Here is a 72089-nt window from a genome sequence, read left to right on the forward strand (position 1 = left end):
AAAATTAGTTTAGAAAAAGGAAGTGGAGGGAGTGGGTAATGGGAAACTAGACAATTACACCCAAATAACCATTGTGTTCAAGCCGCTAAAATAGCCAAGACAAATCTAAAAATTACTTTTAAAGTGTGAAGGAACTCAAAAGATAACGAGGAACCACAAACTATGTCTGCGATCTTGGCAGACACGGGAAACTAGAAAGATGAGATCATCTTTTAAGACCACTTTATATACACTATCATGTGTAAAATAGTTACTGAAAGTAGAAAAAAGAAATGAGAATCTAAAAATTAACACAGGCTGAGAAAGTAAAATCTGCCCCGCCATGTTGCCATCAGGTGGACATAGCCGCAGATAAAGACAGCTGCAAAGTTTGTAGGAGACAGTGTTTCTCCAAGGACTTGCTGCCCTTGTAAAATGTCACAATGACTCCTTTCTTTAAGTGATTCCTGCTTTCTTATCTGTGAACAGTATTTTTTCCTCTGAAATCTTTTGTTACTTGAAATTATATCAATAAGAATGAAACATCTCACTTTTGCCCAAAGGATCTGAGCCACTTTGATAAAGAGAAGGAACCTCAAGCTTCAGTCTATTTGCAGAGTTTCAGGTAATTGGTTGCTAGACACAGCATTCCATATCTATCTTAACTTTTAGTTTCTAAGGAAACAGGACCCTGAATCTACTTTTCAGTCCAGACTTATTTTGCTGTGAGCCTGTCCAAGCACTGCTTTTTTTAAGTTTCAACTAAACTCCACCTTTCCCCCAAATTCTGTAACTTTGTCATTTCCGTTGTTTGGTGAGATGTTTACGGTTCTTCTGTCATTTCCCTGGTGGTGTGGTGGTGGTTTAGTTGCTAAGTGGAGTCTGACCCTTGCAAGCCCCTGGACTACAGCCCGTCAGACTTCTCTGTCCACGGGATTGTCCAGGCAAGAATACTGGAGTGGGTCGCTGTTTCCTTCTCCAGGGGATCTTTCTGATCAAGGAACTGAACCCAGGTCTCCTGCATTGCAGGAGGATTCTTTGCTGACTGAGCCAGCAGGGAAGCTGTATTGATCTGACTTTATAGAGCTGTGGGGTTTTTCTGCTGGTTGTCTTACACTGATGGGTTAGTAGAGGAAGGAGTCATTTTTCCACTTCTAACAGTGACTAGAAGCCCTTACAGCTTTGATGTTGGTTTCTGTAGCATCAGTGGGGTTAACTCCAGAGCTTCAGATTAGAAGCGGTGGGTGAGTTTCAACAGCAGTGGCAAGAGCAGTGGCAATCACATGAGTTAGTGGGCTCTGAGCTGGGACACGAAGCAGCTTCCTGGTCTCTGGGTGATTTACTCTTTTCCTTTTGTTCCTCTAATTTTTCTAACATTTTACAATGATTTCTCTCTTCTGCTTTTTTCATCCTTTTGTCTATTTTTAATCTGGATGGATTCTTTTAACCTAATTTTCAGTTTAGTAATTCTTCAGCTTGTCTAATGTAGGATTAAAGCCAACTATTGAATGACTGTTTTTGTTACTGCTTTAATTTTCACTTCTAAAATTTCTAGTTTTTTTTTTTTTTCCAAATCTGTTGTTAATTTTTTAGTTTCCATTTTCTGAATTTTTGGCCTTATCTGTATTTTTAATTTGTATGCTCTTAATAACATGCACTCTCTCTCTATGTATATATGTCTCTGTGTGTGTATGCATATATTTGATAGAATTACTAAGAGAAATAAATAAATCTGCTGTCATAATGGAAAATGACAAAATCTTTCAGTAATTGATAGAAGAAACAGACAAAACTTAAAAATAATATAGATGTGAATAGCACAGCTTACAAAACTATTTAATTCCCATATACAGAACACTGTACCCAACTGAAAAATGTTTATTATCTTTTAATCACATGGAGAATAGTTACAGAAATTGACTACAGACGTACAGATCTATACATTCATTAGGGAAGATATGTATCAAAGATGTCAGTTCTTCCAAATGGATTTATAGATTCAATGCAATCCCATTGAGAATACCAGCAAAGTATTTTCCAGAACCCAACAAGCTTATTTTAAAATTTGTAGTAAAACTAAAAGAATAAGAAGAGACATTCTTTAAAAAAAACTTGACCTACACATTGTTAAAATTTATAAATTTATAGTAATTAAGACTAGTCTAGTATTGGCAAAGGGGACTTCCTAGGTGGCCCAGCAGTAAAGAATTCACGAAAGAGATAGGGGTTTGATCCCTATAGTAGGGATCCCCTGTAGTAGGAAAGATCCCCTGTAGTAGGAAATGGCAACCTGCCCCAGTTCACTTGCCTGGAATATCCATGGACAGAAGAGCCTGGCGGGCGACAGTCCGTGGAGTCGCAGAGTCAGATATAACTGAGCATGCGTGCAAACCTGACACACAGAGTATTGGCAAAAAGCTTAAAACAATCAGCCAATGGAACAGAAGCGATGACCCAGATATTCACTGACATATGTATGGACTTGAGTTGTGAGAAAGGAAACCATAGACTAGAAAAAGAATGTTTTTCCCAATAAATAGAGTTAGGGTAATTGGATAGTCATACAGGCAAAAATGAAATAGGACCCTTTTCTCATATTACATATAAAAACAGTTCCAGGCATATACAGACCTAAGTGTGAATGGCAAAACATAAAAGCTTTTAGAATGTAATATAGGTGAGTATCTTTAAGACCTCAGTATGTGGAGAAAACAAGACAGATGATGAGTCACTAACTGTAAAATAAAGAATTGATATATCTGATGACATAAAAATTAAGATGTTTTGCTCACCAAAAGACAAATAATGAGAGACAAAAAGCAAACTACAGAGGGAGAATAATTCCATAACATATCCAGCAAAGAAAAGGTTTGTATCTAGAATCTATTTCAAAACTCCTTCAGATGAATAATAAAAATGCATGTTATCTAATAACAATAGAAAAACTGGGGAAACTTCAACCATAGATTGTTATCTACCTTCTACCATTAGATCGTCATCTTAGCAAGGACAGGACTGTTTTGTCGGTTTTGTGTTATGTACCTGAATGCCCGGCTTCCTTTGTAGCTCAGCTGGTAAAAAATCTACCTGCAATGCAGGAGACCCTGGTTCTATTCCTGGGTTGGGAGGATCCTCTGGAGAAGGGTTAGGGTACCCACTCCAGTATTCATGGGCTTCCCTGGTGGCTCAGATGGTAAAGAATCCACCTGCAATGCGGGAGACCTGGGTTTGATCCCTGGGTTGGGAAGATCCCCTGGAGGAGGGTATGGCTACCCACTCCAGCATTTTTGCCTGGAGAATCCCATGGACAGAAGAGCCAGGCAGGCTACAGTCCATGGCGTTGTGAAGAGTCATATACGACTGAGCAACTAAGCACAGCACAGCACCCGAATGCCCAGAACAGCACATAATTGGTACATATTTGTTGCTCAAAAAATATTTATTGAATATTCTCACTTAACTCTCATAACAAACCCACAATTGAAGGACTGCTGCTCTTCCTAAATTACAATGAGGAATCAGAGGCTTAGAGAGCTCAAAAATGGCCCATCCAGGCTCTCTAGATAGCAGTTAATAAGGGCAACACCCAAATTCATACCTTCAGATGTCAGAAGCCCATTTCATGATAACTGTATTACCTGAGCCTCTTTACAATGCTGCTAATGGCCAGTCAACATGCAGGCTCCAGGTAACTTATACTTTACATGAAAGACTACATCAGGCCAACATAAGTGGCTCAGAATAATGGAAACTGTCAGATCCTGGTCATCTAATTTAAAAATTTTCCAATGAAATGTTTCCCTCAAGGGGCAGGGCTGCTTAGCCTCCATTCCACAGAGTAAAGGAAGGGGCTTTCTTCTCTGGCTTGACCAGTTACTCTTTCCTTATGAGATAATCTGAATGAAAACTGCAGTTTTCTTCATCTGCTAACATTCAAAAGGCTCAGCTAAGAACTGTCTTTCCTTGTCTTCTGCCAGTATTCTTTACTAGAGGCTCTGAGCTTGATGTACAATTAATGCAATGTTGATTACTGAGATTATAAGAATTTACAGTGGTTTACTCATTCTTAGATTTAAGCAATGTCATATAGGATAAAGCCTCATGAAAATGCCAGCCATTTATCTTGAGTTCCATGTAGGCCGGTCAGCTCTAAGAACACAGTGCAGCGTGTTGACCTCCAGGGCCAGACCTGCCACAGAGGGTGGACACGTTCCAGTCTCCAGACTGGCCACAGGATGGAGAAAGACTCCTAGGAGTCTTGAGTGAATTGATCTTTGAAAGAATGCAGTAGCGGTTGTTTTGGTTGTTGTTGTTTTATCCTCACAAGGAGGTTTTTTGCGGTGTTTAAGAGAAATTAGTACCCAGGAAGTTTGAGAGTCACATAGGAAAGATGCTCCTCGCCCTGTCACAGTAATTCAAAGATATTATCGCCATTTTGAGCTTCAAATCAGATTTGTTGCTTGATTAAAGAATAGGGCTCCTTTGTGTCTACATGTTTGCTCTTTCCCATAGGTTACCACTTTTTCTCTCACTTTTCAAAGCCCTTTCCATTCTTTGCGATCTGCCTTTTTAATGACTCACGCTGTCTAAGGTTGGCTGGGCAGGAGGATAAGAAATTGTGGCTGTGTATTACCAGAAATGGGGCTTCCCTGGTGGTTTAGTGGTAAAGAATCCACCTGCCAATGCAGGAGATGTGAGTCTGATCCCTTGGTCGGGTAGATCCCCTGACAAGGAAATGGCAACCCACTCCAGTATTCTTGCCCAGGAAATCCCCTGGACAGAGGAGCCTGGCAGGCTGCCATCCATGGGTGGCAAGAGAGTAGGGCATGACTTACTGACTAAACAACAGCATTACTAGAGCAGAGGCACAGGCCCACCTGGAGAGTGACCTGCTGAACAGTAGGACCGGCATCCAGAGCAGTTCAGTCCAGTCCAGTCGCTCAGTCGTGTGCGACTCTTGGCGACCCCATGGACTCAGGCTTCCCTGTCCATCACCAACTCCCGGAGCTCACTCAAACTCACGTCCATTGAACTGGCGATGCCATCCAACGATCTCATCCTCTGTCACCCCCTTCTCCTCCTGCCTTCAATCCTTCCCAGCATCAGGGTCTTTTCAAATGAGTCAGTTCTTCGCATCAGGTGGCCAAAGTATTGGAGTTTCAGCTTCAACATCAGTCCTTCCAATGAATATTCAGGACTGGGACTCTCAGTCCTGGGACGCTCAAGAATCTTCTCCAACACTATGATTCAAAAGCATCAATTCTTCGGTGCTCAGCTTTCTTTATAGTTCCACTCCAACATCCAAAACCTGATCCTCTGGGTATTGCCATCCCCAGGTGTGGATCTGTCTGGTGGGGTTGTGCCCAGTCATCTCTGGACTGTGGCGCTTCTCCTAGTGCCTTGGTGTAGAGGGTCCATCCAAGTTGAATGTACAGCCATAAGCTCTGCATGGGAGTTTTCAAGAGCTAGTGGGTTTGTCAAGGTACCAAATGTGGGGGGTTGAATGGCAGCTCTAAAGATATGTCTATATTCTAATCCATGGACTCTATAACAGTGAAAAACTTAGGCGTATTCAGAGAAAAGTTCTTTACAGATGTAATTAAGTTAAGGATCTTGAGATGAGATTATACTGGATTAACCTCATGGAACCTAAATCCAATGGCAAGTGTCCTTGCAAGAGGCACACAGATGAAAAGACACAGAGAGAAGGAGGCCATATGAAAAGAGGCAGACATTGGACCGATGAAGCCACAGGCCCAGGGACGCCTGCAACCCCAAAGATATGACAAGCCTAGACAGCACATTAAAAAGCAGAGACATCACTCTGCTGACAAAGGTCTGCATAGTCAAAGCCATGATTTTTTCCAGTAGTCTGTATGGATCTGAGAGTTGGACCATAAAGAAGGGCTTGAGGGCCGAAGAATCGATGCTTTCAAACTGTGGTGCTGGAGAACACACTTAAGAGTCCCTTGGACAGCAAGGAGATCAAACCAGTCAATCCTAAAGGAAATCAACCCTGAATATTCACTGGAAGGACTGATGCTGAAGCTGAAGCTCCAGTACTTTGGCCACCTGATGTGAAGAGCTGATTCACTGGAAAAGACCCTGATGCTGGAAAAGATTGAAGGCAGGAGAAGGGGACGACAGAGGATGAGATGGTTGGATGGCATCACTGACTCAGTGGACATGAGTTTGAGCAAGCTCCAGGAGTTGGTGATGGACAGGGAGGCCTGGCGTGCTGCAGTCCATGGGGTCGCAAAGAGTCGGACACGACTGGGTGACTGAACACCCTAAGGCTGGAAGAGACAAAGGACAGAATCTCTTAGTGCTTCTGCACAAGTATGGGTTTGATTTCAGAGTCCCAGCCTCCGGAGCTGTGAGAGGATGAGTTTATATTGCTTTCTGTCACCTAGTCTGGGTGGTTTGTTACAGAAACCCTAGGAAGCTGATCCACCCGGCCATGGGCCTCATGCTCAGGCCAGTTAGAGGCCTGCTGGGGATTAGGTAAAACCGGTAACTGGGTGAAAGGGGCTTAGTTACAGGGATGAGACCTCTAAAAGGGGGCCAGGTGTAGACGAGAAGCTGCTGGTCAATGAATGCCCAGTCTGCCAGGGGCTCATCTAGGACATAAGACTAATTCCAGACATGGGAATATGGTTTAAGTTAGAACAGTAAGTTCAGTTATTTTTGATGAAGACAAGTTTTATTCCCCAAACTCTGGGTCACTACTCCTTAGTTGATTGTGAAATCAATTAAGTGAGAGACAATTGTTTTTTCATGTTTGTTTGCTTTTAAGAATGGAATAAAAAACATCAGATTGCATCACATGGGGCAGAAATGAGGATTTGTATCAGTGAGATAATTTCAGGAAACATGACACTCAAATTGAATAACTTGAGTTAGTTTAAACTTGGAAAGTACTATTTGCAAGTGCAAAAGCAGCAAGAGATGGTACAGAATTGGGGCATAATATTAGAGGGGAGACCTTGCCATTCCTGTGGGCTTCACTGGTCGCTCAGGTGGTAAAGAACCCCCCTCCCAATGCAGGAGATGTAAGGAGGGCATGGCAACCCATTTCAATATTCTTGCCTGGAGAATCCCATGGACAGAGGAGCCTGGCCAGCTATAGTCCATGGGGTTGCGAAGAGTTGGACACAGCTGAGAGACTAACACAACTCTGAGGCCTGAAGCTGTAAATGGAAAGAGCTTCTAGAATACTGTAAGGGTCGGGGAGGGAGTTGCCTGATGGGGCTGTGGTCTTCAGAGGAAGCAGGCAGATGCCCCACACTAAGCTGGCAGGTGAGAGCCAGTATAAAAAAAGTGCCCAGTCCCACTCCCCTCCTGCATCCTCATCTCCCGCCTGCACCTCTCATTGGCCAAGACCACCTTCGGGCAGAGAGCAAATGAGTCAATGGATCTGGTGCATACATATCAGCTGGAGAAGGATGGATACTGAGCTAGAAGAGCAGGAAGAACGGATCTAGAATTGTACTGCTTCCTGATGCTCCTGTGAGTGCCGAGTGGTGATAGAAAGTGGTACTTTGCTTACTGTGTGTTATGGTTAAAAACTTGAGAAAACCTAGGAGGAATTCCAAACCTTCGAAACCTAATGACTGGAATTGTTCTGGAGCTGCAAGTTAAAGGTTTCAGAAACTGTAGCCAGGCCAAGCCAGGGTGGACTCCACAGAGCACGGACTCCATGGAGAACCTTCCCTTAACTCCACACCGTATCCATCCTTCCTTACGAGGACTGCCTTTGGCTTTTACTACACATGATGGGCCTTGATTATACTTTATTCAGCACTACGCGTTATGCTAGCATTTAAAATTCTTTGCTTCAGATATGTAAGTCGGGTCTCCGTGATATTCTAAAGTCCTTCAGGGAAGAAGCAGGGTCATGGGCTTCTCACGTAACCTCCACAGTGCTTAGAGGCGAGTGAAGCTGGCCACCCCCTGGACATTTAATTACATATGAAGTAGAAGAGGCCAGAGAGCCTCCTGGTCTTTCATCAGACCTGGTGCTTCAGACCTTGGTTCACACTGAGGAAACTATAATGAGTCGAACTTAAAACCTAATTCGTCCTAAGAAAAGTTTCCTTTAATGGTTAGTAAGGATATAACTGAAAGCCAGAAGTCATTTAGAGTTACTAGACTCATTGAAACCTTTGCAGGATCCATCTTTGAATTTTTTTCCCCCTTAGACTTTGACCTTCTTACTTCAGCTGCAAACCCAGAGACCATCCAGACTTGCCTTTCCAATTATATTTCTAAGAATCTCAGTTCTCTACAGAGCTGAAGCATGTCAAAGGAAGTTCTAAATCTGAAAAAATGGAAATTCTACACCCCACCGAGTCCTAGGTTTTGCTAGTCACCATTTGGGTAATCTTGAGTGGGTAAGGTGGCCTTGGTTTCCCAGCCATCTCATCATCAAAGCCACAAGGAGTTACTGTGAGGCTGAAGAGAGTGTAATCAGGGCAGTTGAGGTTCAGAATAAAAGTTTCAAGGGTAGAGATGGAAGGCTTTTCCTATCTTCTAAATCCCATAAAAGAAGCTACATTTAGTTCCAACCTTCTTCCTCTCCAGTCCTTTGTAACAGACAGAGACACAAACACACACATGCAAGAGGATCTCGCTGTCTCTACTGTCTGCAAAGGTGGCTGACTGCTGGTGGGGTGGGCGTCGGTTGTCTTTGCTGGAACCTTGGGTGAACGTGAAATCAAACTTGGGCTGAGGAAAGCTGCTCCCTGGCCATTTCTAGCATTACTTTACATACAGGTTGGTTTTCTGAAGAAGCAAAGTGGATCTTAGCTGTTCTGCCCAGGGAGGGAGAGACGCGGGGCTCAGGGTATTGTGTTTGACATCCCTTACTTTCAAGGAAAATAGATGTTTTGAGAAACACACAGTTAGCTTACAAAGCTTAAATGTGTGTGTACCAACTCCATGCTTTCAATGTCCGTTACCATCTATTATGCTCAAGAGTGAGAAGGTGGGAAAGAGGGTTCTGCCTGTTACAAGCTGTGTTATATCCCCCAGAGGACTGCTGAAATCCTAACCCTGGTACCTGTGAGTGTGACCTTGTTTGGAAATAGGGTCTTTGCAGGTGTGATTGAGTTAACATGGGGTCGTATATGATGAGCATGTGTGCTAAGTTGCTTCAGTCTTGTCCGACTGTGACCCCATGGACTGGAGCCCGCGCGGCTCCTCTGTCCATAGGATTCTCCAGGCAGGAGTACTGGAGTGGGTTGCCATGCCCTTCTCCAGCGGGGAGTCTTCCTGACCCAGGGATCGAACCAGTGTCTCCTGAATCTCCTGCACTGCAGGCGGATTCTTTACCGTGGAGCCACAAGGGAAGGCCCATATGATGAGAGAGGACCCTAAATCAGTATGACTGGGGTCCTTCAGGAAGACAAGAGGAGACGTCCACAGAGGGAGATGTTGTGAGGAGATGGAGGGGTGATGATGGAGGCAGAGAAAGGAGCAGCGCTCTGTAGATCAAGGAGCGCTGGGGATTGCTGCTGTCAGTGGAAGCCAGGAGACAGGCAGGGACCAAATTACCCCTCAGCAGGCGCTAACCCTGCTGACAGCTCGATTTCCAGCTTCTGGGCTCTAGACCCGAGAGAGAATCAATTTCCCTCAGTTTAAGCCACTCCTTTCTGTAGTATTGATATCAATACTTTGTTGTGAGGGGCCCTAGCAAAATCACATATCACCTCCTTTTCTAGCCAAGGGTTGTAACATGGTCTTAGCCACTACCAACTTCTACAGAACTTTCGTGATTTCTGCTCTTAATGTTCCAAATGTTACAGACTTTACATTTCCTGTGTGGTATCACACATCTGGCAGGTGTACATTTAGCTCTTCATTGCAACGTATTTTAACATCCTGAGTTTTCTGGGAAATGGTAAGGCTGGACTCAGGGCTCTTGACGATCCCTTTGAACCCATCCTCTGATTGGAACACCCTGCTTAACAAACCTCTGGGGATGAAACTTTTTAAAACTGAACTCTTCCAGGTGGAGAGAGACCTGGGTAAAACAGGGCCTCCTCAAAACTGAAGATCATCACACAGAAAGGCTCTCAGTGATGCTGAGAGGGGCAGTTGTGGCTAAGGGAGACGGTCTGGCAAAGGGGAGTGTCCGGTCCCCTCCAGGGAGGGCCAGGAGCGAGGTGCAGGGACAGATGGAGGCACAGAGAAGCCTTCCTTCAGATGTGTCACCTGCCCCTTCCTGCAGGGCCGACACGCTTGGATGCCACCCCTCTTTAAAGAGCAGACGACGGGCTGCCTTAGGGGCCCTCTGGGCCAGGCTTGGTCCAGCTCCATGTCTTTGTCCCTCTGAAGAGCTGCCCAGTCCCACAGGGCCGCCTCCCATCACACGGATCTGGCTTGTCGGCTTTGGTTTTCTTTGGCTCCTCGGTTCTTCTTCGGAAACTCCTCACGGGGCAGTTGGGCAGGCAGCTGGGGGCCCGCTGCGGTGGTTGTGCTGATTGATTGAACACCACAGGCAACACCAACCAGAACATTCCTCACTCTGATTGTCCTGAGGGTCGGGCTTGCTAATAAACGGGCTCTGACTACAGTTCGGCCTCTGAGAGCCTCCCGTCAGCCCAGTGGGGCCGACGCTTCTGCTCTAAGTACATCTTGAAATGCATGGCAGAGTTCTCAGTCGCTCTCAACACTGTTGCAAGGTGGCAGGTGATTCCACCCAAGCTAGGTGCTGCCAAATGAAGCCATCTGCCAGTGAGCAATGGGGAAGAGCTGGCTTCCTGGATCCTGACATTAGGCCTGAGTGTTCCCAACTGGGACCAAGCTGGGAATCTCTCAGAGTTTGCTGGGGAGACTAGAGGGTGTGACGGCTCCTTCTAGCAAGGTCAGCTCTTCCCATTCACAGCTTGCCACTTAAAGCTTTGGAAGGCAATGAGGTTGATCGGTAATTTTGCCTGTGCCCAGGTCCTGGTCAGTGACCTGGCAGGAAAGGGACCACAGGCATTTCGCTCTTTCATTCTCTGTTTCTGTCTCCAACTCCCTGGGTTATAATAGGCAAATGGAGATTGATCCTTTATTTGTAAAATAAAATGAATTCAAGATGATTTCTAAAGTATCTCCTTGTTTTTTATTTTTTGCTTTTTTCACTTGCATTTAATATATTTTCAAAAATTTCATCATACCAGGTTATTTTTCTTGCTGACAGATTTGCAACTGACACAATAATGTCTTATTTGGCTTCTATTAGACCTAGGTACAATAAAGGTATTATATGTAATATTGGTGACACTATAGATCTATCTCTATTAATTAAACAACAAACTTAAACATTAATACCAGGTATTAATTTAATATTGAATATTTTCCAGTTCACATGAACCTGAAATTATTCTGGCCAATTATCTTCTATTTTTTTTAAAGAATTTATATAAGCCCTTAATTTCCTTGAATCCAATTAAGTAGAGTTAACTTACAAATTAATTTTGATAAAACCATTCAAAGGTAAAAACAAAGATAATGTACCCATAAACATATAGACAGATACAACCAGAGGTCTTACAGGCCTCTTTTATAAACTTAGTTATGAGTCAGGTATTATAATATAAAATTTGCTAGTTTATAAATAACAGTTGGAATAGGTAAATTTTTAAAGTTCCTTACCCATTTTATCCCTCAGTCTCAGAAATTATTATTATTATTTTTTATTTTTTTAAATTTTACTTTATAATACTGTATTTCCTTTTTTTTTTTTAAAGTTTTGTGTTTCTATTTTAACTATTTCCACCCACACATCCTCTTCCGTGGGCTCAGAGCTGCCCATTGCACAGAATGTGTTTCTGCCCCCAGAAGAAGCACGTGAGAAGCTGAGCAGGAAACTTGCCTCCTTTCAGATTTACCTCAGACATAATTAGACAGATACCCAGAGTGATGCTCTGCTGTCCAAGGTTCCCAGCCTCCTTGACCTGGGCATAGACACTGCATTCTCCCTTACTTGCAAGGAGCATCCTGGGTTTCTGCCCACTGAGCTGCTTGGGCCCATAGTAATTGCATATCCTGACTGGGGCCAGGCTCTGAGGATGGTTACAGTCTCCGGAGAGCTGCCCAGCACCACACATACCAAACTCTGCACAGACTCCTTCAGCGCTGGCTGGGCTGGATGAATGGGAAGTTGGTTTCAAGGCTGAAGGTTTCAGACCATCATAACAGGCTCAATGGTAGAGGAGTCTAATTTAGGAGGCCCAGGGGAAGGAAGAAGGGACATTTGTGGGGCTTTTAGAAGCTAGGACTCTGGTGCCAGGAAGAACACAGAAGAGAAAGACAGGGCTGAAATCTGTGCATGAGAGGGTAAGGTAAGATCTGAACCTTCTTCCAAAAACCTTTGTTCAACAAGGCTTAGTTTTAGAAGAAGAGATTACAGTAGGCCAGTTAGAAGAACCTGGCTATGAGTTGGCAACTGCCTTAACAGCTGCTTTGGATTGAATTGTGCCCCCACCCCCCCAATAATAGATGTTTAAGATTAACCCCCAAATCTGTAATTGTGACCTTAGTTGGAAATAGAATCTCTGGGATGTAATCAGAGTAATATCCCCCAGTGGGTTAAATCTGATGGGACTGATGCCCTTGGAAGAAGAGGAAAGTGTGGAAGCAGATACTCAGGGAAGAAGGCTGTGTGAAGATGGGGGCAGGGATAGGAGTCACGCGCTTCCTTGCTAGGACCGCCACTGCATGCCGGCAACCCCCAGAAGCTAGGAAAGAGGCATGGAAAAAAATTCTTTATAGTCCTCAGACAGAGCCAACTCACTTTGATTTCAGACTCCTAGCCTCCAGAACTGTAAAAGAGAATAAATTCATTTTGCCTTAAGCCACCCACCCAGTTGGTGGTAATTTGTTATGACATTGCTAAGAAACTCAGTAACCAAGTTAATCTCATGTGGAACTGCTGAAGCGCTGGTCTGGCCCTGCTCGTATATCCTCTGTGTGAGAGTCAGACGGGTTTCAAAGACGGATAAAGGGCTGAACCAACAAGGGGGCTGTGAGGGCAGTGGCTCTTGAATGATGTGGCTGGGCTGTTTTGAAGGTGGGTGTGTGTTGGTACATAACATAACCACCAAGGCTTTATTACTAAATGTATCTGTGTGTCATGATTACCAAGGTGGGATCATTTGTAAGTGGGCTGGGGCAATGTGATACACCATTTCTGTAGCTCGCGTCCCTGTCCTTGAAGGCACAAACTTGCAACTCCCCATCCTCCTACCTTAATTCCCTGACTTCTTCCCAACATGCAGGTTCAAAAACACATGTTAGAGGAACCTAGGGCAAAAAGATAAGGAGATTTCCTACCTAGTTCATCTGACACCTCTGTTTTAGGGAAAGGCTAGATGATGTAACAAACAAACCGTAAAAATGTTACTGTTTCACATAGTAAAAGTTCTTTTCCTCAGTTCAGTTCAGTCGCTCAGTCCTGTCCGACTCTTTGCGACCCCATGAATCACAGCACGCCAGGCCTCCCTGTCCATCACCAACTCCAGGAGTTCACTCAGACTCATGTCCATCCAGTGATGCCATCCAGCCATCTCATCCTCTGTCGTCCCAGTCTCCTCCTGCCCCCAATCCCTCCCAGCATCAGAGTCTTTCCTAGTGAGTCAACTCTTTGCGTGAGGTGGCCAAAGCATTGGAGTTTCAGCTTTAGCATCATTCCCTCCAAATGAAATCCCAGGACTGATCTCCTTCAGAATGGACTGGTTGTATCTCCTTGCAGTCCAAGGGACTCTCAAGGGTCTTCTCCAACACCACAGTTCAAAAGCATCAATTCTTCGGCGCTCAGCTTTCTTCACAGTCCAACTCTCACATCCATACATGACCACAGGAAAAACCACAGCCTTGACTAGACGGACCTTTGTTGGCAAAGTAATGTCTCTGCTTTTGAATATGCTATCTAGGTTGGTCATAACTTTTCTTCCAAGGAGTAAGCGTCTTAATTTCATGGCTGCAATCACCATCTGCCGTGATTTTGGAGCCCCCAAAATAAAGTCTGACACTGTTTCCACTGTTTCCCCATCTATTTCCCATGAAGTGATGGGACCAGATGCCATGATCTTCGTTTTCTGAACATTGAGCTTTAAGCCAACTTTTTCACTCTCCTCTTTCACTTTCATCAAGAGGCTTTTGAGTTCCTCTTCACTTTCTGCCATAAGAGTGGTATCATCTGCATATCTGAGATGATTGATATTTCTCCCGACAATGCATTAATAATAGTTCAGTAGTCCTGGATGGGATGACAAGCTGGATCTGACCCACATGGTGATTCAGGGACCCGGGCTCCTTCCACTTTGAGATTTACATCCTTAATGGCCTTGGAGTTCCCTGTTCTAGGGAAGGAGGTTTGTAAAAGTTCCATGTATGTCTCAAAAGCCATGGCCTGTAAGTGAAAATTTTTAGTTCCTTCATATTCTGTTGGAAAGGCAGATGCATGATCTTGCCTGGGAGGGAGTTGGGCTGGGCTGGGAAATGTGGTGTCCAGCTCTGTGTCTCCCAGTCTTGCTCCCACGACAGATGGGCCCACTTTCTTGGTGGACAGCTGTCCGTCTTTGTCATCGTCTCTTATATAATTCTCAGAAATTTCATGACATAGTTCTCAGAAACTTCCTTCTACTCTTTATTGGAATTTCTATATAGCAGATAATAGAATTGGCAGCTAACTACAATTAAAAATGACAATTTAAAAAAAAAATAAGACCTGTGTTTGAATCCTGGCCCCAACAGTTAGTAATCGGGCAAATCTTGGGCAATTTACCTAAATTCTCTGAGTCCCCATATTCAGATGTGTAAAATAGAAATAGTAACATATTTCTTTGAAGTGTAATGATTAGAAATTATAAGTATACAGGGCTTGCATTTAATAAGTGCTTATTAAATGGGAGCTTTTCTTTTAATTTCAATACAGTTATCAGCAATGGATTTTTATAAGTTAACATGTTACTGTTAAACTAAAAATTTCCTTAAGTCTGAGATTTTTTTTTCTGTAATTTAAATGTTTCCACTTAATCATGGAAGTTAGAGTTCAAGATCTCTTGGACATCACTGTATTTGATTTCTGGGGATTTGGAATGACTTATTCAAGGTTACAGAAGGATTTAGTTGCAGAGACAAGACCAAACCTTACGACTTTTCGTCTTGTAGTTCAGTGCGCCATCCACGTCCTCCTGTTAAATTTACTGAAGATTGAGTAACCCGGAATAGTAGCTTCCAAACAGGAACTTTCAGATAAACGTTTTGTCTGTTTTGGTTGGGTGTGATTTCTGGGCTAGCTGTCATTTTCCTGAATCCCATCTCATTTTTAGTATTGTTGTGCCAGAAGGCTTCCCTGATGGCTCAGATGGTGAAGAATCTGCCTGCAATGCGGGAGACCTGGGTTCAATCCGTGGACTTAAAAGGTCCCTTGGAGAAGGGAATGGCAACCCACTTCAGTATTTTTGCCAGGAGAATCCCATGGACAGAGGAGCCTGGAGGGCTATAGTCCATGGAGTTGCAGAGTCAGACATGACTGAGCGACTAACACACAATGAATTTTGTTGTTTCTAGAATTTTTTGTTCCTAGTCATTAAAATATGACCTTTGGTTCATTTTCTCCTAATAAAAATAGCAATACATTAAAAGGACATGAAAATTGATTTGCCTGTGTGCTGTATTTTACACCAATATTTTTCTTTTTGCTCCTCCCTTTCCAAACCTTTGGACCTCCTTTCTTTCAGTGATTTTCTGATGGTCAAGAACAAACCATCTCTGTATGTTTGTGTGTATATGGGTGAGTGTGTGTTGTCATTTCATAAAAACATTATAATATTGCACAGTGAAAATGCCAAACAGTTAAGCAACTTGGTTTTGAGAGAGCTGAATTTCTGATAAACATTATCAGGAAGTATATAGACCTCCAGGTCTGACTCTGTGGTCATGTGTTGGATATTAGTAGGAAGAGTGAGCAGTCATAGCTGGGCATAGTAGCATATTAACTGGATCCAGTATGGTCCTTTCCTTTTTTTTTCTTAAGGGATGGTCTTAGCCAACCTCAGTAGAGAGGAATCAATAACCAGGAACCAGAACTGTACTGCCTGCCAAGCATGGAGGAGGTCTGCTGTGGCACTTCTGTAACCCTGGAAGACTAGGCGATGGCCACCCACTTCACCAAGACTTCACCAGATCAAACACTCTAGGCTGTGGGAAGATCACAAAGTATTCTTAGCATTAGAGGCCTATGGCGTGGAAATGTCAGAGACTGGAGCCTGTCTCCAGCAGCATTAGTTCCTCTAGACATGCTTCCAAAGGGTACTTCAGGCTCAGGCCTTGAATGGAGGCTCTTCCGTGAGCTTTCCCTGTTCTCATGCACCTCCTCTTTGAAAACTCAGCAGTTTGGATCGGCTCTTTCTCAGCTTCATGAAAGGCCTTCTCCTGCCCACCTTCAGAAGCAAAGGTGGGATCCCTGGTCCCTCTATGTCTTGGAAATGAGAAAGCTCCATTCTTTGTCCAGATATTAATAGAAGTGTTCCTTAGCTGCAATAGATTGATCAGAGTATGTTCTGGCCCCAATAAGTATAGCCCATTTCCTTATTATTCACCTAGGAAGTAATCTCATTTGACCAAATTGAGGGTCCTAGAAGGCAACCCCATTTAATATCTCAAGAAGAACAGAGAGTTCTAGAGATAACATGGATTTCACTTTACCTGTGTTAAAATATTGGATTGGCCAAAAAATTTTTTGGGGTTTTCCTGTATGATCTTATGGAAAAGCCTGAACGAATTTTTGGCCAACCAAATATTAAGCCCTTGTATCATTGGCTTAAAGACATTTTGACTTCTTCCTACTTCTAAGTGGCCCAACAAGGGTTTCCCCATCCTACTTATTATACATATCTGGCACGCTCATATTGCTATCCAGAAAGTGAGGCAATAGTTTTGATTATTTCCCTCTATTCAAATATACCAAAGTACTTAAATATGGGGATTGGCATCCAGGCTATTTTCACTTCATTCTTCCAATAAAGAACACAGAAAAATAAAAGACACTCACTAATAAGTTGGTTTAGATTAGGAAGATGTATTAGTAAAAATTCTTAACTGTGCAAGTGACAGAAAGTCGACTGAAACTGAGAAGACAAAAAGATGAATATAAATGTGAATTTCAAGGGAAGTGCATTTAGCTCCAGACCTGGCTGGTCCTAGATAGCATATTAAAAAGCAGAGACATTGCTTTGTTGACAAAAGTCCGTATAGTCAAAGCTATGGTTTTTCCAGTGGTCATGTATGGATGTGAGAGTTGGACCATAAAAAAAGCTGAGCACAGAAGAATTGGTGCTTTTGAACTGTGGTGTTGGAGAAGACTCTTGAGAGTCCCTTGGACTGCAAGGAGATCCAACCAGTCCATCCTAAAGGAAATCAGTCCTGAATATTCATTGGAAGGACTGATGCTGAAGCTGAAGCTCCAATACTTTGGCCACCTGATGCAAAAGAGTGACTAAATTGAAAAGACCCTGATGCTGTGAAAGATAGAAGGCAGGAGAAGGGGACGGCAGAGGATGCAATGGTTGGATGGCATCACTGACTTGATGGATGTGAGTTTGAGGAAGCTCTGGGAGTTGGTGATGGATGTGGAAGCCTGGCGTGCTGCAGTCCATGGGGTCAGAAAAAGTTGGACAAGACTGAGCAACTGAACTGACTGACTGACTGACTGGGTGGTCAAGAGATACTGAGCACTGTTCTCGCTCTTCCCTTATCTCGGTGAAAGCCTTGCTTTGGATTTTGTCATGGATTGGCATGACTGCTGGCAGTCTCAGAGCCAATTGTTGTTACAGGTCCTGAATCCTCTTGGATGATGGCTTCAGAAGTGATCTTGGCTAAGTGTACTTTTCATCCAAGAACCACTCACTGGGGAGAGGGTCATTTTACTAATTTGATAAATCTGGGTCTTATGTCCAATTTGGGTGGCAGAACTAACCCAGCTCAACCAAAAGGATAGAGCAGAATTATTTTAGAAAGGTGGAGGGCAAGCTTCTCTTAGGAAGGAATGCTGCGTAGATAACAAACCCCCATGTGTCCACTCTGGGAATGGCCTATGGTGTCCTAATGGGAAACACCTAATATACAATAACAAATGGTGTATAATTAAATACTGAAATGCAGATCCCAGAAGGGCAGTGTGGAAGGAGCTTCCAAAAAGATGGAAAGCACAGAGAAATGAGGATAATCAGAGAATATTTCATACAGAGGGGATCTTCAACCTGGATTTTAGAGAAAGGTTTCAGATAGATAGTGGTTAATAAAAGAAACAAAGACACTGGCAGGGAAACAGAGTGGGGAAGCTTGAGATAGTGAGTTCGCATCAAGGCAATGGCATGGTTCATCCCAGACAGAAGACGGTCCAAGGCGCAGCTCCCTGCCTTGGCGGTTCCTCTGTCAGCAAGCTGTCTTAGGACGGTTCACTCCTCTGTCTTCACTTGGCTTCCTCCAACGGAATCAAAGCACTGCTTGCATTTGGGGAATCTGAGCCCTACTAAATGGTAGAGGCTCTGGGGACAGGAGAAGGGAGTGGAGAGACTCTAGGCTTCATCCTCAATCCCCTTCCTTCCCTGATGTCAGGTGCTTGAAATTGCATCCAGAAGACAGTGCTCATTGACAAGGCTTTATTTCTGAGGGCTCCAAAATCACCGCAGGTGGTAACTGCAGCCATGAAATTAAAAGACGCTTACTCCTTGGAAGGAAAGTTATGACCAACCTAGAAAGCATACTGAAAAGCAGAGACATTACTTTGCTGACTAAGGTCCATCTAGTCAAGGCTATGGTTTTTCCTGTGGTCATGTATGGATGTGAGAGTTGGACTGTGAAGAAAGCTGAGCGCCGAAGAATTGATGCTTTTGAACTGTGGTGTTGGAGAAGACTCTTGAGAGTCCCTTGGACTGCAAGGAGATCCAACCAGTCCATTCTGAAGGAGATCAGCCCTGGGATTTCTTTGGAAGGAATGATGCTGAAGCTGAAACTCCAATACTTTGACCACCTGATGTGAAGAACTGACTCATTTGAAAAGACCCTGATGCTGGAAAAGATTGAAGGTGGGAGGAGAAGGGGATGACAGAGGATGAGATGGGTGGATGGCTTCATCGACTCGATGGACATAAGTTTGGATAAGCTCTGGGAGTTGGTGATGGATAGGGAAGCCTGGCATGCTGCGGTCCATGGGGTCGCAGAGTCAGACATGACTGAGCGACTGAACTGAACTGACAATGCTCATGAAATGGCTGATGTGCCCATTCCTGGAGAGAGAGGCTCTGTGACAGATTCTTTCATGTGATGAGGCTTATGAATGAGATCAAGAAAGTCAGGTTGGTAAAGTAGGTAAAGGACTGAAAGGGCGAAAGTGAAAGTGTTAGTTGCTCAGTTGTGTCTGACTCTGTGCGACCCCATGGACTGTAGCCCACCAGGCTCCTCTGTCCCTGGGATTCTTCAGGCAAGAATCCTGGAGTGAGTTGCCATGCCCTCCTCCAGGGGATCTTCCCAATCCAGGGATCGAGCCCAGGTCTCCCATATTGCAGGCAGATTCTTTACCATCTGAGCCCAGGAAAGCCCAGTTAAAGGACTGGGAAAAGATAAAACCCAGAGATGAAAGGTGGGCATATGTGGAACAGAGGAATGAGATAAGAAAGGGTGGGACACCCAAGGCAGGGACACACTGCACGGGCCAGTGTGCTGGGGCCTGGGGAGGCGGGGAGGTGCCCGACAAGTCCCTGTCCTTCTATGTTGTTATGTTGGAGAAGCTTCTCTTATAACAATGTTGTTGGTTTTTAGTCGCCAAGTCATCTCCGACTCTTTTGTGACCCCATGGGCTGTAACCCCACCAGGCTCCTCTACCCATGGGATTCTCCAGGCAAGAACACTGGAGTGGGTTGCCATGCCCTTCTCCAGGGGATCTTCCTGACCCAGAGATGGAACCTGTGTCTCCTACAATGTCAGGCGGATTCCTTACCACTGACTTACCTGGGAGTTACCTGGGAAGCCCCTACAACAATGTAAAGCAGTGTAAATATTTCTGTGTAGGCACATCACGTTTTATATGCTGAGCGAGTGTGTGTGTCTGTGTGTGAGTGTAAATGTGTGTCGTGTTGTGTTATCTGAAGAACTGTGTAACCTTTGGGTTTTAGGTCATATTACGCTGGGGAGGAGTGTCCTCACTCTGGTCTACAGCACAGGGGTCAGCGAGTGAGCTGAACGAGCAGGCAGCTCCGTGGTCTGCCTCCATCGTGATCACGACGCAGCCCTGCTGCTGGGGGCCCTTTGTGACTTGTTCTGGGCTGTACTCCCATGTTTATTTTGGGAATAATGGAGACTCAGAACCCAGCATGACACTTGCCTGACAATTTATTTTCAGAGAGGTTATAAATGTGAAACTCCTTGAACAAGAAATCAAAGCTCTTCAAGTACGTTTTATAATCAGCTATAATCTCTGAAATAAACTGGCTTAGATCTTAATGCAATTTGCATTAATAATTTCATTTTCTTTAAAGTATCAGTGTTTGCTTTGCTGGCATGTGAGACATGCTGCTAACGGTTGTCTGTTGCAAAGCTGAGCTCAGAGGCCTGTCGCAGGTGCCCCTGACAGAGTGCCTCCCACTGCAGCTCATGCAGGGTTCATATCCCCTTTCTTACTTTCTGAGACATTCACTCCCAGTTCTCCTTTTTTTGTCCTGAGCCTTCTTTTCTGATGTCATGGACAGAAACACTGGTAGAGCAGAAAAATAAGAGGCAGAAAGATGGAAGTAGGTGTATTTTGCATGACTTTCTGGGATGGAGAGTATGGACTTGAGAGTTAGACACGGGTGGTTAGGTTCAAATCCAAGATAAGTCATTTGTGACCAATCTTGGGATATTACTTAACTTTTCTGAGTCAGAGCCGCATTATTTGTAATAAGCATAATACTTTCTTCCTCACAGGGCCGTTAGGATAAAACACTGAAAAGACACCGCATATAAAGTACCAAGCAGGGAGTAGTCATGAAGCGCTAGTTTCTTCCAATAAGGGTGAGTTTCCTCCTTTACTTAAAGCAAAGGCAGGAGCCTTCTACCTTGTGAATGAGATGCAACACTGACTTCATTTGGGGACATAGTCAGAGTAGGCTAGATGGTGTTGCAGTAACTAACAGTCCCCAGATCTCAGTGACTTACAGAGCAAAGGTTTATTTTCTATTCTTGCTACCCATTCATTGTGGGTCAGTTGCATTTCTTTTTCACCATGGGATCCAGGAGGACAGGGTGGACACTACTGGAATATACTAGTCACCGTGAGAGAGAGAAAGAAGCTTATGAACAATGCTGCTGCTGCTGCTGATGAACCATGAGCTGGCTCTTTTACCCAAAGTGACATATCTCACTTTGCCCATGTTTCATTGGCTAAATCAAGTCACATGGTTAAGCATATTGATTAGCATAGGGAATTAGAATGCTTTATCCCTTTGTGACTAGGGGGGCTCCCTGTTGAGAGCATAGGATAAAACTGAGGTCTGAACCAGGACATTGCATACATGACAAAGAGAAATGTCCGTTATCTTTGTACATACATGACAAAGCCCTAGGGAATCAAAATCTTGCGACAGGTCCATGAAGACACATTTTTGCTACTTTCTGCAGATAATTCTGGTGTGCATTGTCTGGTCAACAGCCACTGTGTTAGAAGGTTAAAGTTGATCTAAAAGTCAGGAAAAATAGAAAGCTAATTAGCTTTGGAGGGAAGTGTTATAATAGAGAAAACTTGACTTTTTTTTTTCTGTCTTACAAATCTCTTTTTTTCCTGTTATATCTTTATTGAATTCTTCCATGGTCTCCTTATTTATAATTTAGGAAGCAGGTGAATTGAATACTTACTATTTCTCCATGGAAAATAAAGAACTAGGTTTCTTTTCATTTGCTTGTAGACCTCCATTGATTTTCCGATGGGTCAGTGGCTCGCAAGGCAAAACAGCATCAACATCTTTGACTTAAATCTTTCTGGGATGTCTGAGGATGGATGCTGAGAGTCAGGCTTTGATTAGCCATTTGCTTTGGGTACATTTTACCATCTGCTGTACAGACAGTCTTCTGTTAGCTTTTCATTGCTTTGTTAGTCAGTCAAGCATATTGAGTTTACCTTCCTAGGACACTCATATTTCCTGTGGTACAAAGTAAGGCTATGAAATAAAATCACTGGGAATGTGAGTACGAGAGAGGAAGACATAGGAAAGTGAAGGGGCAAAGGCGCATGTCTTCATTGAGTGCCCTGACTTCAGATTGCCTTTTTAACAATGTGTTTCTTTTATCTTCATTAATCACATCCTTAGGTTCCAGACATTCCTTTGACCAAAGAGGAGCCTGAGCCAGCACCTCCCCCACATCCAACCAAGGAAAGACCCAATCCATACTCCAATACTTGCAGACGTTTGATAAAGATATCTTACTGACGAGAGGGAGGTGGCAACAAGTATTTTCCTGGATCCAAAGAACACATCGTAGTTCAAGACTACAAAGAACTCTCCGTGGGATATTTTTGGAGTCAGTGTGACTTCTCCCAGGTCAGTGCTTACCCTGGGGTTTGGTTTTTTCTTCTCATGTCAGAAAATGGGAAACTGAATTATAGAAATTTAAGCAAATATTCAAATACCTTAGAAGCTGGAGGCCCCCCAGTTGCAGGACTTTGATTAGTGTGGCTTTGTCCTCGCACTCTTCCCCTTGACTCTGTGCTTTCACATGCCTGGGGAGTACCTGACGGGCCGACGCTGTGTCTTGGCAGGAGCTCCGTGCACCGGGGTCTCGGAGCAGCGGAGCGGCCCCTCAGCTCCCCTTGCCTGCCGTCAGGTGAGCTGGGATTGCACTGACTGGAACATTTTTTTTGTTTGTTTAAATTTTCAGTTTTTGTTAAAATGGAAATGTCTCGGGGAGGAGTCAAATCTCATTTTATGTGGGGCATGTGCATGCGAGTGCTTTTTGAGGAAAGAAAATGTATGCTGGGAAATTATAATACTGCTCTACAAATGTTTGCTGATTGTGTTTTTTCCTGAGAGAGTGACACAGATGGCCAGCTCGTCTACCGTAATGTAGATTCTTCCCTGGGAAGTAGCTGCCCGAGGTCTACCCTCTACCAGCCCCTTTTATATGTAAGTGCGGCCACGTAAATCAGTTCAAGCCTATGAAATGTGATTGGAAGTTGTCAAGTAGAGTACCTTGCACTGGTTCTCAATGCCTGGGGAGGGCTCCCACTACGTGGAAGATAGCAGAGATCATCACAGTGCCAGACACTAGGAGTGGAAGTTCAAACATCCCACCTGCTGCGTCCAGGTATTGGAGTTCCAGAGAAAACACCGGGAGTCAAGAACTGGATAGAACAATGCTGAACTTACATAGGAAAAGGCAGAGCAAGATCTATTCCTGTGGATTTCAGTCCCCCAAGGTCAGGGAGACTTTCCTGACAGTCCATGCTAAGCAGTTGGCCTACACATACCCCTGCAGTGAAAGGAATCCACATGAGGTCACATTAGGTGGGGCTGGAGGACTTTTTAAAGATGCATGAAAAGGTCAGGGGTTGATTGAACCCCCCCTTTTTTCCAAAGGTTCGCAGCAGGTCTGAATAAGGTGTGGCTCTAAGACAAATATTCACTGATGCCCTAGGGACACAGGCAAAGAGGTATAATGGGAACTGGACACATAAACTGGAAATTTCTGCATGGTGAATACCAGAACTATGGGAGTTCAAGGGAGAGATTTCAACTGTGGACTTGAAAAGTAACCCCAAACTATGTTATACTAAAAGTGAGTAAGAGGTAGACGGATAAAAGAAGGGATGGCTAGGGTGGGCGAATCCACTGAGCTCTGCAAAGGGAAGTGTCTCTCAAGCCACCTGCATGTTCTCTGCTGGGCCTGGGGAGGAAGGTGTGATGAGGGAGCAACTCCCTGAACTGAGGTTGGTCAGCATCAGAGACTAGACCCATCCTTCCTCACAGTGCTAACTAGAGGCTGACACTGTGGTCAAGCCCTTGTAACAGTGATCCTCACAGACATCCACTCCTACACTTGCTCCTCTTTAAAGGCTGAACTGATGGACCAGAGGTGGAAAGTCTCATTCAGCTCCCATGAGGTGTGGAACTCAGTGGAAAGCTCTCATTTAGCCCACGTGGGACTCTACTGCCTTTTAGGAAGCCTAATTCATTAGGCTCAGTGACCACACCACAGACTCAGCTGATGGACCAGAGGTGGAAAGTCTCATTCAGCTCCCATGAGGTGTGGAACTCAGTGGAAAGCTCTCATTTAGCCTACGTGGGACTCTACTGCCTTTTAGGAAGCCTAATTCATTAGGCTCAGTGACCACACCACAGACTCAGCTGATGGACCAGAGGTGGAAAGTCTCATTCAGCTCCCATGAGGTGTGGAACTCAGTGGAAAGCTCTCATTTAGCCCACGTGGGACCCTACCTCCTTTTATGAAGCCTAAGTCATTAGGCTCAGTGACCACACCACAGACTCAGGTATAGGGTGAAGGTCGGCTGACACTAGGGACCTGAGCCTGAGAACTGGACACTCACATTCATCCAGACCTCTACCTCCACTGAGAGACCTGCATATCTGGGTCACAGTTACAGCTTCAGTTCTACCAGCTGGAGTATCTAGTTCTGACAGCTGCTTCTTGTGGCTCAGCTGGTAAAGAATTTGCCTGCCATGCAGGAGACCTGGGTCTGATCCTTGGATTGGGAAAATCCCCTGGAGAAGAGAAAGGCTACCCACTCCAGTATTCTGGCCTGGAGAATTCCCTGGACTGTTTAGTCCATGGGGTTGCAGAGTTGGACGTGACTGAGCAACTTTCACTTGCACTTTGCCTGCCTGTACATCCCAAGTCCAAGTTAGACCTGAGGCTTTTTTTTTTTTTTTTTTTAGGTCTTCTGGCCTAGCTTTTACCAAAGACAGAAATAAGCCTGTTCTTTTCTCCTGGTCCTCCTTTCTTGTCTCTCAACCTGCCCCCAGGTGAGCCCATGCATATCACCAATGTGTTCCCCAGCCTGATTCGTCATCAGGCAGACTTAGGAAGTATATGCCCCAAAGCCCCCAGTATCGGGAAAGGTGAAATGTTTTGGTTTATTGTAGCATCTCTCATGCAGTACCTCTTTTTACCCACATGAGTATGATCATTGGATACTTCATTTACTCAAAGGCCTAAAAATGACAGAAAAATTTGAAAAAGGATTTGATAGTGTGTTTTTAGCAGGAATAAAAACTTTCATGCAAAAAAAAAAAAACCTTTCATGCAAAAGTATAAGAGTGGAATTTCTGGCTTTTTCAGGTTGATGGGGATATAGCATCAAGAATTCCCCATTCCTAAAATAATACCTCATAGTATGAATGCCAGAAAGTCTAGTATATAGCATGTGGTTGTGCCTTGAAATTCAGGAGAGAAATGGAATGGATACTTGGAGTGGGTAGGACCTGGGGAGAAGAGCTCATTTGCTTTTTTTTAAAGTGGACTAAATGAGAGCTTGAGTATTCTCTGGAGATCAGAAGATGGAGAAAAGATGTTAGATAACTTCAGAGAACGTAAAAGGGAAATTGCTAGGGACATTTAGTAGGATTGCTCGGCAGTGTCTAGCATTTATTTGGGATTTATGTCATTAGATTATGATGACTTGGCATACTGAAATGTGTTTTTTCTTCCCTCCCTAGGAACATTCGATTCAGGATATGTAGATATTTTAGTTTGAAAAGGATTGGGGTTTTCTAGGTGTGTGTCAAGTGGAGGGGGACAGTGGAGCTAAAGACGTTTTCAGTGGACGTCTAAGAGAGGTTATGTAATTCATCTCAGGTCACATAGCAAGTTAATGGCAACAGCCCCAAATATAAACCCAGGTCTGCTATGTTGTCATTAGAAACCCCTATCAGGGCCTGGACACTTTAGGTGGGATAAAGTGGGAAGGGAGACAGTGAGGGGTGGTTTCATCTAGCTTATCCATCTGGTATAATATTGTTATTTTGTTATTGTGTGTGTGCTTGCTAAGTCACTTCAGTTATGTCCGACTCTGTGCAACCCTATGAACTGCAGCCTGCCAGGCTCCTCTGTCCATGGGATTTTCCAGGCAAGAATACTGGAATGGGTTGCCATGCCCTCCTCTGGGGGATCTCTCCAACCCAAGGATCAAACTGGCATCTCTTGTCTCCTGCAGTGGCAAGCAGGTTCTTTACCACTAGCGCCACCTGGGAATAAGTTCCATATTGCAAATACTGTGCCAAATAAATTTGACATGTTGCTTTAACATTAACAGGTATCTGGTTGTATTTAAGAAAATCATCCCCATGTATGCTTGTGGTCAAAGAGAACAGCTGTACCTTATCTGGGAGGTTGATTGGAGGACTCGCTAAGAGCTCTGAGTAGCCTTACCCACACTCTTCACAGATAGGGAGGTGCAAAGTCATAACACGTTTTAAGGGAAAACCCATGAAAACTTCAAGCCTTCTGTAACACCAATTATGAATAATTTAAATCATTCATATTGTATTAGAAAATGTCAGTGGCTGTGAGCTAATTCATTTCAAATGGATTTTATTTGTATAAAATTGGCATTTTAGAAAGTGAATTTATTGCTCACAATCATCTCTTCCAATGTGAGATTATTGCCATATTAGTAGTAAATGTGCTCTGACTGAATCTATATCATTTAATCAAATATCCCTAAATTGAAACCCTAATCATGTCTTACAAGATTAAATAAAAAGACCCAGAGGATGTTTCTGTAAGGCCTCAACCAAGGAGGACGAACTGGTGACTTAATAGGAACATTTACTGTTTTGACGGCCTGGAGTGTGAGACTACCTATTGAGGAATCCCCCATTTCACAAATCATAGCAGGAGGCAGAATTCTGCTTGAGAAGGTGGCCAGGTAGAAAATTGAAAAGGCCAGATCCTTTCCTGGGTCTCCTTTGCAGCTAGTGTGGGATTGTGATCTAGGCTGAGCCAATCAGACGCACCTTCCCCAGCCCCCACCGAGGCTTTGCATCACTGCTAAAGAAGCACAGAGCGGGCAGTGGAGAAGCCATTCTGGCAGCGCAGGTGATGGTAGAAGCAGCCCCAGGTCTAAGGCCAGCGGCAGAGAGAGTGCAAGCTGGCATCCGGTGTTCTTCAGCTGTAGAAGACGTGTCACTGTAAGTCAGTCGCAAGTGGGATGATGATACATCCTAGTTTGCTTGGGACAGTCCCAGTTTATGCCTGTTGTCTTGTGATAACAGAATTCTCCTTCATTTTCAAAATTGTTCCAGTTTGTCAAGTTAACAATCTGGCTGCCTCAGTCACAATCAAGATCCTTTAGATCTGCAAACATCTCTTAAGGGTGTTCCCTTTACCTCCTTGCTTTGAAATCAGGTTCTTTCCTGAGAATGCTTATTTTCATCCCTCCTCAGTGATGGCCATCTTCCTTCCTACATGCCTCATTCTTCTGTGCTCAGAAGGAGAATGTATGCCTTCTTGGTCATCCTTGCTTCTTGTTCCAAATTTCAAATCATTCTCCAAATCATTCTTTCAAATGTAATAACCCTAGTACTTTCTCACCATCTATCACCCTTTTAGTGTTTCATTTATTGCCACTTATTGTGTTTATTCCCTGATAGCTCAGTTGGTAAAGAATCACCTGCAATGCAGGAGACCCCGGTTTGATTCCTAGGTTGGGAAGATCTGCTGGAGAAGGGATAGGCTACCTACTCCAGTATTCTTGGGCTTCGCTTGTGGCTCAGCTGGTAAAGAATCCGCCTGCAATGTGGGAGACCTGGGTTCAATCCATGGGTTGGAAATGATCCCCTGGAGAAGGGAAAGGCTGCCCACTCCAGTATTCTGGCCTGGAGAATTCTATATAGTCCATAGGGTGGCAAAGAGTCAGACCCAATTGGATGACTTTCATTGTCTTTATAGACTTGAATCCCATGATTCATTATTATCATGCCTTTGTGTATATAATCAGCTAGCTTAATCTTTCTCCCTCTTAGGTACTTGCCTGGTAAAACCTTCACCCAGATTCTATCTAATAACAAGCTTGAGATCAGCTGAGGTGAAACTATTCAGTCACGCTGTGACAGAAGCTTTTAATTTTCTACCCTAGTAGCCCTTTCTCTGTTTTTTTTTCCTTAGTAAAATCACACTTCAATTTTAGCTGATTGCATGGAAAAATGGGCATCTCAAATGCCCATTGAGATGAAAGCAGAGCTTTTTATAAAATTGTAGGGAAATGTTCCCAAAGAAAGGGTGTATGTGTGTGAGAACACCTATAGCTTTTTTCCTTTCCTGGAAAGAACAATTTGTGAGGGCTGGAACCTGAGCATCTGTCTTAGGCAATGTGGTCACGTGTTAAGAAAGAGTTTGGGTCCTAATCATCGCAATGATCATCACGCGTTGGAGACCTGTCGTGTCCGACTCTGTGCGACCCCAGAGACGGCAGCCCACTAGGCTCCACCGTCCCCGGGATTCTCCAGGCAAGAACACTGGAGTGGGTTGCCATTTCCTTCTAGACCTCCTATTTCTGGACCCCATGTCAGAGCAAAATGAACTTCTGTCATGTTGTGTTGGTCAGAACAATGCTTCCTAAAGATGTGTAGTCCCTCATCTCAAAAACCTGTAAATGTATTTCCTTACTTTGGCCAACAGGACTTTGCAGATGTGGTTAAATTAAGGGCCTTGATGAGAGGACCCTGGATTATTCAGGTGGGTCCAATCTGATCCCATGAATCCTTAAAATCGATAATTTTCCCAGCTGTAATCAGTCAGAGAGAAAGGCGTAAGGATGGAAGTTGGGACAGAGAAACGTAGTATTTCAGGCTTTGATGATGGAGGGAGAGGATGAGAGAAGCTGGAAAGGGCAGAAAAATGGATTCTCCTTTGGATTCTCCTTTGAATTCTCTGGAATTGAATGCAACCCATCAACACTTGATTTTTACTCTTAAGACCCATTTTGGACTTTGGACCTATGGAATCATAAGATGACATCTTGGTGTTGTTTTGAGCTGGTAATTTGTAATGTCAGTGATAGAAAACTGACACACTTGGTTTATACATGATTATCTTGTGTTTATATATTACTCACAAATATACTCAATCTCAAATAATATACACACTGAATGATTTTAACCAAGTAAGATACACACTGAAGAATCCAAGACTGCTAGTTTTGAGGAGGTTTTTGAAACTACCCAGACTTTGTGTTGAGTTGACCAAAAAAATTCATTGGGGCTTTTCCATACCATCTTACAGAAAATCCTGAACAAACTTTTTGGTCAACCCAGCACTATATTTCCCCAACTGACTCATACTTCCCCTCTTTCAAATGGCATCTTCTCTGTTCTTCAAACCGCAAACATTTCCTTCCCATAACGTATACCAGTGCCTTTGCTTATTTTATTTAGAAAATAGAAGCAACGCAAGGGGAACCTCCTCGTCTTCTCTCCACCATACGTATTAACTTGTTGTTTCTTGTTATTAGTCACTCAGTCATGTTGGCCTCTTTGCGACCCCACGGACTGTAGCCTGCAAGGTTCCTCTGCCCATGGAATTCTCCAGGCAAGAATACTGGAGTAGGTTGCCATTTCCTTCTCCAGGGGATCCTCCCGATCCAGGGATTGAATCCTGGTCTCCCACTCCAGTACTCTTGCCTGGCAAATCCCATGGACTGAGGAGCCTGGTGGGCTGCAGTCCATGGTGTCGCTAGGAGTCGGACACGACTGAGCAACTTCACTTTCGCTTTCACTTTCACTTTCATGCATTGGAGAAGGAAATGGCAACCCACTCCAGTGTTCATGCCTGGAGAATCCCAGGGACGGGGGAGCCAGGTGGGCTGCCGTCTCTGGGGTTGCACCGAGTCGGACACGACTGAAGCGACTTAGCAGCAGCAGCTCCCGCATTGCAGGCAGATTCTTTACCAACTGAACCACCAGGGAAGCCCATATACTAACCTACTCACATTTTATCCATTTGCTGAGCCGTCTTTGCCTGTTTCATGGACAGTGTATTAATGCTTAGTTTAGACTCTTCACACGTGCACTGTGAAGAGTATTCCTTGCCCTAGTCTCTATGCAGAGATGTTGTTCCTTTAATTATACCCTTTTGCTCCAGCATCATCAGTATTTTCTATTTGATTACTTCTTCTATGCTTTCTGCTTTTACATGGAAAGGGAGCATTGAGGGAATGTGTATGTGGTGGTGTGTATGTGTGTGTGTGTATGTGTATATGCAGGGGAGAGCTATCTATGAATCAGTATTCTCTGAAGCCTTAACTAGAAAATCAATACGTATCAACACATGTTTATTTATAATCTATAAAATGCCTATTTATTTAATAGAGAGTTATGAGGTTATAAAGTGATGTGTTGATCACAAGTCCTAGCTTATTTAGAGAAGTTCTAAAATCAAATACTTTTACTACTTATCTCCATAACTACATCTGTCACTGTCAGCCTAAGTAACTAATTTTGGGTTCCAAAAATAAGTCAATCTCTCCATTAGATAATGGATTTGAATGAATTCAAGACCATCTTTGAATTCACTAGGGGTTAGCACCCATCCCTGGTGGCTCAGAGGTTAAAGCGTCTGCCTTACAATGCGGGAGACCCGGGTTCGATCCCTGGGTCGGAAAGATCCCCTGGAGAAGGAAATGGCAATCCACTCCAGTATTCTTGCCTGGAGAATCCCATGGACAGAGAAGCCTAGTAGGTTACAGTCCACGGGGTCGCAAAGAGTCGGACACGACTGAGCGACTTCACCTAGCACGCATGAAACACTAAAGGATAAAAGACGCAACTTGAGGTGGCAACGTGAACGGGCAAGATTGGAGAGGAGGAGAGTCTGGCTCTGCTGGAGTAGCAGAGTTTGTCCTGTCCAGGCCTGAGCAGGACAACTGCTAAGCCACGGGTGGTTTTGGTTGCAGTGCTGTGGTTTGGCTAAAACTGTCCTGCGGTATAGACAGGCTTCCAACTTTGTTAGAAACGACCATTGGTCAGAATAGCAGCACCATTTCCACTCCCACCGGCCATGGAAGAGTTCCCCTTGTTCTACAATGTTGTCAAGACCTGTATTGTCAGTCTTTATAATGTTTAGGCATTAGGTGGATATGTAGTGATCTCTAACTGTGATTTGAATTTGCATTTCCCTGATGAACAATCATATTGAGCACTGTTTTAATAGGTGTTTTGGCCATTATGTATCTTCTTTTGTGAAGTGCCTGTTAAAATCTTTTACCTATTTTATTGGGCTGCTTGTCTCATTATTACTGATTTGTTGAAGTTCTTTATTATTTTAAATACAAATCCTTTGTCACCTAGAAGCCAAGAATACTTCTGAATGCAAATAAAGAACTTGACTAGTGGTGACTTAAGCAGTCACAATGTCAATTATCTGATAAAGCAAGAAGTCCAGAGTCAGGGAGTTCATGGCTTACTAAGCAGATCTGCAGGCCTTGGCGGTTTGGCTTTTCATTTTGTGCTTGTGACCTCATGGCTACAAGATGGCTGCCATTGCTTCAGGTGCTAGGTTTGCGTTCAAAGGCCAGAAGCAGTGAGGCAACCAGGGAGGCAACATAAAAATGTCCTTGTATGATTTTTCCTTCTTTCAAGGGAGATAAACACTTCTCAGTAGTACTCCCAAACTTCCTTTCATTTCTGATGGGCCACACACACTCCAGCAGCAGAAAGGCTGGGAAATGAGCATTAGGCAATGGTCTGTATATTGGTCAGGGTGGCTAAGAGGGCAAAGAATATGTCTGCAACCTGAGTTCAATCCCTGGGTTGGGAAGATCCCCTGGAGAAGGGAATGGCTACTCACTCCATCATTCTTGCCTTCCATGAATGGAGAATTCCATGAATGGAGGAGCCTATCAGACTATAGTCCATGGGGCTGCACACGGCTGGACCCGGCTGAGCAACTAACACTTTCAGTGATGTATGTAGTCATGATGGCATTAGGCAATCGTGATTCGTGCCCTGGGGCTGGGCACGTTGCCTAAGCACAGATGCTATTGTTTAGTTTTTATTTATTCATTTTATTTTTGGCTACACTGGGCCTTTGTTGCTGCTCACAGGCTTTCTTCAGTTGCTGTGAGTGGGGATTCCTCTTGGTTTTGTTGCAAGGGCTGCTTATGATGGTTTCTCTCTTTGCAGAGCACAGACTCCAGGCCTGCGGGCTTCAGTAGTTGTAGCACTTGGGCTCAGTAGTTGTTCCAGGGGCCTAGCTGCCCTGCAGCATGTGGCATCTTCCCGGACCAGGGATCAAACCCACGTCCCCTGCATTGCCACAGGGACTCTCAACCGCTGGGCCACCAGGAAAGCACAGGTGCCATTATTTAGAAGAGAGGAAAGACACTGCATAGGCACTTAACAAGAAAACATTAACACCCCCAAACCTATGTGTTACTCCCTGATGCCATGAGGGATTCTCTGTAAAATGTTGGGAAATCTTGGTAAGCTTGTGGACATCATGGAAGTCTCATAAAACAATGAGAAAATCAAATTGTTTGACCTAAAATCACAAACTTTCCTTGAATGTCTGATCTCAAAGAAGCCCTACTGGCTTAAAGAGCTAAATCAAGTTGTTAGTTCTGATCACACGTCATTGCTGCAATAGGAAGTCAGGTTTCATATCTATATTGTGCAGGGGAACAAGGTCAGATGAGGTCCCACAGGAGTGCTGAAGGCAAGTGGGGGTTAATGGGCCTATGCCTTTGTCTGGGTCTCCTCTAAAAGTGGAGCCTGAGATAGGAACGTTTGAGTTTGAGAAGTGATCCTAGGAAGCAGGAGCAAAGGCCTGGGGAAAGGCAATGCAGAAGCATGTGAAGAGTTGGTCATTCACATTGGTGGCTGACCCAGGACTGTTTTGGGGGCCTCTGGGGAGCGGATAGACTACAGGACAGACTGGTTCTCTAAGTGTGGCCCTTGAATGAGCTGCACTGGCCTCACCTTGACTGGGTTATACATGCAAATTCATGGCCCCCTCCTTAATCTTCTGAATCAAGACATCTGGTGGAGAGGGGACCAGGGTGTTGTATTTTAACAAAGTCTTCAGCTGACACTTACACATGGTCACATTTGAGAAGCAGTGGTTTGCCCCAGAGAGAGGATTCATTTCATCAGCTCACATGCCCCAGTGATCAAACCATGTGGGGTTAACTTCCTTTTACTTCAAGGTTGCTTATGCTCTAGGACATCGCTCACCACCTGTCAGAGGAGGCCGGGAAGGAAAGCAAGAGTCTTCAGTGCAGCTGAGGCAAGGCTTATCCACGAACACTCCCAGGATGCTAGTTTCTAGCAATGGTTGGGATAGAAGGAGGAACAGAAGAATGTGACCACTGCACCCAAGCCATCCATGCATACGCAGTCATGTCTGACTCTTCAGGACCTCATGGATGGTAGCCTGCCAGGCTCCTCTGTTCATGCAGTTTCCCAGGCAAGAATCCTGGAGTGGGTTGCCATTTTCTACTCTAGGAGGTCTTCCCAACCCAGGGATCAAACCCACATCTACGTCTTTTGCATTGGCAGGTCACTACTGCACCACCTGGGAAGCCCAAAGAATGTGACAAGAGCTGTCTGATCCACAAGAGGAGAACAAGAATAGGCCAGTTTAGATCTGACAGCTGCCGTAATACCCAAACTTCAGAGAGGAAGCCAGGAAATCACTTTGTAAAGCATTAAGCGCTTCATCAAGGGCCTTGAGCTCCCAGAAGGAAACACACTGTATAATTGCGTGGGACTTAGTGTACAGAATGCGTTAACAAGACACAAGAGAAACAGTGGTATTTAGGCTGTAGTGTATCCTGAGGCAGGTGGAGTGTTTCCATCTGTTGAAAGTGGCCTCAGTGATGTCTCCCTGCTGGGATCAAGTTAAAGAGAATGGATTTGTCACTGTGTTGGGAAAGAGCTTCTCAAAAGAAGATATTCACCAGCTCTCCCTTGGTTTCTTCGGAAAGTTAAATCTGTGCAGTTTCTCATCTCTATTCTCTTTCACAGGGCCCCAGGAAAACTTCCACTTCTTTGCCACAAATTACTTCCCATCCAGTTTTTTCCATTCTCCTTGACCCTAAAATTGTCACTGGTCTGATTTGAATTATTCGAAGAAAGGAGAAAAAAATAACCTTTTGAGACAAGTTAATGTGGGTTGGTGGGGTGGGGATGATTAACTCAGGTGTGGAGTAGAGGGATTCATCTCACAGGCCATTCATGAGTGATGTTTGATTCAACATGAGAAATTTCCAAATTTTATTCAGAAGTATCATTAAGCTGGGAGGCAATAACGTGAGCTGTGAAGATGGAGAGAAAGAACATATATGCAGGCTTTTTCTACTGTGGGTGGGAGGTGCTTGAAAATTCAATATGAAAAGTTACAGCCACTGCAATTTTACATTTATGCGTCTATGTGTATACAGATTTCCCTGGGGAGAACTGATCAACCTCTATACCACCACCCTGCCCCACCCCCCTTCAGGGCTTCCCTTCTAGGGTGCATCTCTTAAGCACCACTGGTGATGACATTAATTTGTCTCCATTGTTGGAAACTGAAAGTGTCCAAGACACAGGTCATGGCCTAGGCTTAGTATCTCAGAAAGCACGGTAGTGTTCTTCTCACTTCCTTTGAAAGAGATGGTTGGATTCCAGAAAGAAGCAATTCTCCCTTGGAATAAAGCTGTTTGATTCATCTTCATAAAATGTACCTTTTCTCATGTTCCCATTCAGTTCTAGACTGCAGTGATCTTTAGTAAAACAGCCCAGAAGCCGGCCTAGGTCTCCGCCCTCCAGATCTAGGCAAAATTAATCCCAGACTTTGTACATTATAAGCCCCTCAGTGATGCCTATGGCCTGTGAGCTGATGCACAGGATGGAATTGTCAAATCAGACTCATATCAGTTGGAGATCTTACCTTTGGAGTACTCTTCCAACCATTAATATTTCCGTCTTCTCCCTGGCCTCTGGGATGTGGGCAGCATTAATTATCAGAACAGCACTGAATCTCATTCTTTCTGTTCCTTTTTATCACAACTGAGGCAAGTCAGTTTTAAAAATGGACTATTCACTTACAAATGAAACAAACAGGGACATACAGAGAAAATGTTTCTGAAGTTACCTTTTCTAGCTCACTTTCAGGCTCACGTGTTTTTCACCTCCCCAGGCTTGTCCTAGGAAGCAGAGTTCATTATGGGCTAACCTCCAAGGCTGTTTTCCCTGACATTTATGGCTCCATCAAATGGTTCATGGACCCATAGTGCAGCCTTGATTGCTAGACTCACAGTCAAGGAAGCAGAGAGTAACCCTACCACTTTTATTTGTCTAGGGCTACAGGCCCCACCGTTTTAGGAAAGGCAGAGGAACCAGAGATCAAATTGCCAATATCCGTTGGATCCTATAAAAAGCAAGGGAATTTTAGAAAACATCTACTTCCCCTTCATTGACTACGCTAAAGCCTCTGACTGTATGAAAGAAAGTAAAAGTGAAAGTAGAAGTCACTCAGTTGTGTCTGACTCTTTGTGACTCCGTAGACTGGAGCCCACCAGGCTCCCCTGCCCATAGAATTCTCCAGGTGAGAATACTGGAGTGCGTTACCATGCCCTTCTCCAGGGGATCTTCCCATCCCAGGGATCAAACCCAGGTCTCCCCCATTGCAGGCAGATTCTTTACCATCTGAGCTATCTGGGAAACCCAAACTTGTGACTGTGTGGATTACAACAAACTGTGGAAAATTCTCCAAGAGGTGGGAATACCAGACCACCTTACCTGCCTCCTGAGAAACTGGTATGCAGGTCAAGAAACAACAGTTAGAACTGGACATGAAATAACAGACTGGTTAAAAATTGGGAAAGGAGTACAACAAGGCCGTATATTGTCACCTTGCTTATTTGACTTATATGCAGAGAACATCATGTGAAATGCTGGACTGGATGAAGCTCAAGCTGGAATCAAGATTGCTGGGAGAAATATCAATAATCTCAGATAGGCAGATGATACCACCCTTATGGCAGAAAGTGAAGAGGAACTAAAGAGCCTCTTGATGAAGGTGAAAGAGGAGAGTGAAAAAACTGGCATAAAATTCAACATTTAAGAATTTAATATTCATTCATCGCTTCATGGCAAATAGATATGGAAACATTGACAGACTTTATTTTCTTGGGGTCCAAAATCACTGCGGATGGTGACTGAAGCCATGAAATTAAAAGATGCTTGGAAGGAAAGCTATGTGAGACCTAGACAGAGTATTATAAAGCAAAGACATCACTTTGCAAGCAAAGGTCCATATAGTCAAAGCTATGGTTTTTCCAGTAGTCATGTATGAATGTGAGAGTTGGACCATAAAGAAGGCTGAGTACCAAAGAATTGATGCTTTTGCACTGTGGTGTTGGAGAAGTCTCTTGAGAGTCTCTTGGATTGCAAAGAGGTCAAACCATTCAGCCCTAAAGGAAATCAACACTGCATATTCATTGGAAGGACTGATACTGAAACTGAAGCTCCAATATTTTGAGTGAAGAGCCAACTCACTGGGAAAGACCCTGATGCTGGGAAAGATTGAGGGCAAGAGGAGACGGGGGTAACAGAGGATGAGATGGTTGGATGGCATCATTGACTCAATGGACATGAGTTGAGGAAACTTCAGGAGATAGTGAAGGACAGGGAAGCCTGACGTGTCACAGTCCACGGAGTCACAAAGAGTCAGACAAGATTTAGCAACTGAATAGCCAAGGGGCCCACTAGGAAGCTGTTTTTCTGAAGAGCAGTCCTCTCTCCCTATTGGCAGATCTGTTGAGATTAAAGAAGTGAATGGCCTCCACATTTTGATGTTATTCTTCGTATACACAGGGAATCCTTTGCAACCTAAAACAGGCCCACTAATTTAGTGCTAAAATTATTTATCTTAGTTATGAATTTTTAAAAAAAGTTACTTATTTGCATATTTATTATTGGCTGTGCTGGGTCTTTGCTGCTGAGAGGGCTTTTCTCTAGTTGCGGAGGGCAGGGGCTACTCTCTGGCTGCGGTGCGCAGGCTTCCCGTTGTTGCGGCTTCTCTCGCTGCAGAGCGCAGGCTCCAGGGCCCTTGGACTGCAGAGGCTGTGGCTTCCGGGCTCTAAAGCACAGGCTCAGTGTTGTAATGAAGGGTTAGTTGCTCCACTGCTTATGGGATCTTCCTGCATCAGGGACTGAACCTGTGTCTCCTGCATTAGGAGTCGGATTCTTTACCACTGAGCCACCAGGAATGCTCCTAGTGCTAAAATTTTAAAAAGGACCCAAACACTCAGAGCTATGGTGGAAGAAACTTTATTGGAGAGTCCAAACATTACCATCTGTGAGCAATAAAATTATTCTAAAGGAACTCACAAATAATTTTTTCTATTTTTCATCATACCCTTGTCATAATTCAAGATTTATTCTACAGTCTATTTTCCCCAGGGTGTGATTGATCAGTCTATGATTCCACAGTTGTTCAATCTGACACATGTTTTGGCAGGCAAATAGTCTTTTGAATAATAATTGTAAAAATATAGATGATCCTTCTTATTCCTTAAATCTATACAGAAAGTAAATTACCAAACTGAACTGGATCTCTGCTCTGTTGAGCTGCAAGTTTGGTTTGAAGTTGAGTTAAATCAAAACGAGTGCTACCAAAAGAAACCGCTGCTTCTGGCGGTAGTAATTAACAAATATCCCAGATACCTTTGGGAGGGTTAGTAAATCATAGTGATCACATGCTTGCCATATGAATTAATATAGGTTATCCTGTCTTTATAGTGGGTTTGTGTAAGAGAGAGGGAATAGTGATGCCTAAAGGACTAAGGGGCATTCAGTCTGATGTCTGCCTTCGTGATGGTGTCTTCACAGATGATCAAGATATCTTTAATCTACAATCATATCATGAATGGACTCCACAAATATTACTGACATAGTTCTGACAGTTCTCTCTTTCCCTTAATGAGTTCAGAAATCAACTTTGCCCCTTGCTAATTCATGACAGTGGGTGATGAAGAAGTGAATTTCTCTCAAGCATTTTAGCCTGGGAATAAGATTTCTAGCAACATATTGCTTTTCCTCAGATTTCAGTAGCTCACACCGTTTTTCAGGTCTAGTGGATTTTGACAGAATATGATTTTTATGCTGAGCATTTCCTGTGAATATTTGAGTCTGGCTCTGCTCTAGGAGACCCCCAGCCTAGCCTAAAAGGGGGGTATGCAGGAGAGGCCATTGGTGGGAGGTTCAGATGGAATAGTCTCCATGAAGTATAGCCCATGAAGTATCAGGAGTCCTAAATCCTTTGGGCAAAACTCCATCACTTCTGTCTCAGCTCCCTATGGGAAAGCCTTAGCCTTTGGGTAATAAGAAGGAAATTCGAAAGAAATCCGGTCTAGGAGTTCACGTATGTATGGGGTAACATGTTTCCACTGAGACCCTAGATAGTGCTGGGTTTATTCAGAATTTGCAGTCATGTTCCTGTCCCATTCATTTCTTGATCATAACCAGGACTTATTCTATTAGGAAAGTCAGCTTTCATAGATTATCAACTATGGATTAGGGCATGCGAAATGAACAGGGCTAAGCTTCCTGTTGGCTCATGGCTATGATGAGTGCTTGGGGCTTAAGAGTGAATTGGAGAGATGGAGGGGATGATGGGAAGGGTTGTTGGTACTTTTCTGGTCCTGGACCAGGAAGCTTCTCTCTTGTGCTGCTGGAAAGAAAATCACCACAGCCTCAGTTAACACTTGATTTCTACAAGAAATTTTATGTAAGCAGAAAAATTACTTGTATGCCATTTTTTGTTTAGCTTCTTGGCAAACATCACATTCTATTTTTTTAAACATCATTTGAACCAATTTTACGAGTCTCCAAAGTGTCTTGTTTTCAAACTCAGAGATTCTCTTAAAAATATTCACTAGCTGAAATAGTCCAAACCAATTTTTTCAGTATCATGGCTTAAACTGGTTTTTTTTTTCCCCCAACAAAATTTGAATTGCTGAAAGCTTAGTTTCAAGGGAAATGTAAACAGACTAGAATCAAAACAAATAGGATGAAACGTGATAAATATAAGGTCACTAATATGGATCCTGATGCTAGCGTGTATTTTAACTCTAAATGACTGTCAGCAGGTGATACTAATAGAGAAAAAAAACAAACCTGTTAGTTGAGTCATCTTAGTAACCAGTTGTGTGACCATTTTATCTGTCTTAATCACTGTGAAATTATGGGACTGGACTATGATACCATAAGCACCCCTTCTCTTCTCACATACTAGAAATCTGGCCAATATCTTTTATTTTGCATTTAAGATAACATAAATTTTGAAAAGACGTCATATTTAATTTAAATTTGAGAAAATACTTAGTTGTATTTAATCGATCAATTTAATTTTAGTTGAACAAAACTTCTTAGCTAGGGTATGTCCTTTAGATTTCCCATGCCCTTTGACCAGAATAGTACATGATCAGCTTTGCCACGTGAATGGAGGTGGAACAATGGAGTGGTTAGCTGCTTAGGGCTTCCTTCAAGCAATTTGGATGATCCAGGGCACCTTTTCTCATCCAAACCACTATATACCCCAACAGGCTCTTGTGATACTGAGGGTCAGTACAGCCAGACACCTACCATTCTTTTCCCATGCACTGACTTAACCTATAATGACACTAGAGTGGGACCAGAGCCATTCTTTCCAGAGGAGACATACCATATTGGAAGATAAGTCAGCAGATGAGTTTTGTGATATGTACCCCTCCCAGAGGACAAAATATTGCCCTATAATCTTCCATATTACCATTCACAATTGACCAATAGCCAGGTAGGATTTCTTAATGAGTGTGGTCCACAGGATCATTTAGAGAGAAGTTGGGTAAAAGTTAGATTAGTGCCAGGTCCTAACTGATTGATCAGATTTACTTTTTTCTAAATTGAGGTGTAATATATATGATGCATAATATATAAAATATACACTATTATGAGTTTCAGATATGCACAGAGTGAGTCACAATTTTGAAAGATTTTACTCCAGTTATAGTTCTCGTATTTCCTATGTTGTACAATATAACCTTATGTGCACGGGTGTTTGCATGCTAAGTCACCTGTCATGCCTGACTCTTTGCAACCCTGTGAACTGTAGCCCACTGGGCTCCTCTACCCATGGGATTCTCCAGGCAAGAAATACTGGAGTGAGTTGCCATGCCCTCTTCCAGGAAATCTTTCTGATCAGGGATCAAACCTGAGTCTCTTACATCTCCTGCTTCGGCAGGCTGATTCTTTACCACTAGCACCACCTGGGAAGTCCACAATATAACCTTAGAGCATATTTATTTTATCCATAGTAGTTTGTACCTCTTAATCCTCTCCCGCTATCTTGCCCCGACCCCCTCCTTACATTAGTAACTATTAGTTCTCTGCATATGTGTTTCTTCTTTTAAATTATTCACAAGTTTATTTTATATTTTAGATTCCACATCTAAGTGATATCATACAGTATTTTCCTTCCTCTGTTTAATTTATTTCACTTAGGATAATACTCTTCAAATCCATCCATGTTGTTTCAAATGCTAAAATTTAATTCTCTTTTATGGCTGAGTAGAATTCCATTATGAATCCCCCAGGAGGTGCAGTGTAAAGAATCCCCCTGACAGTGCAGGAGACGGGACAGATGCTGGTTCTATCCCTGGATGGGGAAGTTCCCTTGGAAGAAGAAACGGCAAGCCCCTCCAGTATTCTTGTCTGAAAATTTTCAGAAAGAGGAGCCTGGGGGGACTGCAGTCCGTGGGGTTGCCAAGAGTCAGCCTGAGTGACTGAGCACACAGAAGCCCATTATATATATATACACACCACATATTCTTCATCCATTCATCTGTCAATGAACGCGTAGGTTACTTCCACATCTTGGCAGTTGTATTAAATAATGCCGCTATGAATACTGGCATGCATCTATCTTTTCAAATTAGCATCTTCATTTTTTTCAGATATATCCCCAAGAGTGGAATTGCTGAGTCATATGGTAGTTCTATTTTTAGTTTTTTGACACAGATCTGTAATATTTTCCACAGTGGATATGCAAATTTTACAGTCTCATCAATAGTGTACAAGATTTCCCTTTTCTTCACATCTTCACCAATGTTTGTAACTTGTGTTCTTTTTAATGACAGCCACTCTAACATCATATTAAAAAGCAGAGACATTACTTTGCCAACAAAGGTCTGTCTAGTCAAAGCCACGGTTTTTCCAGTAGTCATGTATGGATGTGAGAGTTGGATTATAAAGAAAGCTGAGCGCTGAAGAATTGATGCTTTTGAACTGTGGTGTTGGAGAAGACTCTTGAGAGTCTCTTGGACTGCAGGGAAATCCAACCAGTCCATTCTAAAGGAAATCAGTCCTGAATACTCATTAGAAGGACTGATGCTGAAGCTGAAGCTCCAATACTTTGGCCACCTGATGCAAAGAACTGACTCACTGGTGCCGGCAGCCAGCATGGGCCATGCGGAAGAGACCTGATAAGCAAGGCTTCAGGACTCGAGGGGCTCCCTAGACCAGCTCGAGCATCTACCCCCAAACCCAAATCTGTCTGTCTTACTATTTTGTGCCTTTCATCAACTCTTCTGACATTAACAGGGGGCTATCCCCAACCACCTTTCTCTGGAGAAAATCAACATTAGGGCTCTAGCTAATAAGTCTCCTGGATATGAGAGGAATATTTCAAATCAAACCCCCTCTGTTAGCATTCTAGCTTGCTTGGCAGGTTTATCCAGACTCTTGCAGCTACGCATATGATTGTTCACAGCCTCCCAACTGTGAGAGGCATGGGAAGCCTAAAACATAGAGCCTTTCAAAGAGTTAAAAACTATTAGAGTAGTGCTGGTTTAAGATTTCATTATTGGGCCAATGCTTGCTGCTAAGTTCCCATATCTCTTATCCACTGTGCACCTGGGAGTGCATTAGTTAACATAGTTGGAATGTAAAAAAAACAAGTGTAGCCTTGAAATTAACCACATCAGACCTTTGAGCTAATTGGTTCTTTCTTGTAAGTCACTGTACCTTTGCTCCCTGAGAAATGTAACTCTGTTTAGCATTTTCTGAGGCTGACATAGATTAGAAATATAAAGAAAAAACACTTTGAGGGAAAATAAGTTTTCTGGTTGAGCAGCCTTTATCAAAAGAGGGTCATAAAATGTTTACAGGCCTCCAAGGCCAGAAGATAATGTACACAACATCATTTGTGGGAAAGGTATGCAGAAAAAATCCTGGTTTCGATAAGGGCAAAACTGCTGGAGTGTTTGGGCTGATTCTGCATGACCTTGCATCTTTAATTTCCCTCTATGTACAAGTCAAGGTATCCCTTTTGAAAATAAAGTAACGGGCTTCACTCACTGAAGCTTGGTCACCCTGTGTCTTTCTTTTTCCTTTCTTTCTTTCCTCTATTTTCTTATCTGCAACATTCTTTCTTTATCTCTCTCTAAATCATTCGCTGACGCTGTCACACTTCGGATACCCTGGATCCAACCGGGGCAGGACCCCGGCACGTTGGAAAAAACCCTGATGCTGGGAAAGGTTGAAGGCGGGAGGAGAAGGGGATGACAGAGGATGAGATGGTTGGATGGTATCACTGACTCAATGGACATGAGTTTGAGTAAGTTCTGGGAGTTGGTGATGGACAGGGAAGCCTGGCGTGCTGCAGTCCTTGGGGTCGCAAAGAGTAGGACACGACTGAGCGACTGAACTGACTGACTCTAACAGGTGTGAGGCGACACTTCATTGTGGTTTTAATTTACATTTCTTTGATGATTAGTGATGTTGAGCATCTTTTCACCTGTTGGCCATCTGTGTGTCTTCTTTGGAAAAATGTCTATTCAAGTCTTCTCCCCATGTTTTGATTGGTTTGCTTTTGTTTTTTGACTTTTGAGTTGTATGACCTCTTGATATATTTTGGATGTTAACCCCTTCTTCATCATATGATTTATAAATATTTTCCCCCATTCAGTAGGTTGTCTTTTCATTTTGTCAATTATTTTCTTTGATGTACAAATGTTTTTAAGTTTAACTAGGTACCAGTTGTTAATTTTTGCTTTTATTTCCCTTGCTTTGGGATACAGATTAAAACATATTGTTATGATTTATATCAAAGACTATTCTATGTTTTTTTTCTAGTAGCTTTATGGTTTCTGGTCTAACATTTAGGTCTTTAATAAATTTTTGACTTTATTTTTGTATATGGTGTTAAAGAATGCTCTGGTTTCATTCTTTTACATGTAGCTGTCAAGTTTTTCCAGCACCACTTACTGGAAAAGACTACCTTTTCTCCACTGTGGTGGTTTTTCCCCCACCCACCAAGTAAATGAGGAAGTTGGACAGTTTCAATATTTTCTTAGCTAAAACCGTATTTTTCAAAGAGTGTTACACTTGAGGAGTTGCTATGTATTATAAGAAAAAAACGGTTCCATGATTGAATGTTTGGGAAATGGTATGTGAAACAATGTTAACAGGTTTCTTTACTACAGCATTTTCCCTAGTCTCTTATAGGCAGATATGCTTTTGACTCTAATATGGGAGTTAAATTAAGCTTTCGTTAATTTGAAAATGATTTTTCGAGGTGCGGCCTATGATATTAGTGTTCACAAAAGTTCTTTCAGCTTTATAAATCTCACCAATGCACTAATCATTTTAGAAGATTTGAGTGTCCGTTAAACTCAATGAAGATCCACATTCTCTGGGAAGTCATTCTGTATTTCACTGTTTTCCAACAGGAACCTTCTCCTCCTCCCAATGGAGAGAATATTTTCTCTGATCAACTGAAAAGGGAATTATCAAAGGGAGCACTTCTGAATAATTTGATGCAGATTTCCTTGACTTTTATTGACTCTCCCATCTCCACATAATGATTTTTTCTTCCATTTTCTGAAGTGTTCAGTTCAGTTCAGTCGCTCAGTTGTGTCCGACTCTTTGCAACCCCATGAATTGCAGCATGCCAGGCCTCCCTGTCCATCACTATCTCCTGGAGTTCACTCAGACTCACGTCCATCAAGTCCGTGATGCCATCCAGCCATCCCATCCTGGGTCGTCCCCTTCTCCTCCTGCCCCTAATCTCTCCCAGCATCAGCGTCTTTTCCAATGAGTCAACTCTTCGCGTGAGGTGGCCAAAGTACTGGAGCTTCAGCTTTAGCATCATTCCTTCAAAGAAATCCCAGGGTTGATCTCCTTCAGAATGGACTGGTTGGATCTGCTTGCAGTCCAAGGGACTCTCAAGAGTCTTCTCCAACACCACAGTTCAAACGCATGAGTTCTTCGGCGCTCAGCCTTCTTCACAGTCCAACTCTCACATCCATACATGACCACTGGGAAAACCATAGCCTTGACTAGATGGACCTTAGTCGGCAAAGTAATGTCTCTGCTTTTGAATATACTATCTAGGTTGGTCATAATTTTTCTTGCAAGGAGTAAGCGTCTTTTAATTTCATGGCTGCAGTGTAGCCTTATGTAAAAAGTCAATATATGAAAATCCAAACATATAAAGCATAAAAGATGAGGGGAGAGCTATTTATATAACAGGAGAATTTTTTACTTTACAAAATGATTCCTCCCAGAGTTTGTTTTAGAGCAAAAGTTGGAGGCACTGAAGAAAATTCAGTGGTCTCACAGTTTCCTCTAACTTCGCCATCTATTACCTTTTAGTAATCTTTACCTTTTAGTAATCTTTACCTTTAAAAGGCACTAGTGATTTATTTACTTTAAAGGCACTTTACTTTAAAAGTGGTGCTAGTGATAAAGAACCCGCCTGCCAATGCAGGAGACATAAGCGATGAGGATTTGTAAGATTGCCTAGAAGAGGGCATGGCAACCCACTCCAGTATTCTTGCCTGGAGAATCCCATGGGCAGAGGGGCTTGGTGGGCTACAGTCCATAGTGGGGCCAAGATTTGGACTTGACTGAAGCAGCTTAGCACACAGATGCCTCTGCTTACCCACGAGTGAGATTGATTTAGCCTTAGAAATGGCACCTTCCTCTTCCACATGGCCTGTGGGCTACTCCCAAGATCCTCTGCTGGTCAGGGAGGTCTTTCCCACCAGCTGGGGGCCACTGTTTAGTGCCAAGCAAGCTCCAGCCATAATCTCATTATTTATTTTCCCAGTGTTGCTTGTGGCTTGGAGACTTATTTATCTGCAGAGATTATCACCCATTGGAAACAAATCTTCGTATATCATTTTTTAATCATGCCTCTGAAACATGTACTGTGTTTTGCTGCCTGTCTGAGTTGCTGGGACGTTCCCCCTTGGTTGAGAAAACGGGTTCTCAGACAGCCACAATGAATCAAGACGTACACAAACTTGATTTTTAAAGGTGTTTCCTGCCTTTCTAACCCAATCATTATGAAGACAAAGGAACAGTTGGATCATTGTTACATTGGCGAAAAGCATTAGCTTTCTTGTAAGGGCAATTTGCCACTTCAGGCATAATTAGGCTAGTTAAACACATCTTTGTGAGTCAGTGGGCTGGAAAGTCTTTATCCTTATCATGAATGATGTAATTCAGAGAGACTTTTAGCTCTAAATGGAGATGCCTTTCAGGGCAACGTAGATCCTATGATGGCTGGATTTTTTAATCTCTAGGCCTAAATAACACATTGGTTTATGTGCCTCGAGAAGACCATCACCTCTAAAATATTTCTGCAGTCCTTCATTAATTAAGTAGGATTTCAAATCCTTGGCGACACTTGAGGAGAGGAGAAATCAGTTAAAACACCAAGTCCTGAGAGTGAATGTTCTTTTTCAGGTTATTTTGTGCTAGCTGTCTGAGAAAGGAGAATGGAGTATGTAAGGGGTGGGGAGGAGGCCAAGAAATCCTTGCATCCCCCAAACCCACACTCTGCCTGTAGCTCAAGCCTGAGGACAGACACGGATGACGGAAGATCAGTGTGCTTGGCTAACTTCTCCTATGTCAATGAAGCATATTGATATGCCCTTGAGAGTGGGGGCAGGTTCTGATCCTGTTCCTGGTTCTGCTTCTCCAACCAGCTCTGTGATCACAGCGATCCATCAGCCTCTCAGTTTTCTCACAGGAAAGCAGGGATCCATCTCTGCTTTGCTTGGATGCACAGAATGTTGTGCCAAGGGCTGTGCTATTAAGATGATGGTTCTGAGAATTACAGATTATGATGATTAATAAGGGCAAAGGTCATGACTTTTTTCTTTGCTTCTTTTACGTCTGTTTGACTTATGTGAAAAGAGCACAGGTTATAGAATTGCACCCATCTGAGATTCAGAAAACTAAGATCATGGCATCTGGTCCCATCACTTCCTGGGAAATAGATGGGGAAACAATGGAAACAGTGTCAGAGTTTATTTTGGGGGGCTCCAAAATCACTGCAGATGGTGACTGCGGCCATGAAATTAAAAGACGCTTACTCCTTGGAAGGAAAGTTATGACCAACCTAGATAGCATATTCAAAAGCAGGGACATTATTTTGCCAACAAAGGTCCGTCTAGTCAAGGCTATGGTTTTTCCAGTAGTCATATATGGATGTGAGAGTTGGACTGCGAAGAAAGCTGAGCACCAAAGAATTGATGCTTTTGAACTGTGGTGTTGGAGAAGACTCTTGAGAGTCCCTTGGACTGCAAGGAGATCCAACCAGTCCATTCTGAAGGAGATCAGTCCTGGAATTTCTTTGGAAGGAATGATGCTAAAGCTGAAACTCCAGTACTTTGGCCACCTCATGCAAAGAGTTCACTCATTGGAAAAGACTGATGCTGGGAGGGATTGGGGGCAGGAGGAGAAGGGGATGACAGAGGATGAGATGGCTGGATGGCATCACTGACCCGATGGATGAGAGTCTGAGTGAACTCCGGGAGTTGGTGATGGATAGGGAAGCCTGGCGTGCTGCAATTCATGGGGTCGCAGGGAGTCGGACACGACTGAGCGACTGAACTGAACTGAGATTCTTCTGCTCATTACTCAGTTTCCTCATCTGTTCACCAGGGAGTGATCATCTTTGTCACGGGTACCATGAAGTCTTGGCCAATTCTGCTGCTTTTGGTTGCCTCATCTGGGGTTGGGCCTAGCAATCTTTCCCTAAAAGCTTTCCCTCTTGTGTGTTTGGTCAATGGCAAATGCAGCTTCATCAACCCTTTCCTAAGTCATTCGTGGCACTTAGTTGTTGGGTTGTTGCTTTATAAGGAAAACACTAAATTGTGACATTTCCACATTCCCTGCTATACTATTTCTTTGCTTGTAACATATAAAGTCACCTTACCATGTAATCTTTTTGAAGACACTTAAAGCAGCAGTCCTCAACCTTTTTGGCACCGGGGACCAGTTTCATGGAAGACAATTCTTTAACAGACCACAGAGGACAAGGGGATGGTTTCAGGATGATTCAGGTGTATTGCATATATTGTGCATTTTATTTACATCAGCTCCAACTCAGATCATCAGGCATTAGATCCCAGAGGTTGTGGACCCCTGATTTAAAGCAATAATTAATGATCCAAGTATAAGTTAAAATTGAATGGCAGGTTAAAACCGTAATAAGATACCAACAGAACATTTAAAAAAAAGCAAAAATTAGTTCTACTTCCCCTCTCTTGCCCCTGCTCCCCACCCTCAACTCATGCACAGTGGAAACAAACCAAGCAACCAAACAAAAACTAAACATAAATCTGACAATGTCAATTTTTGGTAAGGGTGTAGAACAACTGGGATTCTTATATATTGTTGGTGAGAATGCAAACTGGCATAACCATTTTAGAAAACTATTAGATAGTACCTAGGAAAGCTGAACATATGCCTACCTTATGACCCATGAACAAATGCGTATGCACACAAAAGCATACAAGAATCTTCCTGACAGTTTTATTTAAACCCACCAGTAACTAATATCAGAATCAACTGTGGTGTATTCACTCATTGGAACATTATATAGTAACGAGGGGGCAGTGGGAAGCTTCCATGGTGCTGGTAATGTTTTATATTTTGATCTCAGAGGTAGTTATACAGGACTGTTGGTTTTATAAAAAATTATCAAGCTGTACACTTAAGATCTCTGCATATATCTTATATTTCAGTAAAATTTTTGCTAAATAAATAAATATTGATATTATTTTTTAAAAATTCACTGCCAGATGGCTGGAAAGTTTCTTTAGGCTGCAATTAAAAGATGTCACAGTTTTAGAGATCTTAAAATAGATAAATAGATAAAAAATAAAAATGCAACTTACAATTCAGCACTCACATATTCATGCAATTGTGCATTATTTGTTATTCAGAAATGATTTACCAAAAAATCCCCCACACAGATATTAAGTGTACAATTCAGTGAGTTTTGCTACATGCATGCATTCAAGTAATTATAACTCCAGTCAAGATATAAACATTTCCTTCACCACTTGTGCTTCTTCCCAGTCAATTGTCCACCTCTTCTACCCAGAGGAAGCTAACTCTTTTTTCCTAATTGTTGAAATATAGTTGATTTACAATATTTCAGGCATACAGCAAAGTGATTCAGTTATACACACACATATATTCTTTTGAAGATTCCCTTTCATTATAGGTTACTGCAAGATACTGAGTATAGTTCCCTGTGCTATACAGTAGCTCCCTGTTGTTTATCTATTTTACATACAGCTGTGTGTGTACCAACTGTTCTTAACTGCAGCACGTCAGGTCAGCTTCACTTGTCCTTGAACAGAATAGAATTAAAATAGAAATAGAATCACAAAACCTATGTACTCTTGTGGCTGGCTTCATTCACCATTATGCTTTTGATATTCATCCAAATTGTTGAATGCACCAGTGGTTAATTCTTTATTTTATAATTTTTTTTCATTTCCCTGTCGTTGGATATTTGGGTTATTTCCAGCTTGGAGTTACGAATAAGACTGCTATCAATATTTTTGTGCAAGTTTTTCTTGAAATGTGTGTCCTAAGAAATCTTTGCCTTTTAGGTCATAAAGTCATTTCTTATGTCCTTTAAGAAGCTTTTTTAATTTTTTTTAAATGTTTGTAACTGTGATCTATCTCAGAATAATTTTTATGTACAGTGTGAGGTGAGGATCAAGTTTCATTTTTATCTGGTTGTTCAAACCCTGTTTGTTGAAAAGAAACCTTTCTTTCTCCATTTGATTACTTTTGAGTAATCAAATGTATTGCATTGTCTGTTGAGAATCAACGAGTTATTTATGTATAGATCTATCCAGGAATTTCTGCTCAGTTCCATTGATCTATGTACTTACCTTAATTCTCACAGCACACTGTTTTAATTACCGTAGCTGTAGAATAAGTATTGAAATCATAGAATGAGTATTTATATATTGATTTTTCTCATTAGGTAATACAAGTGCATTTATAGACCTCTTGACAATGAAGATAAGCTGCATCCAGTGTCCTATATGGTAAGTCGATTTTATGTTAGATGAGAAATAATCACTCTGATTTCAAAAACCTTTCAGGCAGGATACCTTAAAACATGGAGGTGTCTCTGCTACTCAATAAAATTTTTACTACTGTTTATCCTGCTTATCGAAGGTAGTAGGTAAATTTCTTAGGGCTCTGTTGACATTTCTGCCCTTACCGTGAAGTTCTTAGTACATCTAACCATATTAAATAGTGGCTTTGGGTATATAGCAATTGATAAATGTACTTTTATTTACATTTCAGTCTCCAGTATCACTTTTAGCATACTTAGTTGGTCTGAATTTTCCCTTTTTTTTCTTGTTTTTTTTTTTTCTTAGAAAAGGTGTACTATAACCTCAGCCCAGAGCAATAAAGATTGACCTTAAAATAATTAGATGGTCTCATTTCTTATTTGTCAGTGACTGGTTGAGGTGTGGGAATGTGGTGCAATTCTAGGCAATAAGAGGGGATGCGGTCTGACCTCTGGAGTTCCTGTGAAAGGTTTTCTGGCTGATAAAATGAATTGGGGGTTGTGAACAAGGTAACAGTTTCTCTCCTGCTGTTATTGTTGCTGGATGTTGTGAGGTCAGGCGGTGATACCTGGAAACTTTGTAGCCATCTTGTGACCAGGAGGAGACTTACAAGCTGATTTGCTGAATTAAGCAGAGTCAAGAGAAGGAAGAAATCTGAGTGCTCAAAAAACTGAGGGAGTTAAAAAATAATGTTTTAATAATCCCCAGTCTTCTAGTTATGGGGCTTAAAATATTTTGCTCTTTATCAAAATTATTTCAGTTGGGATTTTTCTTATTTGCTCCCTCAAGCATGCTATCTGTTAAAGCATGCTAGCAGCTCTTTGATGTGCTAAGAACTCATACTCAGAAAATTGAATGAATGAGGCATTAAAGAACCAAAGCATGAGCAAAGGCATACTCTGTCGACCAATTTTAGTCATCAGAAGGTAGGATTCTAAAAGTGAGGGGGGACCACTTACCTTCGTAAAGTTTGAAAATACCTGCATGAACTTGATACTGCTATGTCTTAGGATATGGATATTCATGACTCATTAAGTATAGATGAGACTAGAATGTTGGGGGCAGGAGAAGCAAAGCCAACTAGAGATTTTGAGACGAAGTTCACGATCATGTCCCCTGCCTAAAGAACCACTGGACTATAGAGACCTGAGCTTATGAGAGATGTCAAGTAGTGCAGCTAAGAAAGCTGAGCGCAAGGCAGGACCAGACATAGAGCTCCTGAGTTTCTGTGTAGGAGGGGCTTAACGGCTGCAGCAGGTTTCTCTTTGGACCTGCCATTACAAAGAACTTTTCCTATTAGCTATCCATGTCAAAGAATGGGGTGGGACAGTAGCCAAGACACTGGTTACCTCCTCTGAGTCAATGATTAACACCAAAACAATTTTCCTGCCTTGGGTTGAGAAAACCCACAGTCATTAAAAAAGCAAGCCAACCTCAAGATCCATAGCTGTTTTATTTTGAAATGAAGTCATTATTTCAAGTCAGAAGTGCAGAAAGTATTCCTGAAGGGTTTTCAAGACAGAAAAATTTCAGTTCTGCTTGGTTTGCAATCAAGGTAGTCTTTCAGTTTTCAGTTTCATTGAAGGGAATGCTCCATAATTTGAACTCCTGATGCTGAAAATTGAACTGAGAATGAGACTCTAATGTTGTTCAACCACTGCTTTGTTATTGGCCTGATTATTATTAGTAAGTCATCTCATCCATGTCGGAGGAGAACGAGAGATGCCGTCCTTGCCCTCAAGGTGTACAGGCAAGACCCCTGGAAATCCTTTTTTTCGAAAGAGCCTGTGCAAGGTGGAGAATGGTATCTTCCACTGGTTTGAGTCATGGTTCTTTCCATTTCAAGCAAAGGGTCTTCTTTTTTGGCTGAATTTCTACATTTTAAAAGTTCTTCCAATGGGAAAGAGTCAATATCCCTATTATACAGGACGTGGCAGCATGAAATCCATAGACTGAATTGTCTGGGTTTCTTTTAACCACTGTACACAGGCAGGGTTGGGAGTTCTTTGGGAGACTGTCTTTCTTGCTAATATGTTAACATGGTACTTTTCTTGGTTAATACATTTATATATTTGCAGGGGTCTTTGGAAAAATAATGTGAAAAGCTATTTGTTCATAATGCATGTTTTCCCTACCATGGGGAAAATTGAACTGAATAATGTATATTTAGCTCATCTAAAAACTATAGACCAAGGGAAAAAAAAGACCTCACGCCAAATTGTTGCCATTTCAAATTTAACACTGGAGATTACTGTCTTTGTGTTGTGGGGCTTAAACTGTGTGTGTGCGTGTGTCTGCGTGCATGCGTGTGCGTGTACACGTGTGTGCGTGTGTGTGTGTGCATGTGTGTGTGCACGTGTGGAGTCTGGCCTTCAGGGTAAAGCTTTTTCTACCAGCTATGAGCATATTTTTTAACTTGAAGGAAATACTACTAGCTTTTACAAAAAATTCAAGCCTGCCTCTCAGGAATCACAGAAAATTGTACCAAAGGGTACAGCCCTAAAGTTTATGGAGGTCATACTGAAGCAGAGGCTCAGAGCCTGTTCATATCATGCTGCTGAGTTATTAGTAGAACAATAAATTAGCCTATGCTGCATACTGATACTGTTGACTGATAAGTAGCTGTGGGGACCTTATTGTCAGTTTGGGGCACTTCTGATCTGACTCTAATATGTACAAAAGGAGGTGGGAGCTGCTGTTCAATACGGTCATGTGACAGAAGTAAGCCTACTGAAGCAGGGGTACGATGGCCTTTTCCCTCCTGCACCTTCGGGGAAATGTTTGCCTGCTTGCCTTTTTAGAATCAGCAGGGTAATGACAGGGTAGTGCAAATGGGGAAATCAAGAGACTGGGCCAGTGATTACAGGGAGAGTGGATGTGAGGAAAGATGGGAGGGGAGGAGTTTGGAGAGGATCAAGTTCTTAAAGAGGGTTTGTGGAAAAGAGGAAGATTCTGGGAAAATAGCAGCCAAATGGGACTCTGATGAGATAAGTAGGAAAGCATAATTTTTTAGTATTTTTTTCCTTTGTGTCAATTTATTTCCACTTTCTGAATTCAGAAAAGATGCAATCAAAATTGCCTTTGGCCGCTGAGAACAGCAGGAGATGGTCCAACTTTATATAGGTACAATCACTTACTTCACATTATACAACCTGTTTCTATCACTTGTCCTGCAAGTTCCCAGATTAGTTATTGAAAAGTTTCTTGAAATTATGTCTTGGTGTTGCTCTGCTATCAGGCAGAAAGTGCTATAGTTTGGTGAGGGTCTGAGAGTGAGCATGTGGTCTGGCAAATTAGACATAAACGATCCTGTTGGAGGACTTTGGAAAAGGTGCTTCCCTGATGCAGGGAGAGGAGGCTTACAAAGTGAAGGTCTCTTTCTGTCCTGGCCACCCTTTGACCTAGTTTTTTGATAATTTTTTTGCTGGCTCGTGACCATTAAGTGACTTCCCAGAGGTAAAAGGACAGCCTAGGATGGAAATATGGAAGACGTTGGCGTCCTTTATGACTGTGTTGAGCTGGTTCTGTATCATCTACTTTTAGAGCACTTGTTCAAGTCTTCTAAACTGTTATTTCTAACTATGCATTTTTCTGCATTACTAAATTTTGTTAATCAAGAGTGAATTTCCTTATGGTTAAGCCTCTAATATTTAACTCTTTTCTCACCTGTAGCCAAAGTCAGTATTAACTGGCATACAACACATTTAAAACTTTCACCATTCATAAGGTGCAACCAAACAAAACAGAAATAAATTGGAAATTAGAAGCTATGAAAAATTGCACTTGTCATCCATACCGTCTGATTTTTCAAATGTTTATTTGGGTCAGAACTGTTTGGCCTCATTGATTGACTTTATCATGAGCAAATATCATAATTGAACTCAAATATAGATGTTCATGAATAAAGGTTTGCAGTGTGTCTGTTTTACATATTGGTGTTCAATTAAAGTTTCACTTGAAAAGAGCTAAAATAACTAATGGAGAAGGCGATGGCACCCCACTCCAGTACTCTTGCCTGGAAAACCCCGTGGACGGAGGAGCCTGGTAGGCTGCAGTCCATGGGGTCGCTAAGAGTCGGGCATGACTGAAGCGACTTCACTTTCACTTTTCACTTTCATGTATTTGAGAAGGAAACGGCAAGTAGGGTAGTTAAATATCTGTGTTTGTGTGTATGTGCATGTGTCAATCACTGCATTTAATATCTGATCCTCTAAGTTTATTAAACTCCTATGTGGGATCCACTGTTCTGGGGGCTAGAGATACAACACTTAATTTGATACAGATTCTGACATCTACAAGACTCCAGCTTGATCAATGGTGCCATGATCTGACCACATGCTGAGGATGAAAACCAAGTAGTCATCCTTCAAAGACTTCACACGTCCCATTTGTAATGCGTGAGCAAATCACTTTTGCTCCACCCCCGGGGTACAACCCCCTCTTATGCTCTTCATTTCTCCCACCTTGCGCTCAAGGCATCCCTGTCTCCCGCTTGTCCTCTGTAGGCTCTTCTCTACCTGGTAGGTTCTTCTCTACATGGTAGCAAGGGTGATTTTTTTTACAAAAACCTCAAGGAGATCATAATGATCCCTTCTTTTCAGCTTTTTCATGGCTTTGCAGCACCCTTTAAAAAATAAAGACCTATCCATTGTGCACAGAGCTTTAAGATCTAACACCAGTCACCTCTCCATGTAAATTCTGCCTTCATTGAATCCAACCCAAGTATCCTGGTCTCCTTGCTGTTGTCCCACAGCAGGTTGTTCCCTTCCTGGTAACTTGCCCTGATTTTTTCACTTCAGTCAGGTCTCTGCTCTGAGTCACCCCAGGTGTATTGTGTATATACTCATTTATTCCCTGTTTTCCTCACTTGAATATCAGTTCCGGGAGGGCAGGGTCTTGGCCATTCTAATGAATCCAAATGAGTGAATCAGTTAACGAATTGTGTGTGATAAGCTCTTTTGTTTTTTTTCCCTTGTCTTGATTCTGCCCTGACTGGCAACATTTTCTGGGTCGGGTTCATCCACTCTCTGTGCCTATGTGTTTGCATTTGTGAGATGAGGGGAAATTTCGGGCCTGTTCGAGGGTGGGAGGTTTTCAAGCACAGGCCTGGCGGCTCTCCTCCCGTATTGCTGGGGTGGCTCCCACCTTTGCTTATGCATCAGACCAGCTTGTTGCCGGGAAGGGTAGGCAGTGGGACTGTGCAAAGGTGCTGACTAAAGCAGGTTTCTCTCTCTTTATCCGAAGAAGAAGAAGAAAAGCCAGCTCAGGTTGCCCCAGGCAAACACAGGAAGTCAGCAGTGCTCTCTCTGGCTTGGCGTCTGTCATGCACAGTCCTCCGCCTGTTTCTGCTCCTCCTGCCCCTAAACTGAGTGGGATCCTGAAGCCCTGTTTCACACTCCACGAGTGTGGATTAGAAAATATAATCGATCCACAGAGACTCAGCATATATTCCCTTCTATGTGTGCACTGAGTGGCAAGAAGATGTCTAGAACCACACATGCCTGTGTCCAGCTCTGGCTCTTCTCTAGCTGTGTGACCTTGGGCAGGTGTCTCTACCTTTCTGAGCCTCAGTCATATTGTCAGCAACATGGGAACACTAAGACCCACCTCATGTGGTTGACACAACAGCTACGTGATATCTAGAAGGTATCTATCTAGCATCACAGCCGAGAAGACTGTAGTGAGCAGATGATGTTTCGCTCATCACTGTTTTGGCCCCCTTTGTCTTTTTGCTAAGTCACTTCAGTCGTGTCTGACTCTGTGCGACCCCATAGATGGCAGCCCACCAGGCTCCCCCGTCCCTGGGATTCTCCAGGCAAGAACACTGGAGTGGGTTGCCATTTCCTTCTCCAATGCATGAAAGTGAAAAGTGAAAGTGAAATCACTCAGTCATGTCCAACTGTTAGTGACCCTATGGACTGTAGCCTACCGGGCTCTTTCATCCATAGGATTTTCCAGGCAAGATTATTGGAGTGGGTTGCCATTGCCTTCTCCCCTTTGTCTTTTTAGCAGCCTTTAAATTCACTCTCGAGGTCATTTCAGTTCAAATAAATCGCCAGTCTTGTTGACAAGACCTGGGAACTGTGGGAAACCAGGCTGAGACAAATGGGAAACAATTGTGAAAACCTGAGCACACTCATACACCAGGACCCATTGCAGAAGAAACTGCAGCCTGTACACCGTTCATGGAATACCGCTGGAGAGGCTGTGGAATCCACAGCGAGGCTCCCCTCTCCCACCAGGACTTCGCTCCATGTGGGCAACCCTGCAGGAGCCAGGGCTGGCCTGGACGGCAGGCCCCTCATCTGCAATCCCAGCCCGGCTCTGGGGCGGTGGTTTCCCTGCCCTATCTCCTTACTGTTGGCCCCCTTCCCCCGGTAGGGTGGGGAGGTAGGCAGTGGGGTGGTGGGGAGTCGAGCTCACTTCTCAGGCCTGTGAGAAGGGGGCCGAGCGAGCATCACACCAGCCTGTCCTCCACGCAGCTCAGCTCTCCCTTACCTGCCACGTTTCAAGCTGCTTTGTGGGAGGGCAGGGTCTGGGGTGGGAAGGGATCTGCTTGGGAATGGATGGAGTCTTGTCAATACCTCCACTGGATCATGGAGTTAGTCAGCAAAGGAAAGCCCATGCTGAAAGACCAGGAGTCCTCAGGACCTAGGGGTTTGGTTCACCTGGAAGAACTAGTCTTAGGACCCTGGCAACAGAAGTTTTGGGGCAGGGCCACTCTGAGATGGCGAGTTCAGACTGAGGGCTGGGAAGGCCCTGGGTCTACCAGAGAGGGAGAGGCTGGCTTCTGGGATAGGATGAGGATTCGGGGTTCTAGCCAAGGGAGGAAGCAAAGGAAGTGAGGAGTCTCCTGTGTCCTGAAACGTCGAGGTCGTTTCTACCTGAGGGCCTTTGCACATGCTCTCCCTGGAATGCTCTTACTTCTAAATCTGCATGGCTTCTTTCTCGGTTTGAAGATCCAGGGCTTGTCCAAAATATGCATAATCCTTGAGGCCTTCCTGGATTTCCTCTCTCCCAGTATCAAATCCCCTCTCCCCCTTACTATCCACAGAGCATCTCCAAGTGTTTTACTTGGTGTATTCAACGCGCCCATGAGGTTCTAAGTCAATGTTCAACAAGTAAAAGAATGAATTTTATATCAGAGACTCCCCAGCTGATGAATGTCCCTACTTTGTAGTCAGTTTCCAGAATATAAGTCTGGGTTCAGAATAAACTGTAGTAACTTTGGCCAAAAGGAGTAATACTCAGACAGACCTGATGAGTGTGGCTGGCTCCTCTTGTGAGCAGAGGCTGTTTATCCTCAGGTGTTCTAGGGTTCCCCTTCAAGGCACATCTGGGAAGCTAAACAAACATGAGCTGTTTTTGTAAAGCTACAATTAATCTAGTGTAAAGGGTCACAGTCAAGACTGTCCTCTTACTTAGCACTTCATTCTCCAAGCAAAATGATGAAGGCGGTTATTAGAGGGACAAGAATCATTTTTAAAACACTGACATATGCAGGCTCGCGTGCTTAGTAGCTCAGTCGTGTCTGACTCTTTGCAACCCCATGGACTGTAGCCTGTCAGGCTCCTCTGTCCCTGGGGATTCTCCAGGCAGGAATATTAGAGTGGGTTGTCATGCCCTCCTCCAGGGGACCTTCCCAACCCAGGGATTGAACCCAGGTCTCCTGCATTGCAGGCGGATTCTTTACTGACAACCACCAGGGAAGCCCAAGGTGGAGAGAAAACATTTTGCTGTATCCATTAATGTGTATTTCTTTTTTTTTTTTTAAAGTGCTAGTTGCTCAGTCATGTCTGACTCTTTGCAACCCCATGGACGATAGCCTGCCAGGTTCCTCTGTCCATGGAATTTTCCAGGCAAGAATACTGGAGTGGGTTGCCATTCCCTTTTCCAGAAGATCTTCCAGAACTTAGAAAAGAAGTACTGTAGAATGTTAATTGTTATGTCTGTATGTCTTACCAGGCTCAGGCAATTCCTAACAAACTGGATTGATGGCTGTGAAACTGTTCCACTTTGGTAGACAGAAAAGGCAGGCAAACTGGCCACCTTTAGCTCTTTGTGGATCCCAAAGATTAAGCTGCTACAGGCTCAGCCACAGAGCCAAACACAGAGTAGCTTCATTCATTCACTTACAAAATATTCATGGGATCCCCTACCACGTGCCGCACATCTTTCTGGGGGTTGGGGATTCAGCAGTGACCAACAGACAGGTGTGTCTGCCTGCAAGCAGCTGCCCATTCTAGTGGGGGAGACAGACAATATCACAATAGATGAAGTACCCAGGATGGTGGAAGGCACCCCACAATGGAAAAGAGGCAGAGGAGGGCGAGGCAGGATGCAGGAAGCTCTCAGGTGGCATCTGGGCAAGGATCAAAGGCAGTCAGGAGCACAGTGGGGCGATGGGTGTGCCAAGCAGAATGGCCAGGGGAGACTCTATATGCATATTTGAAGAGAAGCAAGGAAACCAGCGCGTCGGGACCACTGTGAGCAAGAGAGCGGACAAAGGGATGATGAGCCAGAGAGGAACACAAGTGCTGATCACTTAGTGCCTGCAGCCAGTGGAAGGAGCCTTGGGCTCTACTCCGAGTGAAAGCCAATCCAGAGTTTCACAGTGGAGCCGCATGATAAGTTCACAATGTAAAAGGACTCCTGAATTCAGTTCTTGGACAGCCTGTGTTATTTTGGTCAAAACAGTCAAATCTAAAAAAGAGCTTGCAGGCAGTATCATTGCTGGGTACAGTGGGGACCCTGATGAAAATCCCCATCCATGCAGCAGATACTTGCCATCCTCTAAAGCTTCTGCATTTTTTCTCTCAGCAACACTGAAGGCCAGAACCAGGGGCAAAAGGCTTTGAGCCCTCAGCCCATCTTGGCCCCGCAAGGTCACCCTCCCCCTCTTTTTGGCATCCCTGACTGAAGGGAGGAACTGAGAGTGGGTCAGGGAAGCCCAGCTTGGGAGGGTCACGCTGATGCCCAGCTCTCAGAGTCCTGGTCACCGCTGACCTCCCCCTGCAGATTCTGAGGCTAGGATTGCCCCCATCATTCTTCTCAACTTTTGTCATTGATGCAATTCTTCATTTCATGGCTCGTGATCAGCGATGTCTTTTAAACCTGGGGCACTCTGTTTAATGGGATTTTTGAGTTATTTTAAAGTTTGAGAAGTCGCATGCGAGATGTGGTTTGGATGCAAAATGTTCAAGTTAGCCTTTCTGGGGTTTTGAGTTGCTTATCCCAGTAAGGTAATGAGTCCTGGCCAGTCCTCCTAATGAGATGCGCCAGGATGAGGCGTTAAGACAGAGGCACATATCCAGAGCTTCAGGAGCTGGGAAAGCAGGAGCCACTGTTTGTACAAGATGAGCTCACCAACCTTCTAACTGTGTCCCCTCAGAAGGTCCAGAGGGCACTCCCTTCACCAAGGCTGGGGGAGATACATTTATGGGGGAGCCCCAGTGTTCTCTATGCAGGCTCTTATCTGTGGCCAGGAGTGATGGTATGGGCAGCTGCCATTCCACAGGGCTCCTTGACTTCAGTGGGGATGACGGAACACAGCACCAAGATGGGGTATTGCATTGCTAAAGACAAGGTGGGTGCGTTTCCTGTAAGAGTTCGCAGAACCCAAAGTAGCAATCAGAATAGTATGGCCTGCAGAGCCATTGAATGGGCCTGTTGATCACGATGTTCCTTGAGCAGAAATAGATGGGCCAGCTATGAAAGCCTTACTTGACTTGCAAAAATGGGAAAGCTCTAGCTCTGGTGATTAGAGTCACCACAATAGAAAGCAGTGATCCTTCAACCCATTCTCAGACTTGAGTCATTTCATAGACACAGAGCCTCTTGATAAACAGGAGGAAAAGTCTCCTTGGAAGTCCTGCCACACAGCCAACAGTTTACACTGTGAATCCTCCTTCTGACCCTCACTAAAGGGGCCTTTGGTAGTGTATTAGGGTGACTGTGCATGGGGGTAAGGGGTGTAACCGGACTGTCAGGGACAAGAGGACCCTAGAGACCCAAGTTGCCACTGTAGTCCACTGACCAGGTGATCAGTGGGGTCTGGCTCTGTTCCATCTCATGGGGGATCCAGGGGGACCCCAGACCCACTCTGGGGTTATTTCTCCAGTTTCAAAAATCATAGTTTGGAAAAAAAAAAAACATGACCCAGTGCTCCACAGGGGTCAGAATCCAGCAGCTCTTTGTTTAAGCGCTTCTTCTTCCTGAATGCCAAGTTTGCCCAGTGCTCAGGACACTCTCCGTGCACAGATGACCTCGCACAGACAGCTGTCTCGGGGCTGTGTCTCCAGGGCCCGGCCACCCTGGCTTCTCGGCTGGATGCTCATGAGGCCGAGCATGATGGAATGGAGGCGGCAGGACAAGGAAGGACCGTAGAGGACACGGAGGAGAAATCTGGCTCCTTGCGTGTTGCTGGACAGACCACTCGGCCTTTCTGTGCTGGAAGCCAGTGATTCTCAACCCTGGCAGCAGACGTATTGATACGAAAACCAGAGTGACTCGTTATCTGTGGAGGATATGTTCCAAGACTCCCAGAGGATGCCTTAAACTGGGGATCGTCCCGAATCCTATATACACTATGTTTCTTCCGATGCATACACACCTATGATATGTTTACTTTATAAATTAGGCTCAGAGATTAATAATAATAATAAAATAGATCAATTATAACTATATACTGTAATAAATGTTTGGATACTTTATCCAAACATTTGTAGTCATTTTATCTCTCAAAATATCATACTACTAAACTCAACCTTCTTCTTGTGATGCTGTGAGATGATAAAATATCTACGTGATGAGACAAAGTGAGGTGAATGTCCTAGGCATTAGGCTCTGGACCTTTGGACCACATGTCAAAAGCAGGTCACCTGGAGGAGGTGATCCTGGATCGAGCTCCCATGATGATGTCAATGGATGGGGATCCCAGGTTGCACGGTGTAAGATTTCATCACAGCGCTCCAAAAAAGCATACAATGTAAAACTTCTGAGTTACTTATTTCTGGAATGTTCCATTTAGTATTTTTTTGAGCTATAGTTAACTGTGGGTAACTGAAAATGCGGAAAGCGAAATCACAGATAAGGATGGTGGGTCTACTGTACTTAGACCACACACTATTTAATTGATCTGGGGGGGGGGGGGCCCTAGCATTGATCTTTTTTTTTTTCAAATATACATCCATTCTACTTGGATCTCCAACTCATTCTTTTATTTATTTATTTGGCTACGCTGGGTCTTGGTTGCAGGATGTGGTGTCTTCACTGCAGCTCACAGACTCTCTAGCTGTGGCCTGTGGTCTTAGCTGCTCCACAGCACGTGGGATCTTAGTTCTCTGACCAAGAGCTGAATCCTTGATCCCTGCATTCCTACTTTAATAGGCTGAGTCTCCACAATGTTCCTCCCCAAGAGAGGAAGAGCATAGGACACATTTTAAGTCAAAGCTCCAAAGGGCCTTCGGAGAAGAAAAACCCGAAAATCCCTAATGCCCAAATTAAAATCTGTAATATTTCTCCTTGGAGGGGGAAATGTGACCGACCAGACCACAGAGCGGTTGGGTTGGAGAATAGCCCCAATATTGGTTTCAGTCATTTCAGTGACGTTTTGGAGGGCTGCTCAAAGGTTTGTCCATGGTGTGTGTCTATGTCCTAGACACAAGTCAAAATCCGTCTTCTGTGTTATCAATATATAGATTCAGAGAGACAGACTCAGACCTTTATTTACTTACTGATGGATGCTCTTACTTCTGTGTCTCATTCCTACCTCCATCTCTGCCCAGCCTTTAAAAAGAACTCCCATCCTGTGAACAGCAAGATTGGTTCTAGTTTTTGAGTCTGACCCAACCATAAAATAGCTGCATGACCGTGAAGAAGCAACTTTTTCTCCTTGGGCCTCCATCTTCTCATCTTTTAAATGTGTAGCTCCAAAGAGTCTTATAGGTGAAATGACCTACAGTAATGAAGTATTATGAAACCTTGCTTATCCATCCAGAATATTAAGCTGAGCTGCTTTCCTGAAGCTAAATGGACTCCAAGCTGTCGCCAACGGATTGTGCTCACTGATAGCAGAGCTGGATTTGCAGAGACCATCTCTGCAGCTTGGTCAGCCTCAAAAGAATGGCTGTCAACAAACCCAGCTTTGAAGCACTTAGAGAGAGGACTGCTAGGTGGCGCTGTTTCCCCAGATTTCTAGGGAGTCTTCGGTTAAGCAGATGGCTTTTGGAGAATTAACAATTAACGTCCACAGTATGAGCCAGAGCCTGTAGAAAATATGTTATGTTCTAGAAACTACAGAGAGCCGAGATTGCTCAAAGACGTGCTGCTGCCAGCCTGGTTATCTCCTGGCCAAGAATGTAATCACACAGCCTGTCCCATCCACAAATTAGTGCCACAAACATAGGACGTTAATAACAAGGGTAAATAAGGAATATTATAATAAATGATTTGTATGCTTGTTTTTCAGCCTTATTGCATTTTATTTTGGAAATTTTCCCTGCATATAATAGCTAGAAAAGAATTGCCACTGGGCAGGAGGGTAAACCAATTCTGATATGAATTCAATTTCCAACAGCTTAAAAAAAGGAAATCACCAAATGAGATACCTCGGCTTTTCCCCTGAATTCATATAGATGCTTATAGGGTATCCCAAAGAAGGGTGCCAGGGCTGTGATGACTGGCAGAAAATATTTCTAGTGTTTTCCTGACTTTTCCTTTTCTAGAAAAAGGCCATATGAGTTAAGAACTTAAGCTCTGATGCTATCGCTTTCTTCATCAACGGCAAAGGTGTCCTTTGTCATACAAGGAATGCAGGAAGGCAGGGAGAGGGAAGAGCGAAGGGGTCATTCGGCCCATTTTTGGTTCTGTTTCTTGCACTTTTTTCCCTTGAATGTTTGTAAACTTGATTATTCCTTTCTAAGGAAAGGCAAACTCCTCCTGGACAGCAGAATTTGCGAGGAGGAGGATGCCAAAGGTTTTGCTTCCCTGCCCATCCTCCATGACATTTTCCTCATAGAAATGACCATACGGAGGGGCAGCAAGAGGCGCAGTGACCGGTTGGGTCAGGAGAACCACAGGCACTTGTCTCTTGAAGGCCAGGACATGCTCTGAAATAGAACTATCTGGACCTCCAGAGCCACGCACCGCCCCCTCCCCGCACTGGCTCCTGACTTCTCCCTTGCCCAGAAACTGCAACTTGTCAAAATTCAATCAACTGCCTCGCTCGCTCTCTGCCATACCCACCCTCTGCCACGCCTTTTGCAGCTGAGTGAAACCCCTGCGTTTGTTTCCTGTTTCCGCGTTAGTTTAATTCTTGAATTCATGGTATGCATTGTTAGGTCTATGAAAATGTTCCCAGTGCCAACTCCTCTGGTGTGCATCCAAAAATAAATCATTTTCAATCAGCAGCATCAAATACTCAGACTCCAGCCTTGTGGACGGGATCCTTGCGGGGAGGGGGATGGGGGGCTGGTCCGCATCACTGGGAAGCAGAGCATCTCCCCTCCTGGCAGGGAAAAGCGAGGCCCCTTGACCCCTGGTGCCAATTTCTATCTTAACCACCCTCCCCCACGGTCCAGGGGCAGCTGGAAAGGAAACCTCACCCTGGGGGTCCCCACAGCGTCTTGCTGGCTCCCTAAGGCTCCCGGGCGTTTGACCATCTGGTGCGGCCTGCCGAGCAGGGAGCCTCATTAGGCGTCATCTGGCCACCTGAGAAGGCTCGGTGGGCCTCCCCCGGGGCCCCCTCCTCCAGGCAGGACTCCACTCCGCCAGCTGCGGATCTCCGGAGCTTGTTTGCTCAAGCAGCTGCCCTGGCTAATTATTGGATCGCAGTGTCCCCAGGTGGCTGCCCCAGACTGGAGGGGCTGGGCCGAAAGAGGGCTGGGGGACATAAAGGGACAGAGATGGGGACAATAGGAGGGGTGGTCAGAGAGGGTCGGGGGTGAAGAAGCAGAGAGCATTAGATGAGCATCGCAATTCGAATCTCTGGAGCTGGAAGACAAGCTGAACTGACCTGCAGCGGGAAGCTGGTCCCACAGCAGGAGCTTATCCATGAGAGACACCGCTGCCCCCTCTGCCCCACCCTCACCTCCCACCCCCCACCAGGCCACGACAGACTTCTCTCTTCCTGCTCTTTACTGCCCTCTTAGTGCAGGGTCTACCCGGCAGTTTTCCACTAGGAGAAGACGGCCTTACAGCCCTACTTTTGGGGAGTCACTGTGGGAAGAGGATATTGTTAAACTCAAAATTATTCTTTGCTCTTGTTGGACGTCTAGGCATGTGGGTGTGTAGGTGTTTTAAAAGGTATTTATTTCACCTTTTGTGTGTCTAAACCGGGCTTCCCCGGTGGCTCAGACGGTAAAGAATCTGCCTGCCATGCGGGAGGCCTGGGTTTGGAAGATCCCCTGGAGAAAGGGAGTAGCTCCCTTCTCTAGTTGGGAGGAGTCCAGAGAGTGGGGCAGTTGCTGATACGCAGGCCAGGCCTTGCCCATCACTTCTCCGGCATTTTTCCTTTGTCTTCTGGGCAATCACACCCTCAGGGTAAGACATATGACAAGTGTCACAGTGACAAAAATGTTGGGAAAATTGAGAGGAAGCAGATGGAGAGTAGGATCATCCCCAAAGGGCTGTGTTGGCAAAGATGCAGCGTCCAGGTCACCGACAGCCTGCTGTCAGTTTGAACCCTGGCTCTCGAGAAAACTAGACTGAGCAACCAAAACCCTTAACTCGGTGGTTTTCTCTCTTGTAACGCAGGATCATCTGAAGCAATGAGATTCTGTTGAGTAGGGGGAGGATCCCTGGACAAGGTCAGAATAAAGTTTAATTTCTGGTTCTATTATATCTGGGGTTTTGACCATCGTAGTTCATTGAGTTTCCTCTCTCCTCCAATGTTCTCGTTGGAAAATGTAAGAGAACGTTTCTTTTAGTCTTCTAGAAGTTACCATTTTCTGAACGTATTAGAGGTTATAATATTATATTTTTATATTTGGCTTAGCAGGGTTCAAAGAGGAATGGTTTTGAACCAACCCCCCGAACTGCCACAGTGCAGTTTTGCTCAAGGAAAGGAAAGCTGGTACATGGAGAACAGCTGTTGCGAGACTTGTGTGCCCCGCACAGCAGAAGGGTGGGCTGTACAGATCTGCAGCAAGAATCGGAAGGGTGGCAGGAAGATAATCTCATTAGGTTTTTGAAGACTTGTCTGGTTCCCACATGACTGTCTGCCAATCCTTGTGAATCCAGGACTGACACAGGAAGCTTCAGACTCAGAGATTTAGATCCGTCCAAGGAGATTCACAAAGGTAAGCAGCTTTATTCAGAACACACACATCCTTTGATTCCATTAGTTATGGGCTGTGGTCAACTTTGGCTCCTCCAACAGGCCTCTGGGCATAAAATGCAGGGATGCAGGGTGAAGCCCTAGAAGCAGAGAGGGGAGCAAATGAAGGGAATCTTCCTACTAATGGATGTTGTCTTCAGCTGGGTTTGCAAATGGAGGGAAGTTGAATTCTTCAGTCTCAGAGGAAAGGTCATTATTTTAAAGGGCCCTCAGGGCCAAGATAAATCTTAGAGGGATAACTGATATTCTTTTCTACAGGCCGCAAAGCACCCCAGTTTTGTCCTTGAGCTCCAGTAGAAAATGATTAATCTCTTTCTGACTTAATTCACTCTGTACAAAAGACTCTAGGTCCATCTGCATCTCTACCCAAGTTTGTTCCTTTTTATGTCTGTGTAATATTCCACTGTATATATGTACCACAGCTTCCTTATGCGGTCCTCTGTCAGTGGACACTGAGGTTGCTTCTATGTTCTGGTTATTGTAAATAGTGCTGCAATGAAAACTGGGGTGCAAGTGTCCTTTTTAAATTATAGTTTTCTCAGAGTATGTGCCCAATAATGGGGTTGCTGGGTTGTATGGTAGTTTTTACTTTTTTAAGGAACTGTTTTCCATAGTGGCTGTATCAATCTACATTCCCACTAACAGCGCATGACCGTTCCCTTTGCTCCACACCATCTCCAAAGCATTTATTATTTGCAAATTTTTTCTGACGATGACCAGTGAGAACCCACTGTATAGTACAAGAGTTCAGCTCAATGCTCTGGGGTGACTTAGGTGGGTGGGTTGGAGGGTGGAGTTTGAGGAGGTCTAAGAGGTTATATATACCTACATACGGTTCTCTTTGTTGTATAGCATAAACTAACACAGCTTCGTAAGGCAACTATACCCCAATTATAAAAAAAAGGAAGGAAATGACTAAATCTTTCATTAAAGCCTATAGATTCTGCAGGAGGATTTTTGAGGCTCAAGAGTTGATCTGGCCCAGCACGTCAGTCTGATGGGCACCTCTCCTGAGTCTCAGATGAAAATCAACCCTCTGATTGACTAGCCCCCTACAAAAGTCACCAGTACATTCCACTGTGGGCAGTTCAAGGGCTTAGAGGACTGTTCCTCTTAGAAACCTGCTCCCAGTGAGTGAGAAAACTTATGCCTGCTAATCCTTGTTCTGCCCTCTGGAACTACACAGGATAAATATAATCCCTTTTTCGACTGAAAGCTCTTCAAGTAGTCGAAGCTGGTGATCACATTCCCTAAGTCTTCCTTTGAACAAGACACACATTCCAAGTACCACACGGTATCCACCTCCTACTGTGGACGTCAGCATTCTGCATCAGTCAGACCCTGAAAAGAAGACAGAAATCTTCTCAACATTTGCAGTAGAGGAAAAGTAACACGGGAGCTTCTCGTATAGCTACATGAGGACAGAGAGTAAATGGGAGATAACCCAGACACGAGTAACTGAAGGAAGCAACTACCATCCCTATAAGTGGGGGGTGAAGGAGAGGAAGTTTGCAGAGAAGAGAATCACAGAGTAGAGCCACCAGGCAACCGCGAAGGTCCTGTGGCCATGCTGGAATGTCTGAAGGGGCACCAGCTTCCTGATGCTGGCACTGCCAAGGCTTTGTTAGCACTCTTACTGTGCTTACAGCCAACTAAACCCCTTATTTACATAAAGGAGGTAAGGCCAAACCTATATTCTTGAAAATGAGTGTTAGTCTGAAGTTCACGTCTTCTCGCTGTTTTTGTTCAGTTGCTCAGTCATGTTGACTGTTTATGGCTAACTCTTTGTGACTCCATGGACTGCAGCACGCCAGGCTTTCCTGTCCTTCACTATCTCCTGGAGTTCACTCAAACTCATGTTGATTGAGTCAGTGATGCCATCCAACAATGTCATCTTCTGTCGTCCCCTTCTCCTCCTGCCCACAATCTTTCCCAGCATCAGGGTCTTTTCCAATGAGTTGGCTCTTCGCATCAGGTGGCCAAAGTATTACAACTTCAGCTTCAGCATCAGTCCTTCTAATGAATATTCAGGACTGATTTCCTTTAGGACCAGCTGGTTTGATCTTCTTGTTGTCCAAGGGACTCTCAAGAGTCTTTTCGAGCACCACAGTTTGAAAGCATTAGTTCTTCAGTGCTCAGCCTTCTTTATGGACCAGCTCTCATAGCCATACGTGACTACTGGAAAAACCATAGCTTTGACTAGATGGACCTTTGTCTGCAAAGTAATGTCTCTGCTTTTTAATATGTTGTAGACCATTTAGGTATGACCTAAATCAAATCCCTTATGATTATACAGTGGAAGTGAGAAATAGATTTAAGGGCCTAGATCTGATAGATAGAGTGCCTGATGAACTATGGAATGAGGTTCGTGACATTGTACAGGAGACAGGGATCAAGACCATCCCCATGGAAAAGAAATGCAAAAAAGCAAAATGGCTGTCTGGGGAGGCCCTACAAATAGATGTGAAAAGAAGAGAGGCGAAAAGCAAAGGAGAAAAGGAAAGATATAACCATCTGAATGCAGAGTTCCAAAGAATAGCAAGTAGAGATAAGAAAGCCTTCTTCAGCAATCAATGCAAAGAAACAGAGGAAAACAACAGAATGGGAAATACTAGAGATCTCTTCAAGAAAATTAGAGATACCAAGGGAACATTTCATGCAAAGATGGGCTCGATAAAGGACAGAAATGGTACAAAATATATCTTCACGACCTGGATAATCACGATGGTGTGATCACTCACCTGGAGCCAGACATCCTGGAATGTGAAGTCAAGTGGGCCTTAGAAAGCATCACTACGAACAAAGCTGGTGGAGGTGATGAAATTCCAGTGGAGCTATTTCAAATCCTGAAAGATGATGCTGTGAAAGTGCTGCACTCAGTATGCCAGCAAGTTTGGAAAACTCAGCAGTGGCCACAGGACTGGAAAAGGTCAGTTTTCATTCCAATCCCAAAGACAGGCAATGCCAAAGAATGCTCAAACTACCGCACAATTGCACCCATCTCATGTGCTAGTAAAGTAGTGCTCAAAATTCTCCAAGCCAGGCTTCAACAATATGTGAACTGTGTACTTCCTGATGTTCAAGCTGGTTTTAGAAAAGGCAGAGGAACCAGAGATCAAATTGCCAACATTCACTGAATCATCGAAAAAGCAAGAGAGTTCCAGAAAAACATCTATTTCTGCTTTATTGACTATGCCAAAGCCTTTGACTGTGTGGGTCACAATAAACTGTGGAAAATTCTGAGAGATGGGAATACCAGATCACCTGACCTGCCTCTTGAGAAATCTGTATGCAGGTCAGGAAGCAACAGTTAGAACTGGACATGGAACAACAGACTGGTTCCAAATAGGAAAAGGAGTGCGTCAAGGCTGTATATTGTCACCCTGCTTATTTAACTTCTATGCAGAGTACATCATAAGAAACGCTGGACTGGAAGAAACACAAGCTGGAATCAAGATTGCCGGGAGAAATGTCAATAACCTCAGATATGTAGATGACACCACCCTTATGGCAGAAAGTGAAGAGGAACTAAAAAGCCTCTTGATGAAAGTGAAAGAGGAGAGTGAAAATGTTGGCTTAAAGCTCAACATTCAGAAAACGAAGATCATGGCATCCAGTCCCATCACTTCAAGGAAAATAGATGGGGAAACAGTGGAAACAGTGTCAGACTTCATTTTGGGGGGCTCCAAAATCACTGCAAATGGTGACTGCAGCCATGAAATTAAAAGACCCTTACTCCTTGGAAGAAAAGTTATGGCCAACCTAGATAGTATATTCAAAAGCAGAGACATTACTTTGCTGACTAAGGTCCATCTAGTCAAGGCTATGGTTTTTGCAGTGGTCATGTATGGATGTGAGAGTTGAACTGTGAAGAAGGCTGAGTGCCAAAGAATTGATGGTTTTGAGTTGTGGTGTTGGAGAAGACTCTTGAGAGTCCCTTGGACTGCAAGGAGATCCAACCAGTCCATTCTGAAGGAGATCAGTCCTGGGATTTCTTTGAAGGAATGATGCAAAAGCTGAAAGTCCAGTACTTTGGCCACCTCATGCGAAGAGTTGACTCATTGGAAAAGACTCTGATGCTGGGAGGGATTGGGGGCAGGAGGAGAAGGGGACGACAGAGGATGAGATGGCTGGATGGCATCACGGACTCGATGGATGTGAGTCTGAGTGAACTCCCGGAGTTGGTGATGGACAGGGAGGCCTGGCGTGCTGCGATTCATGGGGTCAGAAAGAGTCGGACACGACTGAGCGACTGAACTTAGGTTTGTTGTAGCTTTTCTTCCAAGAAACAAGCATCTTTTAATTTCATGGCTGCAGTCACCATCTGCAGTGATTTTGGAGCCCAAGAAAATAAAGTTTGTCATTGTTTCCAATGTTTCCCCATCTATTTGCCATGAAGTGATAGAATTGGACGGCATGATCTTAGTTTTTTGAATGTTGAGTTTTAAGCCATATTTTTCTTTCTCTTCTTTCACTTTCATCAAGAGGCTCTTTAGTTCCTCTTCGCTTTCTGCCATAAGGATAGTGTCATCTGCATATTGGAGGTTATTGACATTTCTCCTGGCAATCTTGATTCCAGCTTGAGTTTCAGCTAGCCTGGCGTTTTGCATGATGTACTGTGCATAGAATTTAAATAAACAGGATAACATTATACAGCCCGTTGTACTTCTTTCCCAATTTTGAACCAGTTCGTTGTTCCAGCTGTTGCTTCTGGTTCTAACTGTTGCTTCTTGACCTGCATACAGGTTTCTCAGGAAGCAGGTAAGGTGGTCTGGTATTTCCATCTCTTTAGTGGGTCTATTTTTTCTTTCCTATTCCACATACTACCCCTTTCTTCTAAGAACCGTGCCCTTCCTTTTCCCTTGGGGCAACTGCCCTCCTCTATCCACATGACCCCAACTGTTCTGATCAAAGGGAAGGGGGCACATGAAACAGTGTTTGAAACTTGGGCAGAGACACAGAAGGACCAATGGCCAGTGGAACTGAAGCTATTGATGGCACTTCCTTAAGGAAGATGTGTCTGGGCTCTTTGTGAGCTCCCTGGAGCTCCTCTGACCAGGAGCCTTCCCAAGACTCTTGTCTGCCTCTTCTGCTATTGAAAGCATTGCTGAGTAGCCTCCTAAAAAGTCCTTCCTGGCTTAGTCAGCCAGGGTCTTTTTCTACTTCTTACAAAGAACCTGAATGATACATGGTCTTTACTTGTATTCCCGAAAGCAAGAGGACAACATCTGTTTTGGTGTATATCTATCAAATATTGACTCTAAAACCAGCCTCCATCTTTCTCTCCTCACAAGTATTAGAAGCACAACGAATTACTGCCGACCTGAAAAGTAAATGAGAGCTGAAGAGATGGATCCTTACTGTTATAGAGTTCTAACATCTGGAATGCATATAAATATGTGAAAATCAGGTCTGGAAAGAGATTTTGATGTGACTACTTTGATTTGGTCCTATTAAAATGGGTGCATCAAAATACAGGCACATCTTTTTTCATCCTCTAGCAAAGTCAGTAATGAATTTTGCAGTCTCATCTCACTCTCGAATTTGACCTTATTGCCCCACTAAAATTCACTCAGAAGTGGGACGAAGGTCAGGAAGTGAGTGTGTATGTAATTATGTTAATTGGCTTTTGAGAAAAATTCTTTAAAATTTAATTATTTCACAGGGCTGTCAAAATACCTTCAAAATAATTGTATCAAAATATCTTGTACCTGATTTCTGTATATCCATATGAGTCATAAACATTATTTATACACTGTGTCTATCTTTTCCTTGTCTGTTTTTTTCTGAGATTTTGTAACATTTTTTTGGTCCAAAGTTCATTTTGTGATATCAAACATGATTCATAAAATATTAAATCAAATATATATTTTTTACTTTAGAAACACACAGTTTCATCTGTGTTATCTGTATTAATTATAGTTTTCACATCAAGTATTAGTCACTCTAATTTGGAAAATAATGTGATTAGGTCTCAGTGTTAAAGAACTTCAGAAGATGGTTTGTATTCTGAAATGTCTTTATTTAGAATTGATTTTGCTGGTTTTACTTCAGCTACCATTCAGTTCAGTTCAGTTCAGTCACTCAGTCGTTTCTGACTCTTTGCAACCCTATGAATCACAGCATGCCAGGCCTTCCTGTCCATCACCAACTCCCGGAGTTCACTCAAACTCACGTCCATCGAGTCAGTGATGCCATCCAGCCATCTTATCCTCTGTTGTCCCCTTTCCCTCCTGCCCCCGATACCTCCCAGCATCAGAGTCTTTTCCAATGAGTCAACTCTTCGCATGAGGTGGCCAAAGTACTGGACTTAACAGCTTTAGCATCATTCCTTCCACCCAGGGCTGATCTTCGTTAGAATGGACTGGTTGGATCTCCTTGCAGTCCAAGGGACTCTCAGGAATCTTCTCCAACACCACAGTTCAAAAGCATCAATTCTTCAGCGCTCAGCCTTCTTCACAGTTCAACTCTCGCATCCATACATGACCACTGGAAAAACCATAGCCTTGACTAGATGGACCTTTGTTGGCAAAGTAATGTCTCTGCTTTTCAATATGCTATCTAGGTTGGTCATTACTACTTAACAACAACAAAAAAAATACTTGGGCCATCTATTTGTTTTAAAAAGATCTTTATGCTTACTGAAATGGTTGCCCTAATAAAAGTCTTCATATCTGTAAAAAATATTGCCAGGTCTTGATACTTTTCCCTTTTTCTAAGATTCATCCTTTGGAGGTTTTTGTTTCTGTTTTGTATATTATTTATTTTATTTTTAACTTATTTTTTATTGTAGTTTAGTTGAATTACAGTGTTGTGTTCATTGTTGCTGTACAGCAAAGTGACTCAGTTATACATATTGTTGTTGTTCAGTTGATAAGTTGTGTCCAGCTCTTTTCGACCCCATGGACTGCCGAAAGCCAGGGTTCCCTGTCCTTCACCATCTCCTGGAATTTGCTAAAACTCATATCCATTGAGTCAGTGATGCCATCCAACCATCTCATACTCTGTTGTCCCCTTCTCTTCATGCACTCACTCTTTCCCAGCATCAGCGTCTTTTCCAATGAGTCAACTCTTTGCAGCAGGTGGCCAAAGTACTGGAGCTTCACCTTCAGCATCAGTCCTTCTGATTAATATTCAGAATTGACTTTCTTTTAGGATTGACTGGTTTGATCTCCTTGCTGTTCGAGGGACTCTCAAGAGTCTTCTGCAGCACAACAGTTCGAAACCATCGATTCTTCAGTGCCCAGCCTTCTTTTGGGTCCAACTTCCATACCCATACATGACTACTGGAAAAACCATATCTTTGACTAGACAGACCTTTGTTGGCAAAATGATGTCTCTGCTTTTTAATACACTGTCTAGATTTGT

Source organism: Budorcas taxicolor, chromosome 22 (genome assembly GCF_023091745.1).
Source record: "Budorcas taxicolor isolate Tak-1 chromosome 22, Takin1.1, whole genome shotgun sequence".
Classification (NCBI taxonomy): domain Eukaryota; kingdom Metazoa; phylum Chordata; class Mammalia; order Artiodactyla; family Bovidae; genus Budorcas; species Budorcas taxicolor.